Source organism: Capsicum annuum, chromosome 8 (genome assembly GCF_002878395.1).
Source record: "Capsicum annuum cultivar UCD-10X-F1 chromosome 8, UCD10Xv1.1, whole genome shotgun sequence".
Taxonomy (NCBI): Eukaryota; Viridiplantae; Streptophyta; class Magnoliopsida; order Solanales; family Solanaceae; genus Capsicum; species Capsicum annuum.
The window spans coordinates 20,456,261-20,528,349 of record NC_061118.1 but is presented as its reverse complement, the minus strand read 5'-3'; positions in this window follow the sequence as shown (position 1 = coordinate 20,528,349).

Genomic DNA, 72,089 nt, shown 5'->3' with positions numbered 1-72,089 from the left:
CACCAGAACTGAAGGACCAAAATATTATTTTACCTATTTATCTTGCGAATTCTGTGGGTAAATTTATTTTAATTATTCTTATAAAATTTGTTGTCATGTTATGTTGCCTATGATCCCTAAAATGGTTGAAGGTTAACAAATCTTCTTTTAATCTCTCTTCGGCTCTTCTTTGTGTTCTTATTCTTGATCTCATGTTGTCTAATATAATTTATCACCTCATTCCTTTAAATAAAATTCATATATAATAATAAAAAATCTTAATGCTCTTTACCAACATTAACAGTGACATTGGAGTGATACAACTATTTTTATTGTGATTTTAATTTTTATTTTATCACAGATTTCAGTTGACACCGTACTTAATAATTATCGGATAAATTCTAACAAGATACCAAGCAAACTTATACCTTGTTTGTTGGCTAGCAAATTAATACATTTAAGAATTCATATATGATAAGATTAATCTTTAACCATAGTTATCCACCTTATGAGCAACCTTAATACTACCATTAATTATAGTACTAGTTTACGACATTAAACTGGGGCTTAAAATTATATTTCTGTTATCCTACAAAAAGGATGTATATTTTTGTAATCATTACATTAGGAAGTACATACGTAATACAACACATACATACACACACATATACAAAAACACTATATACATATAACAACCTCATTTTGTCCAACTCCCCAGTCTTCTACATAATTAATTACTATTATTTAGACATGTGTGATGCACTTGATTCCATATTTATTAAAATTGTACCATAACTCAAGTACTAAATTTTTTTTTTCTTATTTATATTGTAAATCCCAAGGGTAAAGCCCTATTAAGTATGTTTTGTGTAACGCACCGTCACTTCTAAGATCCATCGGTCCCCAAAATTGGATGAAGATAAACGAATCTTCTCTTAATCTTTAGTCATAACTTCTTTGAGTTATTGTTTTTTATCTACATGTCAATGGTTCAACATAAGTGCTTATTTTCCTAACAATTTGTATTTAGATACTGGCTATAACCTTCATGAATTAGTTACGTCATTATTTTAAAAAATATACTTTTTGAAAATAGTTCTGGATTTAGCAACCAAACGAGAATGTTAAAACATACAATCAATAGACATAGATTTTGTAAAAGATCAATTAATTTCATGTATAATTTCTTACGAACATTTTTCACAATTATCACATGTAACTCATTTAAATTATTTCAGCTCATCCTCCAATTAATTAAAAAGATGAAAACAAAATGATTTCATAACTCATAATACTCTTTTGACAAAATTTATCAACTTGTACTTCTAAAGAAGGTACTTCAAACTGCAATCCTCTTTAACAATATTAAACATCAACAATGACATAGCAATTACATGAATACTTTGTTGTGATTTTAATTTTCGTTGTCTCATTGATTTATGTTGTATAACACCTATTAATCGTCCAATAATTTCTAGCCAGATACCAAATAAACCAATATCTTATTGATTGACTAGAAAAATAATACATTTGACAGTCAATGTCTAATAATGTAAATCATTAAAAATAGTTAGCTACATAATTAATGACCCTTCATGTCATTTTCTTTCATGGCCCAAATCAGGGCCAAGTCGTGACGGGTATCTCAAGTCACCATAAACTGAAGACCACCCCTTAGCCGAACATCTAGAACATAATAAAAAATACATCGGAAGATAACCAAACATAATAATAAGAAGAATAGGTAAACCAGATGAGAACTATGAGTCATAATGATCAACCAACCTACACATATCCACAAAAGCCTCTAAAATTAGAATCCCAAATTAGGTCGGGACATGCCCCTAATCATGACAAAAGAAAATTCACAATTCCTAAAATCTGAAAAGAAACTTAAAGAAATGATAGTTCTTTCCGAAAGATAGAGGCTCACCACTTCACAACAAAACACACTGCCTAACGCTGCATAGGGGTAATGGAAAAGCCATCCGACCCTACGTCATGAAAGATGCAACATACAGGGACGGTCAGTGGGATAAGCACCGGCATGTAACTTAGGAAAAGTGATAAAATAATCTCATTGTCAAGAAATAGTCTAAACCACTTACACAATGATTATTTACATATATAAAATGACGGTATAGGGACAAGGGTAATGAATATGAGGTTTTGAACTATTAACCTGAACTATGTAGCTCGCTCTGTCCTAAAGGCACCTATAGGCTAAATGGGTACAACTCCCCCTGATGGAAGGGCCTTAGTATGTGTAAGCCACATGAACCGAGGAAAAAGTCAAGAAATGGTAAAGACAACAAGGTTATAACCATCTTAATATATATATATACATAATGTATGCACCAAGCACACGGTCACATGGACCCCTAACGCTGGCAAACATGGTTTTCAGTGTTGGTCCCTCCAGGACCTACACCTTCATGGTGAACTACATAATTCCCTTTAATAACTAATTAAAATAGTTGAACATAAGCAAACCATTAACTCAGGAATCATTTAGTAGGGCATTTACTATCATTGTGTTGTCATACCAATGTGCTTGCAAGCTAATTCAATTTTTCCAAAATAATCTGTAAAATCATTTAACTCCTAAGTTCTATTTAAAATCTAAACCATTGCCACACGGGCATCCTCAAAATACTTTCCATTATCCTTTTATTCATTAATGAAATGGAAAGCTCCAAAGGTAAGTTAAATTATGCAAATTCCATATTCAAAACCAAAGTTATTAAGGTGGATTAAGGTTAATACCAATACCAAACTAAAGACTCATTAATTTTGTGAAACCTGTGTCCCCCATACATATCATCATAACCATGCTCATATTCACCCCCAAAAACCCATAAATTAAAGTGCAAATAACAAATTTAAATCATGAGAAATACAATTCAAGTAAAAATCATTTAAACCCCCAATCCAATTTAAAACTTAATAATTAAATAACATTAACGATGATTAAACATATTCCATAGTATCAAATTCAAGTTAGGGATAAGAGACATGCCTGAAATACCAAAGAATTTAAAAGGGATTCAAAGTTCAGGGTTTGATTGATTAATTTCCTTGTTAAAATCCTAGTGTTCTTGCCTTGAGAGATGAAGAGGAGAAAATAGTGTTTTGATTTTTGATAACTAATGTTAAATGGGGCTTTAGAGTGTTTTTATGTTATGGAGTAAAGTGTAAAGAGGGGAAACACCAAAATAATCCTAACTAAAACTAGTAGGAAAAATAAGGGTGAATCGTCATGATTTAGGTAACGGCTCGTAAGGTATGATCATGAATTGTTACCTTGACTCATTATGTGGGGATAAATATCCTGGTATCCTATTTTTATGAAAATGAGCCTCACGCAATGACTCATTGTCTATTGTCATGACTCGTGATGTTGACTCGTGATCAGATTAGAAATCTTAGGTGACCACAGTGTTGAGACAATGAGTCTTCCTAACGACTCATTACATGACCTCACAACCCGTTACATGGACCGTTACAACTATCATTGTTGACATTACTTTATAAACAAGTCTACTTTGATAACTCAACTCTTGGAGGTCTAAAGCTTAAAACATAGGGTGTTATATTACCCCTCTCTCCCTCTCTTAGGATTATTGGTCCCTGAGTAAGGAGTTAGGACACCCTTAGCACGATAACAAAAACATACAAATAGAATCCAAAGACATAATTCAAATGAGATAAAATCGGAAATAAAGTTTATAACTTAAGCACTTTCATCCAACTTGAAGAACAAGAAAGGGTGCTTGGCTTTCATATCTTCTTCCTCTTCCAATGTGGATTTTTCCACCTTTGATTCCTTCAAACAACCTTCACTGAAACTAAGTGAAAAATAAGACTATTAATTTAGCCAACATTCATCTCTGAACATCAAATAATCAAAAGCAAATAAGCCAAGTGAAAAGTAAGATAATTACCTATAGCCTCTGTAATACCCCGTTTGTTTCTAAGCTAGGAGATGTACCATTTTTCCTACGTATGAAACCTCTATCCTGTGAGTAGCATTTTATTGCATGACTTACAATGAATATCCGAGTGATATGATAGCTTATGATGCATTAAGCATGTTCATATGAGTCACTTAAGGTAATACAAGCTAAGAGTTTTGGAATCCATCAAGTTTTAGTGTTCGATTTTGCAATGGTCATCTTTGAACAAGTACAACTCGATGTTAATGTGGTATTTTGGCTGATTTAGACACACCAAATTGTAGAGATTCGAATTATCTTTCCAACGATACCAATTTCCCCTTAATCCAATACCCGAGCAAAAAGTTATGCCTATTTTCATGAGAGACAATAAGCATAGGTGAGTGGTTAGGCGCCGCCCAACCCAAGCATAGGCGATTAGGTAATCACTTGGATGCCACCTAAGTCAGTTCCAGGTGCCAAAAACACTCCGTTTTGAGTTATTTTAAGGGTAATTAAGTCTTTTAACACTCTTTACACGTCCCTAAACTTAACCCTATGAAATATATAGCTTCTAAACACATTACAACCCTATTAACATCACAAAGCTCATCATCCAAGAGCACTAAAAGAGAAAAACAACTATGGTTGCACAATTAATCTTGAAGATCAAATTTCAAGGAAATTCCTTCGTCAATCATCAAGAACCTCCCTTCTAAGATATGCGTAGTGTTCATCCACGGATTCCTTTCATTTGTGGATTTCAAGAATCAATCTTTAAAATACAAAAGCTTGGTTGATTGTTGTGATATTATCATACCCATGTTGACGCTTGTTTGTTTTGCTATATAATAGTATCGTGACTGTATATCTCATGAAATTTATGTTGTTAGTTGAAAAACATGATCTTTAGATGGATTGATAGAATGCAAGTATGAAATCCACCTATGCCTTAAAGAATGCATGCAAGGTGTTTGATAAAATGCCTAGTATGTTAGAACTTCATATTTACTTGATTTCATGATATCTAAATAACAAGTTCACGTTATTCATACACTCCAATATGAATTTCCATGCAAATTATGTGTTGTTATTATTGTGGTATAAATCATGTATGATAATGGAGATATAAATTATGTACACAAAATATATCCATGCTTTCCCTACCATGTTTGAGATGTTGAATAAATACATGAAGTATAATATCCCCAAATCATTACAATATAAACTAAACATTACATGTTGCCGTTCCCTTACGCTTGAATGGTTTCCATGCGACTGCTGTGAATAGTATATGTTGTCGGAATGCCCATGATATTAGAATATGAGATTTATGACTTGATTATAAGCATTCCTATTCATGATAGATGTTATGATGACCATGTACTTCATGAAATCCCCCACTCATGTATTATGGATTTTTATTGATGGTCGTGTACTCAAGAAATTCAAGTTGTGTCAGTTTTCTTCGATCGAGTTTTGGGGGTGCTTGTACCCAAAAAATATAGTTGTGTTCCTAGAGCCATGTCATCTTTTCATGATACTCTTAGTCAAGCCATGATCTGTAGAATTCAGTCAGTCATGTGACACAGGAAAACTCAGAAATCTCAGTAATCTCAGTAGTCCAGTAATCTCAGTAATCTCAGTGCTCAGTAACCTCAGCAACCTCAGTATTCACAGTCAATCTCAGTAACATCAGTACTCTCAGCTAGTCCTCAGAACTTAGTACATTCCGTTAGTCATTGGAATCGAGTAAATTTACTTTAGCACTGCTAAATAATACCACTAGTATCAGCCCCGTTAATCAGTATTAGTTCAGCTAATCAGTTCAGTTCAGCTTAGTTATTCAGTTTAGTGTCCTTCAGATGGGAGTAGAAGTTATAATTGAGTTAACCTAAGGATGGGAACTCACCTGCCAGTTCAGGGTGTGATTCTTAGTAGTCATCCTTGTGTTCCAGTACTACGTAGCCAACGTAGGTTGAGACATCTTAACCCATCAGATTAGGGTTGATGAGGTGGCTTAATATATCATTTTAGGGTTCCCACCATTCTCAATGAGTACCTGCCAGTATAGGGTTCTTACAACTGTCCTTACCAGTGGTGCGGTATTGACACCCCTCTAGTCGGGGCAGAGATTAGACCCCGGCTTAGCTATTATAGCGTATTTGGGGCATGTCGGTTAGATAACTACTTCCCACAGTTTCAGTTATAGATTTCAGGACTTTTAGCTATAGGTACCCAGTCTCAGTATAGAACTCAGATAGCTCTTCAGATTTCAGTATATCAGGGCTGTCAGATACAGTCAACTCGGAAATAGAATGGAACTCAAATAGTTTCCTACAAATTTATGGACTATCAGATACAGTCACTTATGCTACCAATCACAACATTTATTAGAACTCATGCTTTCAGTACTTAGCTTCAGGACTGTTAGATATAGTCAATCAGACTAGTTTTTCATAATTCGAACTGTCAGAAACAATCATTCATTTATCAATAATGCAATATTAGTCTCTTAGTATTCAGTAGTACAGTGTCAGATCCATCACTTATTAGAGATTTACATATCAATATCAGCAAACTCAGTCTTTCTGAATCTCATTATCAGTACACTCATGTTGTAAGTATTCAGACTCAGTAGTTCGTATCTCTATGAGTTCAGTTATAGTTACGTATGCATATATGTACTCTCACGTTCATATCAGTCAGTATTGTCCAAGAATATAACCCTTTGCATTTAGCCTACCTCACTCGAATACCTATTACATTCAGACGTACTGACGCATTTACACTATGGTGCTTTCTCTTATGTTACACTATAGGTTCAGAGGCATGAGCTCCAAATCAGCAGTAGATTCCAGGATCAGCAGTCAGAGGTAGACGTGAGTCCTCATCCTTCGAGGACATGATGATTTAATTTCTATTTCAGTTTTCAGTTTATTTTAGTAGTTGGACTTAGTTGGGGACATGTCCCATCAACTCCATATTTAGTTCAGTTAGAGGCTTTCAGACTAGATGTCAGATTAGATGTTCAAACTTTAGTATTTATGTTTCTTTTTGGTATTGTTATACCATATTTTTTAGATATCTATCATTATTGAACCTTATGGCCTTATAGTTCATGCTTTTGCATATTTTATGAGATATTATGCAGTTTACAGGTACAGATATTAGTCATGGGTTAGCTTGTGGTCCCTCAGGGTCATGAGCACCGTGTAGTATTCTGGTTCAGCAAATTGGGGTGTTACAAACTTGTATCAGATCCTAATATTCAACAGTGTCCTAGGAAGTCTTAAAGCTGTATCAAGTAGAGTCTAGTACATGGGCGTGTTGTGCATCACACTTAAGTGCAGGAGGCTATGAGATGTTTTCGGAACACTTTCCCTTCTTTCATTTCTCAAGATCGTGCTATAGCAAGTTTTTTTAAGGAAACCATATAGATTCAGATCATGCACCCCTCATGTTCACTTTACCTTACTTTCAAGGTAAAGAAACATAAAGTTCAAAGTCCTAAAGACAGGGTTTTCTCAGACAGTCCCTACGGTCAGTTATGGGATTAGCCACAGACTCAAACAATATCCCATTAGTTCATTATTGTTCCAAGATTGTACAGATTTTATTCGTGATCATAAGAACTCATTCTTTAACCCAGAAGTTTAGCAGTAGTAGTGTTGGGATAGTATTATTCTATTTGATCATATTATGTATTCATGGGGATTAGATCAGTAGGCTTGAATAGTATAAGCTAAAAAATTAAGTTTATTGACTCAAAATTAAGCATGAAGGTGTGAATGTGATATTAGCAGTATATGAAGAAATAGAATTAGATGATATGTTTAGTAAGACAGACAGGTGTTGAACAGAATGTAGGTATGTGATGGTAGATCCAGGCCCTTAGATTTCAGTAGTAGAGCCAGTATGTATAGAAAGCAGTAAGGGAAGACAATTCCAGACCCATTCTCATCTCAGTGTAGAGTTTTTCACTTCAGCTATCTCAAAACCAACTCAGGTCTTACATATCAACTCTATGGTCACGAACTATACTCATGTATCTCTTTTCCATGATCATGTATAAATTTAATTTCCACTATAAGTAGTCCCTTTTACTCTTTAGTACGAGTCATGTTCCATGTACTTTCACTCACTTTCCACGAGATCATATGCGCCTTCAGTTCCCAATATAAGGGGTTCAGTTCCAGCTCTCTCAATATTGAATCATGTCCCACGAGTACATAAAACTCTAGACTTAGGTCATGAAGCTCATGACTCATGTACGCATACCATGCTTTCTAGTATACTTAGCTTCCATGACTCATGTTATGCCCCTACAGATCAGATACATTTAGACTATGTCATGTATATCCTCAGTTCATACCTTATTGGTAAATCCAAACTATTGATATTTTATTTCATAAGTTTCAGTCATGTGTCAAGTTTAGTTTATATCTATTCATGTTTCAGGTCCTCCTGATTTACTCCTCCATTTAGCTCTTCTTTTGGAACAGTGTAGTGAAGAGCAGTTGTTTAGATAAGAGAAGATTGTTGCATGCTTACTTTGAATAAGGGTGTAGTTGTGAAGATAGGCTTTAATGCCATGATAAATGTGCAAGTAAGCGTCTAGCAAGGGGTTGTATTTACAAGTTGGGAAAGTACAAAGTGTAAGTGTACATTTAGATCCTTAACTTATGTCAGTCCCCAGTATGTAGCCATCAAAAACTCAGTTGCCAACTCAATTATTATTTCAGTATCTAGCACTCAGTGATCAGTGTTCAGTCCTTGAATTCAGTACTTCTGTACTAGCTATAGGCTTAGTTATAATGTCTTTTTTGGTTCAGTAACTAGATTTGAAACTCAGTTCAGTTCCAGACATGCTTTACCATAGCATTCAGGTTGTCAGTACTTAGTTATCAGTGTTTCAGTACCCCAGTTTATAGAATACCTCAGAGCCATGTCGTATATTTGGTCTCGTATTTGAAAATAATACAGACTTCATGAATCCATGTTCAGATACCTCATGCTAAGCAATTAGTCCTTATCTCTTATGCATAAAACTCAAAAATCTCAGCCCATCTATTCAAACTAAGTATATTTAGCTTTGCAGATCCAATATTCAGCTATCAGTTATTCAGTTAATCAGATAAGTTAGTGTATTTATGCACTCGTGTTCAGCTCATTTCATGTATCATGTCTCAGTTGCAGATGCTAGTTATTCAGTCAAGACTCAGTTCCTAGGTGTTTTGAACATCCCCTCAATTTCCCTCAGTAGCTCATCCAAGTCAATATTCTTTGAGGGACATAATGTCCCAAGGGGGAGATACATCATACCCCAAAACTTTCATGACATAAACATGCTGCTCTTTTTTCTTTTGATGAATCCAGTTTGGAGAAGGGGTACTCATAAGATAACCCTCAAGCTTCAACTTCAGTCGTATGCCATGATTTTAAGATTTAGTTCAGATCACGATATTCAGTATATCTACCACATCCCAGACTCAGTTATGTTCTGATGTTTCCGATCATGCATATGGAGTAATTAATCTCAAACTTATCGGTATTTTCAGAACAAGGTAACAATTTTCCTTAAACTTACCCGTTCTCATGTTCATATTTCAGTACCAAACTTGGTATTCATTTTCATGCTCCATTTTTAGTTCAAACTTAATACCTTTACCATTGCATGTTCATGAGTAATTTTAGTTATAAATTCATGCATCAGATATGCGTGATCAGCTCATCAGTACTTTCAGTCATGCATTCACGTATCATGTCAGTCATATGATCATTCATCAGATATGCATAGATTTAGCCTTTTAGTTGGGTATCAGATATGCATTCTCATTTTGAGAAAACTCACTTTATTAGAATCCTCAGTCTTATATTCATGAATCAGCTTCCTATGTATTAGATATGCATATTCAGTATGTTGCGCTCAACTTTCAGTCATGCCAGACATGAACCCATGTTTTAGTAGTGTATGTCTTGCACTTACTTCATCTTATCATCTCTCCCACCTCAATTTAATTCCATTCGAAGACGAATGTTCCCAAGGGGGAGATATTGTAATACCCCGTATGTTTCTAAGCTAGGAGACAAACCATTTTTCCTACGTATGAAACCTCCTATCCTGTGAGTAGTATTTTAGTGCATGACTTACAATGAATATACTAGTGATAGGATAGCTTGTGATGCATTAATCATGTTCATATGAGTCACTTAAGGTAATACAAGCTAAGAGTTTTTGAATCCATCAAGTTTTATTGTTTGATTTTACAAGGGCCATCTTTGAACGAGTATAACTCAATATTATTGTAGTTATTTGTCAGATTTAGACCCACCAAATTTTAGAGAATCGAATTAGCTTTCCAACGATATCAATTTCTCCTTAATCCAATACCCGACCAAAAAGTTATGCACATTTTCGTGAGAGACAGTAAGCATAGGCCATTGGTTAGGCGCCGCCCAACCGAAGCATAGGCGATTGGTTAGGCGCCGCATAACCTAGCTTAGGCAATCACTTAGGCACCACCTAAGTTAGTTCCAGGTGCCAAAAACACTCCGTTTTGAGTTATTTTAAGGGTAATTAAGTCTCTTAACACTTCTTACATGTCCCTAAACTTAACCCTACAAAATATATAGTTTCTAAACACATTACCACCCTATTAACATCTTAAAGCTCATCATCCAAGAGCAGTAAAAGAGAAAAACAAATAGGGTTGCAAAATCAAGCTTGAAGATCAAATTTCAAGGAAATTCCTCCGTCAATCATCAAGAACCTCCCTTCTAAGGTATGCATAGTGTTCATCCACGGATTCTTTTCATCTGTGGATTTCAAGAATCAATCTTTAAAATACAAAAGCTTGGTTAATTGTTGTGATATTATCATAACCATTTTGACACTTGTTTGTTTTGCTATATAATAGTATCATGACTGTATATCTCATGAAATTTATGTTGTTAGTTGAAAAACATAATCTTTAGATGGATTGATAGAATGAAAGTATGAAATCCACATATGCCTTAAAGAATGCATGCAAGGTGTTTGATAAAATTCCTAGTATGTTACAACTTCATATTTACCTGATTTTATGATATCTAAATAAGAAGTTCATGTTAGTCATACACTGCAATATGAATTTCTATGAAAATTATGTGTTATTATTGTTGTGGTATAAATCATGTATGATAATGGAGATATAAATTATGTACACAAAATATATCCATGCTTCCCCTACCATGTTTGAGATGTTGAATAAATACATGAAGTATAATATCCCCAAATCATTACAATATAAACTAAACGTTACATGTTGTCATTCCCTTACGCTTGAATGGTTTCCATGTGATTTCTATGAATAGTATATGTTGTCGGAATGCCCATGATATTAGAATATGAGATTTATGACTTGATTATAAGCATTCCTATTCATGATAGATATTATGATGACCATCTACTTCAAGAAATCCCCCACTCATGTATTATGGATTTTTATAGATGGTCATGTACTCAAGAAATTCATGTTGTGTCAGCTTTATTCCATCGAGTCCTGGGGGTACTTTTACCCGAAAAATAAAGCAGTGTGCCTAGAGCCATGTCATGTTTTCACGATACTCTCAGTCAAGCCATGATCTATAGAATTCATTCAGTCATGTGACTTAGGAAAACTCAAAAATCTCAGTAATCTCAGTAGTCCAGTAATCTCAGTAATCTCAATGCTCAGTAAACTCAACAACCTCAATACTCATAGTCAATCTTAGTAACTTCAGTACTCTCAACCAAACCTTAGAACTCAGTACATTCCATCAGTCATTGAAATCCAATAAACTTAGTTTAGCTCTGCTAAACAGTACCACTAGTATCAGTGCCGTTAATCAGTATCAGTTCAGTTAATCAATTAAGTTTAGTTATTCAGTTCAGCTTAGTTATTCAGTTCAATGTCCTTCAGATGGGAGTAGAAGTTAGCACCAAGTGAACCCAAGGATGGGAAATCACCCGCCTGTTCAGGGTGTGATTCTTAGTAGTCATCCTTGTGTTCCAGAACTACGTAGGCAACGTAGATTGAGACATCTTAACCCGTCAGATTAGGGTTGATGAGGTGGCTTAACCCATTATTTTAGGGTTCCCACCATTCTCATTGAATACCTGCTGGTATAAGGTTCTTAAAGTTGTCCTTACCAGTGGTGCGGTATTGACACCCCACCAGTTAGGGCAGAGATTGGACCCCAGCTTTGCTATTATAGTGTATTTAGAGCATGTCGGTTAGATAACTACTTCCCAAAATTTTAGTTACAGATTTTAGGACTGTCAGATATAGGTTCCCAGTCTCAGTAAAGAACTCAGATAGCTCTTCAGATTTCAGTATATCAGGGCTATTAGATACAGTCAACTCAGAAATAAAATGGAACTCAAATAGTTTTCTTTAGATTTATGGACTGTCAGATACAATCACTTATTCTATCAATTACAATATTTATCAGAACTCATGCTATCAGTACTCAGTTTTCGGACTGTCAGATACAGTCAATCAGACCAGTTCTTCATAATTCAAACTGTCAAAAACAATCATTCATTTATCAGTAATGCAATATCAGTCTCTTAGTATATAGTAGTACAGTATCAGATCCATCACTTATTAGTGATTTACATATCAAGATCAGTAAACTCAGTCTTTCAGAATCTTATTATTAGTACACTAATGTTGTAAGTATTCAGACTTAGTAGTCCATATGTCCACGAGTTTAGTTACAGTTACATATGCATGTTACTCTCATATTCATATCAGTCACTATTGTCCATACATATAACCCTTTGCATTTAGCCTACCTCACTCGTATGCTCAGCACATTCAGACGTATTGATGCATTTGAGCTATGGTGCTTTCTCTTATGTTACACTATAGGTTCAACGACATGAGCTCCAAATAAGCAGTAGATTCCAGGATCAGTAGTCAAAGTTATACGTGAGTCCTCATCCTTCGAGGACATGACAATTTCATTTATATTTTAGTTATTAGTTTATTTTAGTAGTTGGAGTTAGTTGGGGACATGTCCCATCAACTCCTTATTCAATTCAGTTAGAGGTTTTCAGACTAGATGTCAGATTTGATGTTCAGACTTCAGTATTTATATTTCTTTTTGGTATTGTTATACCATATTTTTCAAATATGTATCAGTATTGAACCTTATGGCCTTACCGTTCATGCTTCCGCATATTTTATGAGATATTATGCAGTTTACAGGTACAGATATTAGTCATGGGTTAGCTTGTGGTCCCTCAGGGTCATGAGCACCGTGTAGTATTCTGGTTCAGCGAATTGAGGTGTTACAAACTTGTATCAGATCCTAATATTCAACAGTGTCCTAGGAAGTCTTAAAGCTGTATCAAGTAGAGTCTAGTACATGGGCGTGTTGTGCATCACACTTAAGTGCAGGAGGCTATGAGATGTTTTCGGAACACTTTCCCTTCTTTCATTTCTCAAGATCGTGCTATAGCAAGTTTCTTTAAGGAAACCATGTAGATTCATATCATGCACCCCTCATATTCACTTTACCTTACTTTTATGGTAATAGAAACAGTGAAATTCAGAGTCTTAAAGACAGGGCTTTCTCAGACTGTCCCTACGGTTAGTTATGGGATTAGCCACAGACTCAAACAATATCTCATCAGTTCATTATTGTTCTAAGATCATATAGATTTTATTCGTGATCATGAGAACTCATTTTTGAACCCAGAATTTTAGTAGTAGTAGGGTTGGTATAGTATTATTATATTTGATTAGATAATGTATTCATGGGTATTAGATTAGTAGGCTTGAACAGTACGAGCTAAAAACTTAAGTTTATTGACTTAAAATTAAGCATGAAGGTGTGAATGTGATATTAGCAGTATATGAGGAAACAAAATCAGTTGATATGAATAGTAAGACGGGTAGGTGTTGAACAGAATGTAGGTATATAATGGTAGATCAAGTACCTAAGCCAGTCCCTCAGATTTCAGTAGTAGAGCTAGTATGTATAGAAAATAGTACGAAAAGACAATTCCAGAACCATTCTCATCTCAGTGGATATTTTTTCACTTCAGCTATTACGAAATCAACTCAGGTCTTAGATATCAGCTCTATGGTCACGAACCATGCTTATGTATCTTTTTTTCCATGATCATGTATGAATTTAATTTCCACCATAAGTAGTCCCTTTGAATCCTCATTACGAGTCATATGCCATGAGAACAATCTAATTTCACTAACTTTCTATGGAATCATGTGCGCCTTCAGTTATCAGTATAAGGGGTTCAGTTCCAGCTCCCTCAGTATTCGAATCATGTCCCACGAGTACAGAAAACTCTAGACTCAGGTCATGAAGCTCATGAATCATGTACGCATACCATGATTTCTAGTATACTTAGCTTCCATAACTCATGCTATGCCCATACAGATCAGATACATTTAGACTATGTCATGTATATCCTTAGTTCATACCTTATTGGTAAATCCAAACTATTGATATTTTATTTGTCATGTTTCAGTCATGTGTCAAGTTTAGGTTATATCTATTCATGTTTCAGGTCCTCCTGATTTACTCCTCCATTTAGCTCTCCTTATGGAACAGTGTAGTGAAGAGCAGTTGTTTAGATAAGAGAAGATTGTTGCATGCTTACTTTGAATGAGGGTGTAGTTGTGAAGATAGGCTTGAATGTCATGATAAATGTGCAAGTAAGCATCTAGAAAGGGGTTGTATTTAGAAGTTGGGAAAGTACAAAGTGTAAGTTTACATTTAGATCCTTGACTTATGTCAGTCCCTAGTATGTAGCCATTAAACACTCAGTTGCCAACTTAATTATTTTTTCAATATCCAGCACTCAGTGATCAGTGTTCAGTCCTGGAATGCAGTACTTCTATACTAGCTATAGGCTTAGTTATAATGTCATTTTCATTTCAGTAACTAGATTTGAAACTCAGTTCAGTTCCATACATGCTTTACCATAGCTTCAGGCTGTCAGTACTCAGTTATTAGTGTTTCAGTACCCCTATTTATAGAATACCTCAGAGCCATGTCATACGCTTGGTCTCGCATTCGAAAATAATACAGACTTCGTGAATCCATGCTTAGATACCTCATTCTACTCAATTAGTCCTTATCTTCTATGCATAAAACTCAAAAATCTCAGCCCAGCTATTTAGACTAAGTATAGTTTAGCTTTCCAAATCTAGTATTCAGCTATCTGTTATTCAGTTAATCATATAAGTTAGTGCATTTATGCACTCGTGCTCAGCTCAGTTCATGTATCATGTCCTAGTTTTATATCCTAGTTATTCAGTCATGAATCAGTTCCTGGGTGTTTTAAACATTGCCTCAATTTCCCTCAGTAGCTCATCCAAGTCAGTATTCTTTGAGGGACATAGTGTCCCAAGGGGGAGATACATCATACCCTCAAACTTTCATGACATAAACATGCTTCTCTCTTTTCTTTTGATGAATCCAGTTTGGAGAAGGGGTACTCATAAGATAACCCTTAAGCTCCAACTTCAGTCGTATGCCATGTTTTCAAGATTTAGTTCAAATCACGATATTCAGTATATTTACCACGTCTAGGACTTAGTTATGTTCTCATGTTTCCAATCATGCATATGGAGTAATTAATCTCAAACTTATCGGTATTTTCAGTTCAAGGTAACAGTTTTCCTTAAACTTACCCGTTCTCATGTTCATATTTCAATACCAAACTTGGTATTCAGTTCCATGCTCAGTTTTTAGTTCAAACTTGATACCTTTACCATTGCATTTTCATGAGTAAGTTTAGTAATAAATTCACGCATCAGATATGTGTGATCAGCTCATCAGTACTTTGAGTCATGCATTCACGTATCATATCAGTCATATAATAATGCAATAGATATGCATAGATTTAGCCTTTCATTTGTGCATCAGATATGCATTCTCATTTTGAGAAAACTCACTTTATTAGAATCCTCAGTCTTATATTCATGAATCAGCTTCCCATGAATCAGATATGTATGTTCAGTATGTTGTGCTCATCTTTCAATCATGCCAGTCATGAACCCATGTTTCAGTAGTGTATGTCTTGTACTTACTTCATCTTATCATCTCTCCCTCCTCAGTTAAATTCCATTCGAGGACAAATGTTCCCAAGGGGGAGATATTGTAATACCCCGTATGTTTCTAAACTAGGAGACAAACAATCTTTCCTACGTATGAAACCTCCTATCCTGTGAGTAGTATTTTAGTGCGTGACTTACAATGAATATCCTAGTAATAAGATAGCTTATGATGCATTAATCATGTTCATATGAGTCACTTAAGGTAATACAAGCTAAGATTTTTTGAATCCATCAAGTTTTAGTGTTTGATTTTGCAATGGTCATCTTTGAATGAGTATAACTCGATGTTAATGTGGTATTTTGTCTGATTTAGACCCACAAAATTGTAGTGAGTCCAATTATCTTTGCAACGATACCAATTTCTCCTTAATCTAATTCCCAAGCGAAGAGTTATGCCCATTTTCGTGAGAGACAGTAAGCATAGGCGATTGGTTAGGTGCCGCCCAACCCAAGCATAGGCGATTGGTTAGGCGCCGCCTCACCTAGATTAGGTAATCACTTGGGCACAGCCTAAGTCAGTTCCAGGTGCCAAAAACACTCCGTTTTGAGTTATTTTATGGGTAGTTAAGTCTTTTAACACTTCTTACATGTCCCTAAACTTAACCCTATGAAATATATAGCTTCTAAACACATTACAACCCTATTAACATCTCAAAGCTCATAATCCAAGAGCACAAAAAGAGTAAAACAACTAGGGTTGCACAATCAAGCTTGAAGATCAAATTTAAAGAAAATTCCTCCATCAATCATCAAGAACCTCCCTTCTAAGTTATGTGTAGTGTTCATCCACGGTTTCCTTTCGTTTGTGGAGTTCAAGAATCAATCTTTAAAATACAAAAGATTGGTTGATTGTGGTGATATTATCATACCCATGTTGATACTTGTTTGTTTTTCTATATAATAGTATCGTGATTGTATATCTCATGAAAGTTATGTTGTTAGTTGAAAAACATGATCTTTAGATGGATTGATAGAATGCAAGTATGAAATCCACCTATGCCTTAAAGAATGCATGCAAGGTGTTTGAGAAAATGCCTAGTAGATTATAACTTCATATTTACATGATTTCATGATATCTAAATAACAAGTTCATGTTAGTCATACACTCCAATATGAATTTCCATGCAAATTATGTGTTGTTATTGTTGTTGTATAAAATGTGTATGATAATAGAGATATAAATTATGTACACAAAATATATTCATGCTTTCCCTACCATGTTTGAGATGTTGAATAAATACATGAAGTATAATATCCCCAAATCATTACAATATAAACTAAACGTTACATGTTGCCGTTCCCTTACGCTTGAATGGTTTCCATGCGATTGCTATGAATATTATATGTTGTCAGAATGCCCGCGATATTAGAATATGAGATTTATGACTTGATTATAAGCATTCCTATTCATGATAGATATTATGATGACCATGTACTTCATGAAATCCCCCACTCATGTATTATGGATTCTTATTGATGGTCGTGTACTCAAAAAATTTAAGTTGTGTCAGTTTCCTTCCATTGAGTCCTGGGGGTACTTGTACCCGAAAATATATTTGTGTGCCTAGAGTCATGTCATGTTTTCACGATACTCACAGTCAAGCCATGATCTATAAAATTCAGTCAGTCATGTGACTCAGGAAAACTCAAAAGTCTCAGTAATCTCAGTAGTCCAATAATCTCAGTAATCTCAATGCTCAGTAACCTCAGCAACCTCAGTATTCATAGTAAATATTAGTATCTTTAGTACTCTTAACCAGTCCTCAGAACTCATACATTTCGTTAGTCATTGGAATCCAGTAAACTTAGTTTAGCTCTGCTAAACAGTACAACTAGTATCAGTCCCGTTAATCAGTATCAGTTCAGCTAATCAGTTTTGTTCTGTTATCCAGTTTATATTTGTTATTCAGTTCAGTGTCCTTCAGATAGGAGTAGAAGTTAGCACCGAGTGAACCCAAGGATGGGAATTCACCCGCCAGTTAAGGGTGTGATTCTTAGTAGTCATCCTTGTGTTCCCTAACTACGTAGCCAACGTAGGTTGAGACATCTTAACTCGTGAAATTAGGGTTGATGAGGAGGCTTATCCCGTTAGTTTAGAGTTCCCACCATTCTCATTGAATACCTGCCAGTATAGGGTTCTCACAGCTGTCCTTACCAGTGGCGCAGTATTGACACTCCTCCAGTCGGGGCAGAGACTGGACCCCAGCTTAGCTATTATAGCATATTTGGGGCATATCGGTTAGATAACTACTTCCCATAGTTTCAGTTACATATTTTAGGACTGTCTACTATAGGTACCCAGTCTCAATAAAGAACTCAGATAGCTCTTCAGATTTCAGTATATCAGGGCTGTCAGATATAGTCAACTCAAAAATAGAATGGAACTCAGATAGTTTCCTTTAGATTTATGGGATGTCAGATACAGTGACTTATGCTATCAATCACAACAATTATTAGAACTCATGCTATCAGTACTCAACTTCAAGACTGTCAGATACAGTCAATCAGACCAGTTCTTTATAATTCAAATTGTCAGAAACAATCATTCATTTATCAGTAATGGAATATCAGTCTCTTAGTATTCAGTAATACAATATCAGATCAATCACTTATTAGTGATTTACATATCAGTATCAATAAACTCAGTCTTTTCGAATCTCATTATCAGTACACTCATGTTGTTAGTATTCAGACTCAGTAGTCTGTATCTCCACGAGTTTAGTTACTGTTACGTATGCATGTATGTACTCTCACGTTCATATCAATCAGTATTGTGTATGCATATAACCCTTTGCATTTAGCATACCTCACTCGTATACTCATTACATTCAGACGTACTAATGCATTTGTGCTATGGTGCTTTCTCTTATATTATACCATAGGTTCAGAGACATGAGCTCCAAATCAACAGTAGATTCCAAGATCAACAATCAGAGTTCAACGTGATTCCTTATCCTTTGAGGACATGATTTCATTTCTATTTCAGTTTTTAGTTTATTTCAGTAGTCATTAACTCCTTATTCAGTTCTGTTATAGGCTTTCAGACTAGATGTTCAGACTTCAGTATTTATATTTCTTTTTGGTATTGTTATACCATATTTTTCAGATATGTATCAGTATTGAACCTTATGGCCTTACAGTTCATGTTTCCACATATTTTATGAGATATTATGCAGTTTATAGGTACAGATATCAATCATGGGTTAGTTTATGGTCCCTCGGGGTCATGATCACCGTGTATCATTCCGGTTCAGTGAATCGGGGCATTACAGCCTCAAACAATCACGGGTACTTGTCCTGCATATCCTTCTCAATTTTACAAATAGACTTCTCCTCCGATACATGTACTTCTAAATAATAGCCTGCTCCACAGAATGGTACTTCTATTTAATCTTCATGGAACGACTTTCCTTTGTACTCAATTTTCAAATATCTCAATCAATAATAATTATTGGCTACTGATTATATGAAAGATTCTTTTTAAGAAAAACCAAATCCTACTTTATAATGTAATCAACCCAATGATATCTTTTAAGAATAAAGACATAGAACACTTTACTGACCCCTGAGCTTCCTTCACCTAGTCAATCCCTAAAGGCTTCATATTACCAACTTCTAACTATCTTATAGTGATCTATGCCTCTTCCCATAGAATACCATAAATTAAGCCATATTAATTCTATAATGGTAACTATCATTATATGAAAACTCACACAATAAGGAAAAATTATCCCAATTAACACCAAAATAAATAACATAAGCCCTCATATCCTCAAGTACCTGAATAGTCCTCTCTGACATTCTGTTAATCCAAGGATTAAAAGAAGTGTTTAAATAAACCTTAGTGTGCAACTCCTCTTATAACCTATACTAAAACTTAGAGGTGAATTGCATACTCTCTCAGAAATAATGGAAACTGACACTACACGTAGCCTTAGTGTCTCCTTATTATAAATTTTGGCTAATTTCTTTAAGTCTTAATCCACTCGAACTAGTATAAAATGAAATAACTTAGTTGGCCTTTCTACTATCACCCAAATTGAGTCATGCTGCCCCAAGGTCTTAGACTGACCTATTAAGAAGTATATAGCCATACTTTATTAGTTCTATTTGGGAATGGGCATCCTTTAATGTGTAAATCTATAGGCCTTTGATATTCATATTTGATTTTCTATTATTGTGACACTTAGAAACATACTCAACTATATCCGATTCATCTCAAGCCACTAATAGAGTTGTTTTATGTAAAGATACATCCTGGTTACACCTTAATGAATAACATATTGAGCAGGATTAGATTCTGAAACCATACCTATAATAAAAAAAAACAATCCAAGGCATGCAAATGTATCCCCTCACTATCAATACCCCACACGCATCACATGTGGCATTAAAAGATTTACAACTTACTACCTTGTTCCAAAGTTTATTCAACTTACATCTTTAAACTGCATAGCCTTTATCTGACAAGGAATATTGACCTTACTTTCACACTAGACAACACTCCAAACCTTTATAAAATATCAAGTTTCATATTGGGTTGTTGATTCTAAATCACTCAAGCCAAGGTTGCCATGACACCCTCAAGAAAGTTTGACTACCTATACTTAAAACTTTGTGGCTCAATAGATATACCAATATATTGGCCTAGCACAGATGGTACTGGATGGTCACATTATAATCCTTTAATAATTCCATCCACCCTCTCTTTCTAAAGTTCAAATACCTTTGGGTGTAAAAATATTGCAAAGTAAAATGGTCTGAGAAAACCTCACAGTTGACTCCATCGAGATAATGTCTCTAAATCATAAGTACAAACATCAGGAAAGCCTACTCTAATTCATGGTTTGGATAATTATGTTCATGAGACTTTAATTTCCATGAGGCATAGGAAAGAACATTCCTAGGTTTCGTTAACGCAACGCCATAACCAAATCATGAAGCATCACAATACACAATAACATCCTTGTTTTCAACTAGCTCTGATCATAATAATGAAACCTCCCTCAGGGTCAAACTTAACAAGTTAGTAGCAATAAATGCAAACTTCTCAACAAATCTGTGATAATAAATAGCATGATCCTTAAAATTACAAACCTAATTCACAAAACTAGGTTGAACCTAACCATTAACACCATCAATATTCTAAGGATCCACCAGTAACCCATTTCTAATACTACATGCCCCTAAAAGGAGCATAAGATAACAAAAAGTTCTATGTAGAAAATTTATAAAACAACTCTTCTCCTTCAAGATCACTAAATAATCCTAAGATGACCTGCAAGCTCCTTCTTACATTTTTAATAAACCAGAACAACATCTATCAATCCAATCATGAAAAACTCTAAGAAAGAGAGAAATATCAATTTTTCATGCTCGTGAAGGTTGTCGGGATATTAGTCTACCCAAAATACATCACCAAGAACTCGTAATGTCCATATTGAGCTCTGAAATCTCTCTTGGGTATACCTTTGTGCAAAATTTTTAACTGTTAATAACACGACCTCAAGTCTATCTTGGAGAAAGTAGTAAAACCTTGTAATTGATTAACGAGATCATATATTTGGGGAAAGGCGAATTCATTCCCGATGTAACATTATTCAACTTCTTGTAGTCAATACATATTCTTATAATGCCATGTTTTTATTAATGAACAGTACTAAAAGACACCAATATAAAGCACTAGGATGAATAAATCCCCTATCAAAAAACTCTTGCAACTGAATCTTTAATTCCCTAAATTCAATAGAAACCATGCAATAGGGAAGATAAGAAATGGGGAGATCTACTCTAAATCAATATAAAATTTAGTGTCCTGATCCGGAGGCATACTGGGAAAATATATGGGAAAGACCTCCTGAAATTCCAACACCACAAGAACATACTCAAAAAATTAGGGACTCAACACTAAAATCCGGGAGTTATGATAGAAAGGCTAAATACACTCACTCAACTAACTTCTTATCCCGAATAAAAAAAAACAATTTTCATAGTCTTAGGCTTACACATAACTTCCCACTCTAGGTTATCCAGTTCGAGCATCTCTAAAGTTATTATCTTTGTAAAAATTTAATATAGCATGATACAAACATAGCCAAGTCATATACAAGATAATGTGAGGGTAAAAAATATCTAAGATTATCAAATTTACCCAAGTTTAGAAATCATGAACGAAACAGAATAAGCACAATACATATCAGTTACTACAATAGTGTATCCAATAAGACAAGACGTATAAATAGAAGAGTAAAATCTATCACCAATAAAGTCTAATACCAACGAAAATTAAAATAATATATAAGAATAAATAGAACACAAATAATACAAATAGTACCTGTAATGATGAAATTAGATGCCTCAGCCACAATATTGCTTGGAAAGGTATAACAGTGATCTTAATCATCAATTTGAGAAACCTCCCTAGAAGGCTGCCCTTCATGCTTCCCTATATTACTATTACATTGATGTCTACAATAACCATATTGATTATTAAGCTACCCACCTTATGGATGACCCTTACCATTACCATTACCTCCACTATTTGTAATAGTAGGAATCATAACCTTAGCCTGTTATTAGCTCTATTTCCGGCCTGTCTGTATGGGGACTCTGACTTGAAAAGCCCCATAATAGAAAAAATTTAAAAACCACTCTTTAGAAAAGGCCTTCTATCTAAGGAATAAGAATCCTTTTGGCCTCTAGCAACTATGGGATATTGAGTAGCCCCTAAATAACCCTTTGTAGAAGCTACCAAAGTTTATTTAATAAGGCGAGCCAAATTGAACTTATGGATATGACACTTAGAATAAGAACAACTAATTTACCCACATTACAGGTCTTCTTTTCTAACCCGTTTGCCTGAGAAATTTATTTTCCCCTTATACCTTTTTATATTATCAACAACCTCGTAATAAGTCTTCTCGACAAAAGTCATATAAACGGACAAAAGATATAATTTAGTGTTCAAGACTTCCATAAATAATTGAATTATCTCATCCTCTATACCAAGTAACTAAGTAGAATAATGGGACAACGAATGAATCTTAGCCTCATAGGATGCAACAAATGTATTGCCCTATTCAAGGACTAAAATCACCTCCTTCTTTCGATCATAAAGAGTATGGGGTATACACTTCCCCAAATATATGGTATGAAACTAAACCAATGATGATGGATTCAAAGATATTGACATTTAACATATGATCTTTACCACTTCACAGCATTACCTTGCAGCTGGAAGGTAATAGATTCAACACCGTGCTACTAAACCATACACATCATATGCAACCAGTTACAATAATCAATAGTGAACTCAAATCCATCCTTTATGTCAAGTCCATAAAAGTACGAGGTTTTATTTTTAAGAACTTAGTCAGCATGTCAGGTTAAGTCAAAGTCATGATAGAATCTAATACTAGGGAAGAAAACTCTAAGTTTCAAAGGCCTCATCCATTCTAGGAGAATCTATACCAATCGACTAAATACCTAGAAACTTATAAGCTAGCATAGAAGGAGTGTCCCTTGTATTGGCCAATCCACTTATAAAAGAATGCACCTACTGAATCATCTTATAAGATATCAATGGAAGAGATGTACTCTCATCTGGAAACCCTCTTAATTTTCTACAACATATTTATTTTTAACATCAACCTCCTAATTAGTTATCTTAAGGTAGACAATGGTTTACTAAACTATTATGGGTTTGGTCAAGTGCTCTCTAAGCTCTACTTCCAGTGGGTGTTGCTCTCCCACTTTCCCTATCTCTACCCCTTACTTTTCCTTACCCCGAAACAAAATGTTTTGCAGTTGGAGCTACTAGTGTTGTGTTGTAGCTCTAGCTCTATTCACTCTAGTATTTACCATTTGTGGAAAAAAATTTAAAAGGGTCGAATACGAATTTTGATTACTAGATACTAACTAGAATCAAGTTATAGAACAAAAAAAAGAAGGAAATAATAGTTTCCTCAAGTCCAATAGGCTCTCAAAGAAAAGTACAAAACTTTTATGTACCATTTCATCTAACATTTCTAGACCAATTCTGGTATAATAAGATTAATGAAACTAGGGATCTGATACAATTTTTTTTATAACTCAAATCCATCATAAGCAGTAGCCATATTTACTCCCAGTGGAGAGTGGTCTAGTCCCTAACTAGCAAACCTAACACTTAGACAAAATAAGGTAAAAAAAAGCCTTTAAAATTAAATAAGATAATATCTTAAATAATATAATTGGTAACAATATTGAAGTAATGAACACCTAAACAATACCCTAGAATATGAAAGTCATTGTATCAATACATTACAATATCAATAAAGGTCTTCAACCTAAAATAATTAAAAAATGTGTAAGACCAATATAATAGACAAAAAGCTAAGTGAAGAACTGATGGCAACCCAGATTCTGTAGATCACCTTTAATATTGATATTAACCACTCAATAGTTGTCGTCACGACATATTCTTCAAAAAATGCTCTACAATTACCAAAAAGAAAAGCATGTGTAGTATCAATATACAAGAAATAATGGTGTACTTGCTGGTTCATCATCCAACCTAAAAATATTCTTATAAATTAGCAAATGATGTCATCCAAATTAAATCTCTAAATAAAGTATAAAATGGTTGTTGATCAAATTTAAAACCCATGTAGGTTAGGTTCGATCCAATGGGGAATAGGTTGAAATCTTTATCTAATACTTGTCTAAGTACTAAAAAAATATGTAAAAATGGGTGATTTTGTTAATTAGTATGTCATTATTTGATTTATTTGGAATGGTTATCATAATATAAGAAGCATTGGGACTGTGTTCCCCATCAATTTATAATTACATATGTTGTATATGTTATCAATTTTTTCTGATGTGTTGTATGAAATATCTATCAATATAGGTTCATCTAAATATCTCTCATTGTTGATTAAATGAATATCACTCTTCTTCTTTTGGTTTTTGGGTGTTTCACTTCAGACTCTTATACTTGATCGTAGATTAACTCTTCTTGGTAATGCTTTAGTGATTAGATGAAACTAATAGCTCCAAATTTCTATTGTTATTTTTATTTCATAATCTCTACTTATGTTTTGTAAGTCTAGAATTTAGGCGAGTTCTAACACTCCTCACCCATTAGATGGAAATTATAGTAAAGAAAATACTAATACATACATGCACACTTGTCGAGACTTACCACACACTTAGCCTGTATTGTTAATTCATCTTCATTTAAAGACCCAAGTTATGGTATTTACCTATTTAAAATTGTAAGAACACAAGAATAATCTATATTGCACAGGGAAATCCTGAACTTATAATCGAAAGATGAAAAATCAAAAAACTAACTTTGAATTAAAACCCTAAAAATCTATATATGTAATTCAAAGACAAAAAATGTGCCTTAGAACCTTACAATAATCTAATAGAACATAAATTGATACAAAAGACTATATAAGATTATTTATACAAAAATCAAAACTATCTTAAATATAACAAGATTTGTTGGGTTGGTCACATTGGAGGAGTGAAGGTATGATCATGGTTTGAGTCCAAGATCATCGTCGTTGCTCGTAGGATAGAAATGGACTTTGTCATCTATAGTTCTTCAATGGTATGATTCACATCAGAACCTCTTACCTTCTAGGTACGATTGTGCTATGTAATCATCTAATCATCTTACACTCTAACTCTTGTAGACTTTAAATCTAAACCTTTATTTGATGAAACATTAGTACGATCATAAATTTAAGGTACTATAATGGAAGACACACGTGTGATCTCCTTCACTTAATATCTATTGTTTTTTTCTAGGTTACTTTCCCATAATTATATTGTACGAGCATAAGATCAATGTATGATCATGAAAAGTTTAGTTTATTTGACACCTAAGAGTTCTTCCTCTGGTTCATCCTACGATGACATAGTATAACTATGATCAGATTCTATAGACGTGGAATGTGTCATTTGATGCCCTTAAGTCCTAAAGTTTAGCACTTCACTTCTCCAAACTAATTTGACCTACAAATATCAAAAAACACATCATATTCGTACTTGCAAATATTCACAATTTTAAATGTCGAAAGTGCTAGTTCACGGTAGATCATTAACCATATCTTTGTAAAGCAAGAACAACTATGAACTCCCACCGTGTAGCCTTACCTTAAGTTTATGACACTTAACCTTATCCTATAATTCCATAGGATTAAGACAATATAAGTCAAAATGGACAACAAATCAAGTGAAGAATATGACTATAAGTCTACAAACCATGACCCAATCTAATATATCAACCATGTGTTAATTACACAAGTAAATAGACAATATAGAGTTATTTAAAAACTTAAAATTAAACATGGACCACTTAATAATTTATTCCGACTAGAATAATGGAAATTATCATGAATGTTGACTTACATCAAGAAACAAAATATGACAAGTCAACACTTAAGTTTGATCACTTAAGAAACCTATATAACAAGACAACACTTAAGCTCGATTCACCCAAGGAACCAATATAAAAAATAATTACATAACCTTGGTTCATTTAAGAATAATCACCCTCATTTCTACCTTGTACATACATCCAAAGAGTCTTGTACATAATTTTATCTATGCACCAAATTCTAGACATTAAGTGTTTTCCAACCTTATACCAACCAATCTTGTGAAGATTTTCAAATACTGATACATCATATAATAATCAATAGATATCAAAAAATAAAATTCACAATAATAACAACAACAACAATTGTAAAATCAACAAGTTTTTTGTACAAATTCATTGCATGTGATTAAATTTTATGATACAAAATTCTAAGTTACCTTCCTTGAACATTCATTGTGACAAGCAAGAAAAATGGACAATTATAATGCACAAATAGGAATATAAAACAATAAATTGTTAGCTACCTCAATTCAAGTATAAAATGCTTTAACAAATATAAGTTTTTCCATTTCTTGGGACCTCATCTTGATTATGGTCTAAAAACATAAATATTAACACATAATCAACAAAATGACTTATCAATAATATGTATTATTGACCAATCCATAAACCCAAGGTTAAATTCTTGACCATTCTCTCTATTCTAGGTTTCTACCAAAATTCCACCATAATCCTATAATTTGTATAGTTACAATAATAAAACGTCAACATGCAAGAGTAAATTCAAAATCAATTACCAAAACCTAAGGGTTTTCTAACCAATTCACTTAATTGCATTAAAAATATGCTAGGTCAAGTTAAATCCTCCCTACAAACCCCAAAACTATTAGTAGCCAATAATTTAACTAGGAGTTAATGGATGAATAACATACCTTTACAAAGATTTTGGATAAGAAATTAGTGAAATTTTCCCCAAATAATCTAAGCCCTACCCAAATTGTGTTTTTAGATAGTAAAATTTTTTGGGTATTTTTCTGCATTAATATGCACATATCTCGCTATAGTGTCCTCACTATAGTGGGATTTGTCCATTATGTCAAGGTTGACCAATGTCGACTCCCATGATAGCGGGAAAGTTCCACTTGTAGCAGTGATATAATAGCAGTCTGCCACACGCTATAGTAGGTGTACTGAAGCACCATCTTCAGATTACTCCCACTTTTGAATTTTTTGCAATAAAACATCCCCTAAACCTTGACATTTTGAACAAATCCCTTCACATAAGATCTATATCATGAGTTATACATACCCAAGTTAATATCTCGAAGATCCTTTTGATTCCTTATCATTGTAGCTACTACAAAATATTATTAAAATATTGTCAAATTTACACAAACCATTTCCTAATTTTCCTAGATCATACCTTGCTTATATTTTGCCAAAGTCTAGCCTAGCATGAAATTTGAAAGTTCTAATTTAGGGAACACCTTAACCCAAGTTTTAGAATGCTATAAATAACTTCTAATGGAAAGGGTTGTTATATGGAATGACATGGGCCTCTACTATAATTCCCTCTTCTCGATCCCCTTAACCTTAGGAATTACCAAAGTAACATACAACTCACAATCGCACCTATACTTCCTATACCCCCTACTATCAAGCCTCTACCAGCAAATCAAAGATGTACCTCTCCTACCCAAAACACTAACTAAGATAAGAACCAAGCTGATTACAATCTAAAAAATCACCCTTAAACTCTACCAAATACTTATGGTTCATAAAATAACCTCATATTTACAACCTAAACATCAAACATCCACTGTGCTATGTCCCCAATACAATAATCCCAATCCAGCTATCCAAAATTCTTCTTATATCCACCTATACCAATAATTTTATTGCATACCACCACTATAATAGAACCATTCAATACCTTCCAGACTCTAAAAATTAATCGCAGCAAGGAGAAGCTAAAAGACAAGAATACCATTGAGAAGAACAAGCTAGCAATAATGGAATAGATTATAAATATTAATGAATCTCAGGGATTAGCGAACAATGTAAGAATTAGATATGATTATTTATGAATCCACTCTAATTTAGATTTTCCTAAGGGTTACAATTTCTTAAATATTACAATGTTCTACGGAATTGGGAATCCTATTGTTCATATGAGAGGTTATTGCAACTAAATAGTTGGGGTAGGAAAGAATGAAGCCCTATTAATGAGGCTATTCAGCTGATTCTTAAGTGCCGAAGACTTAGAATAGTTCAAATCACAAAAACCTATTAAGTGGCACAGTTAGAGATCTCTGGCCAAGGACTTCAGTGAAATATTTCCTCATAATATTAAAGTAGTTTTCGGCTAATACTTTTCAAATCCAAATTAGTTTAGAATAATGATAAAAACTTTTGAGAGTTTGCATATTAGTAGAGGAAGGAGGAAGACAAAGTTCAACCTTTAAAGAAATTTTGTTGGTATTTTAACATGCTTAGGAATGAAAATTCTACCATAAGATGATATCGAAAGTCAACATTTTCATATTTTGTTAACATTGGAGAATTTGTTGAAGAAGGCATTGAAATCGGCAAAATTAGTTGAAAAAGGAATTCAAATGGGAAAAATTAACAAGACCCTAAGACTGGATAGATCTTCAGGACTCAGTAAAAAGAAGATACAAGATAAAATAAAGTATCCTTCAATCCTAATGCCAACTCTAAAATTAGAAGGACTCCATATCTATCCATTTACTCTTTACCTCCACAGAACCCCAAACCTATCTTCTACACCAAACCTAATACCAATCACCACAAATATAACAACCTATTTTTGGTTATTTTTTTTGAAATATTAATTTCTATGTTATTGACTATTTTACCTCTACAAGTTGTTACTTTTTGGTATTATTAGGGTTTGTGGATATGTGGCAGTATTCTCGATGAATTTTCATGTGAAAAATGTGAAATTATGGTTTTTGATGGCTTAAAAAGCCTTATATTTGACTTTAGTTATTATTTATTGATCTGTGCATTGGATGGATAAACATATTGTGTCAGCGAGTCTAGAATGTTGATATTAGGTTAGTAACATGGTTGGTTTGGTTTTATGGCTTTTATATCTTATTTTGACCCTTGGTTTGGAAAGTTGTGGAATTGGGTTTCTGGGGTCAACTTTGTGTAAATGATGTCTTTTTAAAAATCTGATATCACAATTAAGTCTGGAGCATCGAATTTGATTAGGTATGATAGTCCGCTTGTATTCTTCAATTTTGATGTATCCCGAGGGGTCTGCGGATACTTGGAATTCTCCAAGTCTCCAGCAGGTGCACAGTTGCTGGTGTGACTGCTAGAGCAGCCTAATGGACACTTTAGTGAAAGGTGATTTAGCGGCCCTTTGGCACTCAAGAAGCCCTGAACTGCTAGCACGTACTACTAAAATAGTAACTTAGGCACTTAAGCTCTCACTGCTAAAGCAGCCTAAGGTCGACTTTAGCAAACTGTCACCCTAGGATTTGCACCGGTTTGACGGCATCTGGGACCTTTAGAGCCAACTGCTAAAGTAGACCATAGACCGCTTTAGCAGTACTTGGTATATTTAAATACCCTTTTTTGTCATTTTCACCATTTTTGTGACTTGGAGCTTGGGGTTTCAAGCTTTGGAGAAATTTCTTCAAATTGTAAGCATGGTAAGCTCCAAAACACCAATTTCAAATGTTTCACTTCAACTTTATCATTTAAATTTTATTTAAACACGGATTTAAAAGTGGAAATTGGAGATTTGGCCCAAAAGGTATTTCTCTTATTTAATCCCAAATTTCAACCCGTTTACAGTTGATTTTCTTCTACGAATTCCTTTAATTATGGGAAATATATTTTTGGACCAAAATTTTGATCCTAGTCTTTTTTTTTTAAAACCCATTTTTGGGGTTCTTTTTGACCCCGACTCAAAGTTAGGAAATATGAGGATTATTGGCTTTCTTTTGATTCATAAATTATATATTTGTATATTTTAGTTGGTTCCGTTCATGGGGGGGGGGGGAATCCATGGTGAATTCTTTTGTGACCAGTTTTTGCTTTTCAAGGTAGGGTTATGACTAAACTTTCTTCAGACTAGATTGGGTATCAAATAACAATGTAAAAGCATGTTATGGGAATGGGGTTGTATCATAGAAAATGTTTTTAGGTAATTTATGGGCCTGTGGGGGGGCCTATGTAGATAATATTTGGTTATTTTCTGACATATTTTTATTATGTGTGATCGTGTAGGGTCTTATATGAAGTTATTGTCCTAGTACTGATATGTGATTGTTTAATTACACTCTTTTTGGTGGGAAATGCCTAGATTTTGGGATTTATATGGTATTAATGCCATTTTTTGTGTGTTTCACTTGATGGTTTTTTGAATTAATTTGGATCATGCATGACTTCTTAATTTGAGTGGATTTTTGGCTTACATGGCTATTATTTTAGTTGGATATAGGATATTATCATTTTTTTTGTTGTGAGCATTACATCCTTATATCATATTCTTTCATGAAAAATTGGTACCACCGTGGAAATCTTAGAAATTCTGATAACACTGGCTTTTTTTGATAGAAAATGCGACATCTTAAAAACCCTCCACCGATATATGTATAAGAGAGAATAATATTTGGTATTGTCCATTGGTTACATAGGGTTGACAAACCCCCTACGGGTTCTATGTTTGGAAGATTTAGCTCCGTAGGTGTACACAGAGGTTGTATGATGACTTCATGCATCACATCATTATCACCATCTTATTCTTCATTTCATTTCATATATGGTGCTTATTTTGTGTTTGTATTTCTATCTTTTAATTGATATCTATACATATGTCTTAGCTCCTATACCTGTATTTGATGCACATGTATATTTATACATCTTTTCTCAACATATATTTGTTATATGTGTGTATATTAGAACTACTAGCTCAGATGGTATGGCCTATCGTTTGGGACATTTTCTTATTGCAGTTGACGTGCTAATACTTCTTGCTTATATCTTTATTTTCTACTTTAGTCAGTCAACCTATGATACCTACTAAGTACAAGTAAACCGTACTCATCTCTACTGTACCTTTTCTTATGTAGATCCCATGTACGAGTTTGTTGTATCGATAGTTGATTCAAGGAATACTTGGAGCCTATTTGAGGAAGAATTGCTCTATGCATCCGGAGTTGACTTCTACCTTTTCATATCTAGGCAATGTCTTTCTTGTGTTCAGAGATAGAGTTTTGCTCCTATTGGATATCTTATGTATTTTTGACCTCGAGTTATACTAGTTAGTTCTTACACTGCGACACCAGGTTTTGTGATTTTGTTCGTATCCTGATTATATTTCTGCTTTACTATAAACATATATGGCTCGGCTCCATTCTATGGGTGTTGCCTTTGTTTTGGTATTGATTTCTCATTATATATCAGTTTGGATGATAGGCTTACTTGTCAAGGCTTATGCGACAAGTGCCATCATGATCTTTGGTTTTTGGGTTGTGAAAACAACCAAAAGACCTACCCTAATACCCATCTCCAAATTCAAATATCCTACTCCAATACCATCTCCATAGCTAAATTATTAACCCAATATCTAAGCACTCCTCCAAACCACCAACCTAATGTCTAGTAAAGTTCCTAGTGGTAGCTCAAATATTACTACTATTAAAATCATCAATAATTCTACTACATTAACATCATAAAACAAGCAACACAATAGATATATAAATGTAATACAAATTTCTGTGAAATACAATCACATAAGATGCAAGTGATGCAATGCAATTGGGTAATAATGAGGTAATATCTAATGTCACCTCATATGCATCTTCAAAAAAATTTCAATTATAGAAACCATCGGGGGGGGGGGGGGGGGGGAGGGGGTTCATAACCATATACTATCACAATCTCATATCTCAATACACTTTTCCATCATATGTTTAGACAAGGAATTTTAGAAAATGCTATATTTTCTTTCAAAACCAGTGTTTCTTAGTGGTGCTAATTCCATAAATATTGATGAATGAAATAGGGATACAAAATCATAACCAAATCAAAATCATGTAATAAATAAAATCAATAATGGAAGAAATGAGCTCAATTCTCCTTAATAATAGTAGATCCTTATGTAAGTCATCACATGACACCAGCATGATAAAGAGCTATGAAAGAACTCAATAATATAAATCCATGCCTAAAACTCAGGCATCAAGATAATGGTAAAGGTAAATAATGCTCAAACAATATTTATACGAAAATATTTTCAAACAAGACCAATACCAGGCCCCACATCAGCATCATAATATAATAATCATTCAAGTCAATAGTAGTGTTCACATAAGCCCCGCATAACAAAATGATAAAATAATGATTTCAAAAGATGAATCTCATAATCCCCAACCTATATAACACTTTATATGAATGGTTAAATACTAGGCCTGCTCTAATAAAAGTTAAGCCATAACCTACCTTAAAAAACTGAAACACAAGCTTAGACACTTCAGCAAGAAAATTTTCCTTTTTGTGATGTCTCATAAGGAACCCTATCAATAAAAAAAATGTAATCCACATGAAAAAAGAAGTCTAATGATCCATATTAGCTACTTTATTTATGGTCAAAAAATACCAAAAATCCACCCCAAAGGAAAGAGGCTAAAATTAGAATTTTTACTAATAATTAAGTTTCCCATATTCTAAGACTCTTAATATGAAAAACAATCAAAAATAAGTTATTGAAATAAAACATTTTTCTTAGTTTACCAAATAAAACTGCAAATATACAAGTTTACAACCCAATTTGGAAGTTGTTTTCCATATTAATTTGACGTCTAATTACGAAAATCCTGGTTATAATCTTACCAAAACACTCTTGATGAAAATCCCACTTTAAAACTCTTAAAGTCGTAATCCTAAGATCAAAAATGGTGAAATAGATATAAATTATGAAATAGGTTTTAACTACTATTTAGGGATTAAATGACCTACAACAGCGGTGCTCGCCTTAGACTGGGATGCGTCTTTTAGGGTCGGGTGGGATTTTGGTATGAAGTCATCAATAAGGAATGGTACATAAATTAATCTCCTCTTTTATGGTAAATGCCCCATGTGGCCCTATAATTCCCCGAGTCTATACCCCGAATGTTACACGGTACTAGCAACCCCAAAGAACCAGCACCTAACCCATGATTGGTACCTACTGTGAGCACTGTATAATAATAATATTGTAATAGAAATATGTCTAAAATAAATGTGGAAGTGAGGTCATAAATTCCATAAGGTTCATAACTAAAAACCTATACTGAATACTGATAATTGAATACTGAAACACATGTCTGAAATACTTAAGTCTGAAAGCCTTTAATTGTCTGAATTATGGATTTGTTGGGATAAGCCCCCGACTAACTTTGACTACTAAAAAATGCACTGAAATACTGAAATAATACTTTGTCCTTAAACTATAAGGACTCACCACTAAGTTTGATGCTGATAGGCTGGGCTATTAAGTACGGTCAAGAGCCCATATGTCTGACCCTATGATATAAGACAGCATAGCATAAAAGAAAGTTATGCGTCAGTACTTTAAATCTACTGGTATGCTAAATGAGGTAGGCTTATATGCATAGGTTCATGTGCATGAACAATAACTAACTGAGTAACATAAACATAACTGAATGAAAGAACATGCATGAATACATAAACTATAACTAAGATCATGATAACACTGGTTACTGAGTTCTGAATACTGATTAACTGATATATGAATTTACTAACACTGTAATACTGATAACTGAGTGACTATTTTTTATATTCCTGATTGATAACTGGATGACTATTTCTGACATTCTTGATTCTGTAGAACTAAACTGAGTTCTATATTGAGTTGGGTGATTGTATCTGTAATGCCCCAAATCTGGTACCCGAAACACTACAAGGTACCCATGACCTTGAAGGACCATAAGCTAACCCATGACTGATATCTATAAACTGAGAACTAAACAATAGTAATAATATAATAAATACAGAAACGTGAAATGATAGGCCATAAGGTTCAATACTATTACATACCTAAAAAATATTGTATAACAATACCAAAACAAGTGAGATAATTATTTGAACATATTGTAGTCTGAAAGCCTCTAAAATATCTGAATAAGGAGTTGATGGAACATTTCCCCAAATAACTCAAACTACTAAATTAAATGAAAAACTAAAATAGTAATGTGCTCATCATATCCTCGAAGGATGAGGACTCACTGCTAACTCTAATCGCTGAACTGGGATGCTATTAGGTCTCTGGAGCTCATGCTTCTAAACCTATGGTATAAGACACCATATAGAAAATGCGTCAGTACTTTGAATGAACTTGTATGCAAGTGAGGTAGGATGAATGGAATAGGTTTATATGCATGAACAATACTAATTGACTGACTAACATGATCGTGAGAATACATGTATGCATACGTAAGTGTAACTGAGATCATGATAGGATTGAATACTGATTTCGGACTACTGAGTCTACTGATATTGACATATGAATCACTGATGAGTGAGAAACTGATAATATATTACTGAATACTGAGGGACTGATACTATGTTACTGATACATGGATAACTGTGTCTGACAGTTCTAATTAGGAAAAACTGGTCTGGTTGACTGTATTTGATAGTCCTGAAGCTAAATGCTAATAACATAAGTTTTGATAAATGATATAAATAATAACATAAGTGACTGTATCTAATATTCTTGAACCTGATGGAACTAGCTGAGTTCTTTACTATATCTGTGTAACTGAATCTGAGATCAGTCCTATCTAGCGGGTGATCTCTACATCTAATGATACTAATACTGATTAACCATAGTTGGGATTAGTCCTGTCTGGTGGGTAATCCTGGGGTCTATTTATAATAATAAGGATTGACTGTATCCGACAGTCCTATATCTATACTACTAAGTTGAATTGACTGTATCTGATAGTCCTGATTCTATAATTGAAACTGTGAGACATATTCATCTAATTGACATACCCCATACTAAGATAACTGGGGTCCAACCTGTAATCCCAGCTGGAAGAGTGTCTGTACCGTGCCACTAGTAAAGAAAACTGCTATGAAGTTAGTCCTAATTTAGTGGGTGACCCTTGGGATCAGTTATATATATTTAAATATTCTAATGGGTCATCCCTGAGTATGTTAGTCTATCTAATGGGTGAGATCTTTTACCTATGCTAGCTACGTAGTTCTGGAACTTAGGTATTGCTTCTAGGGATCTCAGTCTTATCTAGCGGGTGAGTCATTATCCTTAGGCTCGCTGGGTGCTGAATCCTACTCCCATCTGAAAGACACTGAACTAATTAACTGAACTGAACTTATATAGTGGTATTTTATAGTAGAGCTAAACTAAATTTACTGAGTTCTGTTGACTGACAGAATGTACTAAGTTCTGAGGAGTGGCTGAGAATACTGAAGTTACTGAGATTACTAATCTATTGAAATTACTAAGATTTTTGAGATTTCTCGAGTCACATGACTAACTGAGTTCTATGGATCATATCTTAACTGAGAAGATCGTGAAAACATGAGATAGCTCTAGGCATAAAGCTAAATGTTCAGGTACAAGTACCCTCAGGACTCGATGAGAAGAAAATAACATAGCATGGCTTACTTGAACACATGGCCAACAACACAATTCATAATTCATATATTGAAGTTGTTTATCAAACATGTGATATGAATAAACTTGTACATATATGTAGATTTCATGATATCATACTAGTTGGGCTTTGTTCCTTCATCTAGGCATTTAATCATACACATGGTAGGCATAACACATGTAGACAACATTATACAATAATTAATCATCATGATTCATCTCTAATTTTATCATCCTAGGGTTTATTTATAGGTTCACATGAATATACATCTATACAAATCAATTCTATATAAAATTGATCAACTAACATGGATTTGAATTCAATTGATCATTCTCAGCAGAAACAAAATAAAGACAACATGAAATTCATAAAGAAGTCCATAAACTTAAACTTAGAAAAGAGATTCTCGGGCTTCATGGATGAAAGGAGTCCATGAATAAACCCTACGCATACCTTAGTTCATGATTTCATGAAGATTGACGGTGAAACCTTCTTGAATTTGAATTCCCAAAAGAAACCCTAGCTTGTTCTTGAGAGAAACATGAGAGAAACTAATATATTTTGGATGAAGAATGACAAAATCATGTGTTATTAGGTTTATCTAGGTGTAGGAAATTGACCCTTTTAACCCTTGGACATAACTTAAATTTTTGAAAAAATTTCCCAATTTTCATCCTTGGCGCGATGCGCCACTATTGCACCAAGTCACTTAAAAGTGACAAATAGGAAATAGCACGGTGGCGTGACGCAGAGCTATAGCGTTTCCACCTTGACTGTGACCCAAAAGTTTGGAATGATGCACCACTCTCATGGATCAACACTGAAAATTGACAATTACCATTTGAGTTATCTTCGCAACGAGCTGAAGGCTCAGGTGATAAACTATCTCACTAAAAAGGCTCTAACTCTTCACCCGGGTGTCATATTTGGTCAAATTTGGTATCCACATGTACAAAAGTGGATTCATCTCTCAAATAAAGCTTCTAACATTCTTGGGAAACTTTTCAAGCTAGAAAAAGTATGGGGTATTACAGTATCTGGCAGTCCTGCTTATGTAGAACTGAAATGAGTTCTATAATGAGACTGAAAATGAAACTTAAACTATGAGAGGTAATCATCTAATTGACATGCCCCTCTCTGAATAGATTGGGGTCCTACCCTTAACCCCAGTTGGAAGGGTTTCAGTACCGTTCTACAGATAAATACAAGTTGTGAGTTAACCCTCTCTAACAAAAAGATCTTTCATCAACCCTCACTGGTAGGAAAACTTGTGTGAGATGTATAAACCCTAGTCTAGAAGGATGATATCTCAACCTACGCTGGCTATGTAGTTCTATAATTTCAGGATTATGACTAAGGATTAAACCTTATGCTGGCAGGAATGCCCCTATCCCTAGGTTTGGTTGATGATGAATCCTACTTCCAACTGAATAGACACTGAACTAATTTCTACTCTATACTAGGCTTGATTAAACTATTACTGATCTTACTGTCTAACTGAACTGAACTAAGTTCATTGGGTTCTGCTAACTGATAGAGTACTACTGAATCTGGTTAACTGATAGAGTTCACTGAGTTCTAAACTGAGGCTGTGACTGATTACTGAATACTACTATTCATAACACTACTGAAATAGTTTTGTAACTACTGTAGCTCTAGGTAAATAGCTAAATTTTTGGGTATTGAATACCCCCAGGACTCGATAGTATGAAGTGTAAAGCATAGAGTAAAGTTGAAAAGCATAACATTGTGCACTTGTTCATAACTCATCCATACAGACATTTTATCACACACTTGTAAGGCATAAGTTTAAATATATACTTGCATGTCATGATTTTTCCCCATTTAGATCACATGAGCACTTTAACAAACACTTGGGGAGCACTAATATGCATATGATACTAAATAACATGTAGGCATCATAACATCAATTCCCAAATTCCCAAATTCAATGGCTTCAACATAAATTCACATGATACTACACACAAGATAATCAATTCCACATGAAACTTGTAATAAACCATAGATTAGAAACCTAATTAAAATTATAATCATGAATACACTTAAATTCAATAATGGAAATTATGAAATCAATATACTTGAAGTTTAAAAAAAGTTTCTTGGACTCTAAGAGTGAAAGGAACCCTAGGATGAACACTTCACATACCTGAGTACTTGAATTAATGAAGGGTCATGGTGAGTTCTTGAATCTTGACCCTTGAATTTGAAGCCCTAGGATTTTGTTCTTGAGTAATTTTGAGAATAGTGAATGGATTTTGCCTCTAAAGTGGCTAAATATCATGTTTTGGGGGCTGATAGATATGGAAAAATGACCCAAATACCCCAGAGGATGCGGCTTTTAAATGACTAAAAACTGGCCTTGCGATGCGCAGACCGACACAACGTATCGATGGATCGACATGATGGACGATGTACCCCATAGAGTCTATATCGGTTCACTACAAATTGTACTGGGAGTTGGGGAAAAATATTCATTGATGTGACAGGCGACGCTGTGTGTCGAGATCATATCTATGCACTTTTTGGACTCCCAAACGTGCTTTAAACGATGTTCAAAAAAATATGAAACTCATCCGAGAACACCTACTGACATTCCTGATCATGAAGCAACTTAAATATCAATATTTAATAGTTGTAAGGGTCACAAAATAAGATTGGCAACTTTGAAGGTTAAAATAACTCTTAAGTATGATGGGGCATGTGCAAATTCAATAAAGAAATCATTATTGCATTTGAAATGGTAGATCAGCTAAGGAAGTGCTTAAATATTTTCCAAATGGACTCTTGAGATTTTTTTGGGACCACATAAATATAAAATAATAATGCTACTAGGTTGATCTCAATGTTTTGGAATTAATTGAATCATCAGATTTATCAAAAGAGGTTGTTATAAACAAATTAACCTTTGACCCCCTTTTAGGTTGATTTAACGAGTTTCTCATCTAAGTGTTCAAATATCTAATTAAAGACTTAAAACTTGATCCAACCCTTCTAATAACCCAAATTGACATTCTAAATCTAATGGAACTGACTTAAAACCATTTGATACTTGGATAGGAAAATGTTGACCAAAGTCAATCTAATTACTTTCAAGGCTACTCAAAATCTCAAACTCAAATAAATTATTGTCAAACACTTTACAACTCATCCCAAACATTTCCATAACTCAAAAATTATATATAATAACTACAAGGTAGAGAAAATAGTAAAAATTTTAAAATCACAAAGGTTGTTACACATTACAACAAATATTCACCCCCAATAGACATCCACTTTTGTTGCCGATATTTGATACCCAAGTACTACAACCATCATTCTTTTTAATTGCCCAAATAGAGAAATTCTATGAAGTCACACTAGACTGAATAAATGATGAAATGAGAAGCTACTAATGCTACTCAATTTTACTTCCCTCAATGCAATTAAGTTATGAACGACATAACAAAAAGAACTGAGTACCCAACTCAACAATAATAACCAAGATCAAGACCACGCTCTAGTGATAAACCACATAAAACAAAAGAATTAAACTCAACTTTCTAGCATTTGAAATAGCATAAAAAAGATGGTCAAAATCTAGAATGATAATATTTCTATGAAAGATTAAACCTTTTTTCTCAACTACCCCACAATAGCTAACTTCTAACCTAAAAATAGAAGAATGTCAACAAATCAAGGTTGTTGTCTAAGTCAAGTAGAAAAGAATGCACGAGAAGAGATACAACCAAATAATACCAATCCTACCATTTATCAAATAAGGGTCAACAAGAACTAAAGTAATAATAATAATGTCATATAATAGAATTGGTATGAAAAGAAACAAATCGTTCCAAATCTAGCATTACATTGTAAGATACAAATTAAAAGATCAAGAGGTTTACTCAGCCACTACACCCCAAGGTAATCACAAAATAGATCCACTCAATACACTACTTAAAGAAATCATCTCTAGGGCTAGTTGTACATGCATAAACTAGATAAGAAGGTCCATCATATCAATACATTAATAGAAGCTTAGGTAAACACAAATAGGTATGAAAATACTAAATTAAATATCATAGAATACTAAAGATTAACAAACCAGAATTGCATCTCTAATGACCATCTCTGATGTCTTGGACCCTGGCCTACATGAATAAGCAAATAGTTGACTGTGTCTTACCCTAAAATGAGCATCTATATGATGATTTTAATATCCACAGCATAACTTCCAACCAAAGATGCGACATACCTATCAAATTAAGCTAGTTGTGCTGAATACTGAATAATCCCATGCCAGGGACACTCCTAACCTAAATGATCACTCTTCCCAGAATCATAAAAAGCCTTAGAAACCCATGTATGGTGAGATATATATGTTGACCCCAACTAGATGATCAACTCACACATAGGGCACTCCCTTGACCAAAGTCCGACCTCACCATATTCATAACATGGTTTGAGCAGGGTTAGCTTAGAGAATATTAAGACGGGTTTCCATAAATAGATAATAGCTTAGCACTTAAAAAATACATGGGATAACAAATACTGAAGGGCATGATTGATCAAGGTGCGTTTTGGATAATCAAGAAGTCACTTTGTTGGTTGTTTCTAAAATAGTAACTTTTAGGCTATTTTTTAAAGGAAGTAACTATAAAGAGTTGGATTAGTTAGTTTTATCCTTAGATTATGATGAATTTAATATTTAAGAGATTTTAATCTTGTAGTTTCTCTAGGTGAAGCCATAACATTAGTGTAATTTTTAGTTGATAATTATAGATTGAGTGTTTAGGGCATAATCTAAATTGCTCATGTTAACTTCTTCTAGCTTAATATGATAAAGATCCCAATCTCATGTCCAAAATCGATATCAGAGACATAGAGTTTAGTAATACCAAATAATAAATATATAAAAAATTAAGATGAGAATTATAAGAAAATAGAGATGAAAAATAGAATAAAGAATGACCCAATGGAACAATAGTTGAACAAAGGGATATGTGTAATATTTTCAATAAAAAATTAAAACTCAATTTGAATCCACTAAGAAGCAACACATTATGAAATTGATAGAGGAATAGTTTTGAATAAATACTGGAATTCCACCACACAAATTAATCCAACATAAAATACAGATAATACTAAACTAGACTAATGGATTCCACCCTAAAACACACTCTAAGAGTACTATAGATTCATCCAAGTCAATTTCCTAAATAGTCACCTTTATTTTTTTCGTAATAGGCTATTTTTGTCGAGGAAATAACTACAAGTAGTTGCCTTAGCCATTTTAATAAGAAGATTTTCATTACTGAATTTACTTGATATCTTGTTACTCTAGGTTAGGGAAGTGATTGAGTTCATTTTTTATAGTTAGCTTAGATTGATTTATTAGGGTGGATTCTCAAATTATTTATGTTATCTTCTTACATTAATTTATCATTGATTTATCATGTTATGGATTTAATTTGGTTTTTCATTTATTTGATTAAGTTTTGTTCTTTCTTGGTCTATTTATGAATTCATTTTTTCCTTTCTTTCTTCTATTATTTTCCCCTTTTCTAATCTATTTGTCTATCTTCAATCTCTGCTGTTTAATTTTGTGTTTTTGATATTAAATTTAGTCACCCCAATTTGGATTGTTATTATTTTGGTATCAGAGTGTAGGATTTAAGATTTAATCCATCAATTCTTAGGTCCTAGTTTCTTACTTTTAAAATCCCATAAACTGAAAATTAAAAAAAAATTATTCTTGTTTTGTTTGCAGTTCTAATACAATATTAGTATTTTATATTATTTTAGAAGTTTGGATTTGAAATTTAGTTCTTCTTGAAGTTGTTTGGAAATGGGTTCATTGATTGAGTAAAAATTAGAGGTTTACTTGTATTGGGGTCTCCTAGTCAATTGGATCTCGAATATAAAATTTGAAGGCTAATGGAGTTCAATTTCACAAGGTTCATTTTTGGTGTTCATGATCTTCTTCATGGTTTGAAGAAATTTGAAATAGATTTAAATTGCACGAGCCATTTGTGTGGAATTTGAACTTAAAAATAATTGGTGTTTGTTTGTGGTATTGAATGAAGCACATGTTTATAATTTTGTGTAAATTGAACCTGATTTGATTGAGGTTAAATTTTTGAAATTTTTTATGCTCTTGGTATTCTTGGATTGTTCATCATGTGTTCTTGAGGGAGGAGCAAAAAGAGTTATTTGATCTAAAAACTAAGAATAAAATATCAAAAGGTGTTTGTGGGCCCAAAGGAGTACAAATTATATCTAAAAATTGAAAAATAGTTATTTAGAAATTTTCATGCACAGCCAAGTGATACTAGCTATAGGAATAGGAATTATATAATACCATATCAACACTTAGTAAGCTTAGCTCTACCTAGCTAGCATGTAAGCTAGAATCAACTTAACTTCCATGTGTGAGTTATCCAGGATAAATGGATTCCACATGAGCTGCAATACCCCAAGTTTTAATGTTCTAAACCTCTCAAAATATAGACCACTAATTTATCTTTCCAACTTTTCAACTCTTGATCAATCTGGGGTCATGGAAAAAAGTTGTGGAAGGTTTCCCCTAAGGACCTGGTATACTGCCAAGGCTACGACTCTAGAAATAATTCGTAACCACTTGTGATGAGTCATCATAAGTGAGTAATATTCATTCTAGTGAAGGCACCAAGTTTCATTCCAGTGATCATGACTCCACTCTATGATTCATCATCAGACATTATGAGTCATTGGGTGGGACTCGTAGTCAAAACAATGTTCAGCAAATAATCCTTCCTAGTGGTTATGAGTCTAGCACATTACTTATAAAAAGATGTAACGAGTCATTAGGAAGCATGCATAGTCAAATTAGAATGTACCCAGAATCCTACGATCCTAGGTTACGACTCAGACCATGAATCGTAACAAGTAGTTATGACTCGCCTTATGACTCATAATGACTCGGAGCATGTTTTCCTACACGTTTTCTAGGGATATTTATGTTCTTTCCCACTCTCATAATATTCAAACCAATGTTGTTTTGGATTCCCTAGGGGTGGTATAAAAGCACCAAAATCCCTAATTAATATCATAATCCTTAATTCCACCAAAGAGAATCAGGAGAGACTGGTTTCCCTTCTTCTTCAAGCAATTAGGGCTTTCTCACGAACAAGATCAATTTGAAAGATTTCCCCAAATCTTTTACTTCAGGTATGTAGGATGTTCATAAATGGGTTCCTTTTCCCCATTGAGTCCTAGGAATTCCCTATTTTTACATGTATAAATCCTTTTTTCTGAAATTAGTGAAGATTCATGTAGAATATGAATATTATAAATTTTCCTTCAATTGTTTTGATTTTAAACCATGAAAATGCATTCCCTCAATATAGTGTTGTTTTCTATATATTTGAAAATGCAAATGTCTACTCTATTTTTGTTATTGAAATATTGGATACTAAATAAAATCTTCTGCTTTCATGGAATGATCAATTTTGCATTAGATAGTGGTGGCGGGTTATAAACACCCGTTGCCTAAGAAAATCATACATGCCTTATAATTTTAAGGTAGAAGTCATTCAAAACATGCTTATATGATTACATTTAGATTATAAATGTAATGTTATATTCAACATACCATATTTGAGCAAATAAGTTATCAATACATGTACAAGTTTATACTTTCATATTTGTTAAGTTCGGAGAAGAAATTTTAGCACCAAACGAATTAAGGATGAAAGGTTTTCTTCCAGTCGATGGTGAGACATTTAGTAGAAGTCCCTATGTTCTGTAACTACATAGCAAATATAGGTATGGGTGGCCTTTCTACCTATAGAGGGTTGACATTTTCTTAGGGAAACCTACCAGTGGAGGGTATTTCCCTAATCCTTTAGAAGATCTTCTTAGCGGATCAACATAGCTAGTGATGGTACCCATGGTAAGGTACTAACACCCTTCAAATTAGGGTTACAAGTTGGACCCCGATTAGCAAAGAGAAGGGCATGTTGGTTAACTACTAGATCACATAGTTTCAATTAGTATTCAAACCACATTAGCTCAGGTTTGCATGACCAAGTATTCAATTTATGATTTATTCAGTTATTCAGATTACAGATAATTTCAGCACATGCTTTACTTAGTATTGTATTTATTTTAAATGTTCATGCATTCATGCTCAGTGCTTATAAATATTTACGTTAGTCCTATCTCATATAGCAGTACATTTAAACTACTAATTGCATATTCACTTTCATGCTATATTAATTTTATAATAGAGGTTCAGACGCTCTATTTCCTGGTCACATGTAGTCTATTTCTGTAACGACCCAATTTGCTAAAACGGAACACTACACGGTGCTCATGACCTTAAAGGACCACAAGCTAACCCATGACTTATATCTGTACCTGTATACTATATAAGATAACATAATAAAGTGAAAACATGCACTGAAAGGCTATAAGGTTCGATCATGAACATAACTGAATAACGTAAAATTTGTGTGGGGTAGTAGAATACCCAAAACAAAACTGAATTCTAAAACATGATAGTTTGTATCTAGTATAAATCTATTCTGGAAGCCACTACTGTCTGAAGAATCTGAATTAGGAGTTGATGGGATATGTCCCCAACTAACTCCAACTAATAAGCTAATCAATGAGATACTAGAAAATCATTATGTCCTCAAAGGATAAGGTCTCACTTTTACTCTGACTGCTAAATCTAGAATCTACTATTGATCTGGAACTCATGTCTCGAAACTATGGTGTAACATAAAAAGAAAGCACCATATAACCAATGCACCAGTACATATGTACTGAGTATACATGTGAGGTAGGCTATATTAAATGGTTCACATGCATGAATAATTCTAATTGACTATCTAACATGAACGTGATAATACATGCATAAATACGTAACTGTAACTGACAACGTGATTTTGTGATTTTTGAGTTCGTATGCTGATAACGTGACATGCTATTAACTGATATAAATGATAACATGAAGGACTATATCTGAATAATACTGATAACATGGGTTACTGTATCTAAGTATAACTGATAACATGGGTGACTATAGCAGACAGTTCTGAATTTGATTGAACTATCTGAGTTCTGTACTGTATCTGAGTTGACTGTATCTGACAGTCCCGATATCTGAAGAACTATCTAAGTTCTATTACTGAGACTAATTGAATATATCTGATAGTCCTGATTCTATAACATCAAACTATGGGAAGTAGTATCTAACCGACATGCCCCAAATGTGCCATAATAGCTAAGCTGGGGTCCAATCTATGCCCTGATTGGAAGGGTGTCAATACCGTACCACTGGTAAGGACAACATGTGAGTAACCCTCATACAACAGGTAACTCTAGTGAGACCAGTGGAAACCCTTACATAAAATGTTAAGCCACCTCATCTACCATCATATAGCAGGCTACAATGTCTCAACCTTTGTTGTCTACATAGTTCTGGAATGCAAGGAATGCTTCTATAAATCACACCTCGTATAATAGGTGAGTCCCCATCCTTGGGTTCACTCGGTGATAATTCCTACTCCCATCTGAATGGACACTAAATATGATTTACTGAACTGAACTGAGCATGGACGGAGTTACTTAATTTTTATGGCTGACAGAATACTAGTGATATCTGACAACTGACTAAGTTATGAGATCATGAAGATTTTTCCTGAGTCATAAGACTATCTAAAGTCTAAGATTTCATAGCTTGACTGAGGGTATCGTGAAAACATGACATGGATCTTGGCATAAAGCTAATATTTCGGGTACAAGTACCCCCAGGACTCGATAGATGGAGACTGACATAACATGATTTACTTGAAGACTTGACTATCATCATAATATATACTACCTTCATAGGATCATTTCATCAAATATGTAATAGGCATGAACTTGTGCATACATGGGGATTTCATGATATCATGCTAGTTAGACAATTTTCCTTCATCTAGGCATTTAATCAAACATATTGTAGGGATAGTACATGTAAAGCATATCATACAACAATTATACATCATGCTTCATTCAAATTCTACCATGCAAGGTTTTAGTCATGAGATTTCGTAAATATTTATCTATACTAATCAACATACATGGAATTTATCATCAAATCATGGAATAGAAATCAATTCCTCATTTATCAACATGAAAGAGAGCATACAAAGCATGAAAACATGAAGAAAATCCATAACTTGTATTTAGAAAGGATTCTTAGACTTCATGGATGAAAGGATTCCATGAATGAAAACCATGCATACCTTAGATCGTGATTTTATAAAGATTGATGGTGAAACCTTCTTGAATTTGGATCCCCAATAGAAACCCTAGTTTGATATTAAGATAAACTTTAGAGAAACTAATATATTTTGGGTGAAAAGTGGTTGAATCACATGTTAAAGGGATTATATAGGGGTAGGAAGTTGACCCTTTTAACCATGGACACGTCATTAAATTTTTAGTAAAATTTCCTGAGTTGTGCCCTTGGTGCGACAAGGCGTTATCGCACCGTGTTACTCAAAATTGACAATTAGGAAATTGCATGGTAGCGCGACGTGGAGCTATCGCATTGCCATCTTGTCTATGACCTGTAAGTTTGGTACGACATGCCAGTATTGCCTAGAAACACTAGAATTTGACAATTTCTATTTAAGTTATCTCTGCGACGCGCTGAAGGCTCAGGTCAAACACTGTCTCACTAAAACGGCTCTAACTCTTCGCTCGGGTGTCGGATTTGGGCGAATTATATATCGATGGAAATCTTATTCAATTTCTCACGTGATAGAAAGTGAAAATTTTGAAAATATCATACATATAATAATGAATTCATATTTCAAAGAAAGTTCTAACATCCTTGAAATGATTTTCAAGCTAAGAAAACGGATGGGTATTATAATTTTGATACCACTCAGCTGCAACATTGATGAATCCTCATAGGTAAAGGGCTAGAAATATCATTATTTTTGCTTTCCTGTGCCTTAATTTATGTTATTTTAGTAGTCAGAGTTAGTTGGGGGCCTTTCCCAACAACATATCATGTTTAGAGGCTTTCTGACAGTTAAATAGTTAGTATATTTTCATTGGTGATTTTCAACAAATTTGATGTTTATTTGATGTATAGATGTTATCATGAATGGCTTCTGCATAACATTTTTTCTATTTTCTTTCAGTCATTACAGTGTGTGATAGATCATGGGTTAGCTAGGGGTCACATTTGGACTTAAGAACTATGTTACGACTAGGGGGTAGTCTCAGGTCATGAGGAACTTGGTATCAGAGCCCAAGTTTTAAAGTTTCCTTGGGTGTCTAAAAGTCGCATTAAGTAGAGTCTGATGCATGGGTGTGAAGTGGGCCACACTTATGTGCGAAAAGATACGAGACATTTTATTTAAGTTCCTGTAATGTCCTGATTTTTCATGTTGTAAACCTCTCATCTTTTTCCTCAGAAAATCAGAGTTGACTCCATCATTTTGATCTCAACCATATAGCTATTTTCATGAAAGTTCATGCACTCACAAATCAGTTCAGTAGCCCACTATGTTAGGATTCAGTCATACAGTTTATTATAGTTTTGCATGATAGCTTATAGCCTCAGATTCCTTAATAATTTCAGTCAAATTAGCCACATTCGAGGATGAACGTTCCCAAGGGGTAGATATTGTAATACCCCATACTTTTTTCTAGCTTAAATTCGTCCTTAGAATGTCAAGAATTTTCTTCAAAGATGAATACCATTTATTTCATGGGAAATTGAATAAGCTTTCCATCAATACTAAATTATCCCAATTCTGAAACTTGGTGAAGAAGTTAGAGCATTTTTAGTAAAACAGTGTGCCACCTGGACTCTCAGCGTGTTGCAGAGAAGGCAAACTCTACAATGGTCAAATTCTAGTGGCCCTCTGCAATAGCCCCGCATAATAAAGAAGCCAATTTTCCCAATTGCCCCATTCCAGTGAGACTTCGCAATTCTAGCGTGTCGCGCCAAGGGCTAAAATGGCAATCCAAGGGGCACCACAACTGTGGCACATCACGGTGAGCGCCCAATTCCCATTCATCCTTTTCTAGTGAGCCAATGCTATTATGGCGTGTTATGGTGGCCAACCAAATCGAGAAAAATATTGTAGTTTTTAGTTCTGACTTGAAATTTAAAAGTGGCTCTTTGGTCTTTTCCAAGCCCCAGGTTGTGAATAACCGAGATTTAACCCATTCAAAGCTCATTATATTAACTTTTCATCTATTTACTCTCAAAATAAAACCCTAAATCTCAAACTTTCTCTCTAAAAAATCCAAATTCCTCCATTAATTTTCCAAGAAAACTCATGATTAAGGATTCCCAATACAAGAACTTCAAGAATTATCATTCAAGAGCACAAATAGGATCTCAAAAGAAAGTTTGTTCATCTAGTTCATCATCCATGGTATGTGGGGTTTGAACAAGGATAATTCTTTCATCCTTGTGCCCAAAACTTTATTTTAATTACAAATTTACTATAATTTATGAGATTTCCTATGAAATTATAGTTAGAGTTTATGCCCATTACTATTATTTGCAAGATTATGAGATTTTTCATGATTTAAAAGTTGAATTACATGACTATATTTATATTTCTATGCATTATGCAAAAATTTCAAGATTTTATGATGAATTATGAGTGTTTATATTATAAAGCATGAATTTTAAGATATTTTAACATAAGCTTGAGGCATGGGTTGTTAAGCCCCAATTTAACATTGTTATTTTGAGATTATTTATGCCATGAGCACCCTCAGATAAGATTATTCATAAATTTTGATAAAGATTTGACTTTTTAGTCCTAAGCTAAGAGATGAATCCATTTTGTTCAGATTACTTGAGATTTAAAGAAAGAAAGGCATAGTTGTTTTCTTGTAAACCTTTCTGCTAGTTTTGAAGTTGATTCCTTAAGATTTTGAGAATAAGAATAGGAGTAGTATTTAGCACCGAGTTGGATATTATTCCAAGGTTTCATACCCCTGAATTACGTGCCACTATATGATTTAGATTATTCCCACTTCTATGTGGATGGCTCTAATTGTGATCACTTAAGATAGAAGTTCTATTTCAATGACATGAGTAGAACAAACCTACCTAATGGGGGCCATATGTGGAACTCCATGGATGTTCTCATAGTGTATGTCGGTTAGAAGAACCTCCCAAATGATGTCCCCTACTCTTAAAACAGTCTATTGGCTTAAAGTATTAAGATAAAATCATGTGTTTTGAAAGCTATGGTTTTAAGATTCTTAAAGTCTTGAGATGAAGTATTTCCTTTTTCAGAACAATTTCTAAAAAGTTTCCTTTCAAACTACAAAATATTTTAGAAAACTAAGTGTAAAGGCTCATAAGTTTTACTCAGATTATGTTTTAAAAAAGATAGTAACTTCATATTTCAGCTTTTAGAATTCAGATTTTAGAGTGAGTCCTTTCTACACTTATACAATATAACTTAAATAGAGAATACAAGCTCATACTTTAGAACTAAATGTTATGGCTCATAGGATTTATAAAGTATGTTTTACTTTATATTGATGTATATCTTAATATTACAGATATTCTAGCTTATGTGAGTTATTTACATTTAGCATGCATCATTTTACAAATTATGATAATTGATATTATGTTTTACTTATGCATTCATCCCCATATACTTAGTGCATCTTCAAAGTACTGATCCACATATATGTCTATGTGTTACATTGTCTCATAATGTAGGTATAAGTTGTAGCACGCATACCATATTCATACAACTAGCAAATTCTAGCTAGCAGATGACGAGTCCTCCTACTTCGGGGACTTTAGTTAGATGTTATTTATGTACTTTACTTCCTTACTCTCATGTATTAATTAGTGATAGTTGGTGTTGCATCGTAGCTATCTATCGTCAGTATAGTAGAGGCTTCACAGAAGTCAGTTAGAGTCAGTTATGTATTTCTAGTCCCTCTTTTAGACCTTATTATAATTTAAAAGTTGTATCAGTATTGTATTTTCACAGATTCTACCATTATTATGTTTTTGCATTGTAAATTCAGTCATTTTATACATATTATTCATTTACCTAAGAGTTATGCCAGTAGAAGGGTTAGCTTAGGATCACTTTTGGTCCTAAGCACCGTGTGACGTATCGAGATAGATTTTCAGGGTGTTATAGTTTCCCTTCTTATAGTATTCATGTCGTGTAATGGGGCATGAGTTCTGCTAAAACTTTTCTTTCTAACTCGTTCTTTATTATGTACAAAAAATGCCTCCCAAAAGGGATAACAAAAGGTGAAATGGTGACCAACCTTCCCCACCTGTTCTTAAAGACCCTCTTAATGAGCAAGTCTCTTATCCTAAATTTACGGTTCATTTTATTGTAATATCTCAATGCATGGATGCTCAGAATAATCAGTAGGTTGTTGCTCCAGCCAACCCCGTAGATAATATGGCAGCAGCGAGGATCTGAGACTTTACTTGGATAAATCCTCCAATGTTCTCTGGATCCAATTTTGAGAAGGATCCAAATCTGAGTAGAAGGTGACAAATATCATGGGTGTCACTTTCAGTAAAATTATTGACTTAGCTGCTTACCAATCACAAAGGGTAGCTAATACTTGGGTTAAGCAATGAAAGAAGGACAGAGTTGTCGATGCAAGGTCCATAAAGTGGGATAAATGTTCCACTATTTTTCTTGATTGGTTCTTTCCACTTTAGTTGAGGGAGGACAAGGTGCAAAATACATAAATCTAAAGTAGGGTAAAATGAGAGTGAAGGTGCACTCACTCAAGTTCACCAAGTTATCTAGGTATGCTTTAACTATGGTGGCTAAATATAGGTCCTGAATGAGTAACTTGTGTCAGGAATTTTTAAAGAGGTAATTAAATAGTACAGAACAACTATATTAATCAAGCTAATGGATCTCTCTAGGCTGATGGTTCATGCTCAACAAATTGAGGAAGAGAAGCTCAAAGAAAAAAAAGGGAGAATAAGAGGGCAAGAATTGGTAGTTTCAACTCCTATTAGCCAAAGTTAGATGGTGAGAATCTCTCACAATTTTTCTAAAAGTTTTTATCTCTAGACCCATCTTCAACTAGTCTAATGCCTAAGTTCAAGTAGGACAATCGGGACAGAGCCCCAAGCTCTAAGTCCTTGGGTAACGTGAATAGTAGTTTTAAAAATCTAGTTTGCAGGAGGTATGGTAAGAACATAAGAGAGAGTGCAGGATAGGCAGTGATGCATGTTTTGGATATTAAAATCCAAGCCACAGGATCAGGGATTGCCCAGTAGCTGGAAAGAAAGGTAAAGACTTTTTCAGTAGGGTCAGTCTATCTCCTCAGTAGCTCTAGTAGGTCACCCTAGATAGCAGGGCCCCACCTCTAGTGCCATAAGTAAGCAGCATTAGAACTGACTCTATGGCTTCCAAACTCGACAAGATTGGTAAAGTTCTCCTAATATGGTTATTGGTATATTTTAAGACTTTCACCTTCATATTTATTTATTATTAGACCTCAGAGCTTCACTTTTCTTTATGACTCCTTATATAGCCATAGATTTTAGTGTTAGTCCCAACATATTAGTAGAACCTTTCTCAGTGTGAACTCCAGTGTTTAGTTCTATTATGGTAAGACGGGTATATAGAAACTATCTTGTTAAAGTGTCTCAAAAGCATTCTTAGTAGATCTTGTAGATTTAGAGATGACTGATTTTGATGTAATTCTCAACATGGATTAGATTATTCCTATTATTCATTGGTTGATTATAGAAATAGAATCATCCAATTCTTTTTTCCTGGAGAGCCAGTACTTGAAATGAGGGGTACTACCTCACGCTTATAGGTCAATTTGTATCCTACCTTAAGGCGGGGAAAATGATTTTTTAGGGTTGTATTTAACATCTTGTCTGAGTTAAGGACTCATGTTCAGAAACTCCAAGTCTTGATCTGTCCTACTAGTAAATAAGTTTCTAGATGTGTTTCCTTAATATCTTCCTGTATTTCCTCCGGAGAGGTAAATCAGTTTCAAAATAGATTTATTTTCAAATACCCAGCTTATTTTAATTCCGTCTTAAAGAATGTCTCTAGCCGAGCTTAAGGAATTGAAAAAACTTTTGAAATACCTCTTAGATAATGGTTTCGTCAGGCCTAGTGTCTGTCAATAGGTTCTTTAGTTCTCTTCGTGCAAAAGAAAGATGGTTCTCTCAGAATATGCATTGACTACCGTCAGTTGAACAAAGTCACAATCAATAATATGTATCATGTTCCTAAGATTGATGACTAGATCGACCAACTTTAGGTTGTAAATTATTTCTCTAAGGTAGAACTCAGATTCTGCAATCACCAGCTCATTGTTAAAGAATGTGACATTCCAACAGCAGCCTTTAGAACATGGTATAGTTACTTTGAATTTGTAGCTATGTCTATCAGAATAACAAATGACTCTACATATTTCATTGACATAATGAACAAAGTGTTAAAGAAGTACTTTGATATGTTCATCATAGTCTTCACAGATGACATCCTGTCTACTCCCATACTAAGGGTGATCATGAGGAATATTTGTGGATTATTTTGTAGACCCTTAAAGACCACCAGTTATTCGCACAGTACAATAAATGAGAATTCAGGTCAAGGACTGTAGCTTTTCTTGGCCACATCATTTCTGGTAATGGCATTCGAGTTGATCCCCTAAAGATCGATGCGATGAGAAATTAGCTCAGACCCATTTCTCCATCAGATATCAAGAGTTTATTAGGTTTAGATAGTTACTACAGATTATTTGTTGAGGGATTTTATTCTGTTTCTTCCCTCTGTTCGTTCTGACATAGAAAAAGTCTTGTTTTAATAGTTTGATTCTTGCGAGTAGAGTTTTCAGGAGTTGAAGAATCGACTCACTTCCGCTCTAGTATTGACTCTACTAGAGAGTTCAAATGGGTTCGTTGTTTATTATAATGCTTCTAAAATTTGTCTTGGTTGTGTATTGATCTAGAAAGGTAAGGTTATAGCCTATGCCTCTAGACATCTCAAAACCCATGGGAGGAATTACCTAACTCATGAACTTGAGTTGGTGGCAGTTGTCTTTGCCATAAATATTTGGAGGCATTACCTTCATGTGGTCTATTCATGTGGTCTACGTCAATATATTCATATATCATAAGAGTTTACAATATTTATTCATATAGAAATATCTAAATCTTAACCATAGAAGGTGGCTTGAATTGTTGAAAAACTATGATATATGTGTGTTGTATCACCGGGGTAAAGAAAATGTTGTGGTTGATTCCCTTAGTAGACTGTATATGGAAAGTATTGCCCATGTTGAGGATGATGAAAAGGAGTTAGCACATGAGGTTTATCAGGTCGCTAGATTAGGTGATCGGTTGGTCAATTCAGGCTAAGGTAGTATTTGGGTTTAGAATGGTTCGAAATCTTTATTTGTTTACAAGGTAAAGAAAAAGCAAGACAAAGATCCTATTCTAGTTAAGTTGAAAGAAATACATTAAGATCATAATTTTAAGGTTTTCTGCCAAGCGAGAGATGGTGTGATTGAGTTTTAAGGAAGGTTATGTATTCTAATTATGGATGTTTTGACATAAGGAATGTAAGAAAAAGTATACAGTTCACGTTCTTCTATTCACCCAGGATCCACTAAGACGTACTGTAATTTATGGGAAGTCTATTGGTTGAATGGTTTGAAGAAGGATATTGTGGAATTTGTGGCTAAGTTTTCAAATTATCAATAGGTAAAGGTTGAGCACTAGAGACCTACTGGTATACTTTAGGAGTTTAGCATTGCCACTTGGAAGTAGGAGGTTGTGAACATGGATTTGTTAAAGGGTTACCTCATATGCATCATCAACATGACTCTATTTAGGTCATTATTGATTGAATGCTAAAGTCAAACCATTTTATGCCAGTTCATACTTCATATTCAGCCTTTTAGAAGGGTCTTGGTACCCAAGATCATCTCAGTACCTTTTTTTATCCTTCGGTAGATGGTCTGGTAAAAAGGATCATTCATACCTTAGAGGATATATTGAGAGCTTATGGAATCAATTTCAAGGGTAGTTGGGATGACCACTTACCTTTGATTGAGTTTGCCTACAAAATAGTTATCACTCTAGTATCAAGATCTCTCTATTTAAGGATCTCTATGGTAGGAGGTTTAGATCTTATATTAGTTGGTTTTAGGTAGGGAAGGCTTCTTTGGTAGGGATAGATTCAATATATGAGGTGATAAAGAAAATTCAACTGATTCCAAAAAGGCTGAAGATAGCGAGAGCTATCAGAAATCTTATGTAAATATGAGGAAGAAAGAACTTGATTTTTTTTGTTATAGATCTTGTTTATCTAAAAATTATTCCCATGAAAGAAATGAAGAAATTTGGTAAGAGAGCGAAGCTAAGTCCCCGCTATGTTTTCACATATAGGATTTTGAGATGTTTATGGAAGGTAGCTTATAAGCGAGAGTTGCCTACATATTTTGTAACAGAGCATCCTGTGTTTCATGTATCCTTACTCAAGAAATAATTTGGTGACCCAGGTTCAGTCATGCCCATACAAAACATTAATGTAGAAGATAACCTCTTCTATGAGCAAGTCAGAGTTGATATCCTTGACCGCTAGATTTGTAGGTAGAGGAATAAAGAAGTTGCCTTAGTTAATGTTTTATGGAGGAATCAGGTCATTGAGGGATCTAGCTAGGAAGAAAAAGCCAATACGCGAGCCAAGTATCCCTATCTCTTCTCTATGAATTTAGATTTAGCTTGAGCTAATGGTTCTTTAAAGTAATTCTCTCATATTCTATCTCACCTATCAACCATCCTTATGTCATAATATGCATTCACGAATTAAATTCAGTCCATGCATCTTGTTTTCAGATTCAGGTATTTAATCATAACTCAACCCATAAGTATTTAGTACATGAACCCAGTCTTCTTAGTACTCCAGCTTAGATTGTTTTATTTGAGAATGAATGATCCCAAGAGGGGATATTGTATAACCCAAGTTTTCATTTTCTAAACCTCTCAAAGATAGACCACTAAGTTAGTTTCCCAATGCTTCAATTCTTGTATCAATTAGATGTCATGGCAAGAATTTGGGGAAGGTTTCCCCTATTGACCTGGTACACTGTCATGGATATGACTCACAAAATGAGTTATAACCACTCTTGGTGAGTCATTATGAGCGATTCATAGTCATCCCAGTGAAACCCCAAGTTTTAGCCTAGTGACCAAACATCCACTCGATCATTTGTAATCAGGCATTATGAGTCGTTAGGTAGGACTCGTAATCACAATAGTGTTTAGCCAAGAATCCCTACCAGTGGTTATGAGTCGAGAATACAACTCGTAGATAGATTTAACAAGTCGTTAGGAAGTGGTCATAGTAAGACCAAAATGTACCTAGAACCCCAGGATCCCAAGGTACGACTCAAACACGAGTCATAACTAGTCGTTACGAGTTGTAAGGCGAGTCATAACAAATGGGAGCATATTTTCCAGTACATTTTTCTAGGTAATGTTATGCATTTTCCCACACTTTTAAAATCCAAATCCATGTCATTTTAGTTTAACAATGGGTGGTATAAAAGGGCCAAAAGCCCCAATTCATAACATAATCCATAATTCCACCATAGAGAATCAAGAGAGATGATTTTCCATTCTTCCTTAAGTAATTAGGGCTTTCTCTATAACAAGATCAATTTTAAGGATTTCACTAAAGCTTCCACATCAGGTATGTGGGATATTCATCAATGGGTCTTTTTCGCCCATTGAGCCCCAAGAATTTCCTATTTTTGCAAGAATAAACCCTTCTCCCCAAGTTGGGGAAATTTGATGTAGACTATGAATCTTATAAATTTTCCCTTAATTGTTTTTATTTTAAACCATGAAAATACATTGCCTCACGGTAGTGGTATTTTCAATATGTCTGCTAATGCAAATGTCTACTCAATACTTTATTATTGAAATATTGGATGTTCAATAAAAAAATTTTCTACCTTAGATTTTTCACTTCTACATTAGATAGTGCTGATGGGTTATGAACGCTTGGTAGCTTGGAAAATCATGCATGTTTCAAACTTTCAAGTTACAAGTTATTCCGATCATGTTTATATAATTATAATTAGATTATAAATGCACTGTTATTTTTAGCATACCACATTTGAGAAAATCAGTTATCAGTGCATATACTAGTTTATACTTTTGTGTCAGATAAGTTGGGAGTAGAACATAAGACAAATTAAATTTAGGGATATAGGCTTTCTTGTCAGTTGAGGGTGGGAACTTTAGTAGCATTCCTTGAGTTCAAGAACTATGTAGCAAACATAGGTATGAGAGGTCTTCCTACTAGTAGAGGGTTAAAATTCTCTTACAGGATCCGACCAATCGAAGGTGACACCCAAATTCTTTGGGACATTACCTTAGTAGATCTACCCAGCCCGTTTTGGTACTCGTGGCAAGGTACAAATAACTTTCAATCTGGGGTTACAGGTTGGACCCTAATTTTCATAGATTAGGCATTTATTTTAATGTTAACTCCCACAGTTTCAGTCTATATTCATACCACATTAGCTCAGGTTTGTATGACCATTTACTCAGATTATCAATTATTCAATTATTTAGTTTACAAATCATTTCAGCACATATTTTAATTGGTCTTGCATTAATTTTACATGTTTATGCATTCATGCTCAGTGCTTATACTTATTTCAGTTAGTATCATCTCACATACTAGTAAAATCAAAGTACTAATATCATACTCTCTTTTATGCTATATTGAGTTCATAATATAGGTTTGGACTCCCAGTTTATAGATCACACGTAGTGCATTCAAACACCACTCAACTTCAGCATTGGTGAGTCCTCATTAATCGAGGGCTAGAAATATCATTATTTTTGCTTTCTATAACTTTATTTCATGATATTTTAGTAGTCAAAGTTAGTTGGCAGCTTGTACCAATAAATTATCATGTTTAGAGGCTTTCAGATTGTCAGACAGTTATTATGTTTTTAGTTGTGATTTTCAGCACATTTGATGTTGATTTGATGTTTAGATATTATCATGAACGACTTCAACAAAGTTTTTTTCTATTTTCTTTCATTTATTACAATATGTGCCAGATTATGTGTTAGCTTGGGTCAGTTGTAGCCTTAAGCATCGTGTTACGACCAGGGGGTAGTCTCGAGTTATGACACGAGTAGTACAGTTGATCTTGCTTTTGCCCCAATATAGTGACTAAGACTATCCATAATCAGCTCAATAGGCCCCTGATATGACACATCAACCCTAGCAATAACTGCACGTAATTTTGCAGTATTTCAATGTTTTCTTTATGTTTTAGAGAATTTTCTCAAAGGATTTCAATAAAATTTCTTCAAAATAGCCTTTTTAGTCCAAATCTTGGTAAATTAGCTTCTTTTCATTGAATCTTCATTCTTTTAGGCTCATAAAATGATTTTAATTAGTAGATTTCCTACTAAATATTATCATGTTCATTGAGTTAGATTTTTTTATTGTTCTTTCCTTTTTGTGCAGGTTAGGTTTTATTTCATTGTTCCTTTTCTTGATTCCTAACCATTATTTCTATTTGAATCATTATTCTTTCAAGAGTCACAAGGATCCATTGCACCAAAGTGATAAATAACCTTGAATTAGTTGAACAAATCTAGTAACACTATTGATTAGGTAACAAAGCCATAGAAGGTGAGATTTCATACATGAATAAGTTGAGTCTCTTATTTCTAACTTTTTTTCTAGTTTTTAGGTACAAAAAGTGATATAAGGGAGAATGTCATGAATATATTTGGATTATTATAGAGAAGATACTAGTGGCAATCCTTGTAGCAATAAGAGATATGATTATATTGATGGTGAGCAAAAGGAGGGTTCTTTGAGTTCTTGTGATAAAATTATTTCAAGTTATAAGTATGATGGCCAACTATATAAAAGATATGATGTTGTAAGAGATAATACCAACATGGTGATAAGGATTACAACATAAAAGATTAATATGAGATACATAAAGCTTATTGATTTAGTAATGATCTTTAAGGTGTAGAGGAACCTTATTGCAACTTATTCAAAGAATATGCAGGTTTTAAAATTTCACACCATGCATATGAATGTGATGTGAGATATATGTTTTTCCCACATGTTTTATGAACACCTTGAAAAAAGTTGTGCTAAGAGGGAAGGTAGTGAGGTTAGATATCCTTCCTTATTTTGTGCTACTTCCTATCCTAATCAAGGAGGTATATATATATATATATATATATATATATATATATATATGTTGTCTTTAACTATTTGGAGATGTCATTTGGACAATTAAATAGGTATATTCTCTACATTTTTTGAAAACAAAAACATACAACTCATATCCTAATGCTAATGTGTGTTCTTTATAAGATAATAGTTTTAAAGAAAGGGTGAGAGGATCAAAGGTCCATAAAATTAGAAGGAATTAATTATTTTAAAATCTATATGATCAAGGTGGATTCCTAAAATAAAAATGACAAGTGAACTGCTTATGTCGGGGAGTTTGCATTTTTTGTGTATATAAGAGTATGATGCCTATATGTAAAAAAACTCTTGACAAGATCTTCCAAATGGTATTAAAGCTTAATGCCAAGTATCAAAAATATAATGACCCTCTAGGTTATTTTCTGCATTTTCAAACTATTGCTCTATTTAGAGCTTTCCCATATCTTAACACAATCATTCATGACTTGCTAGAGCCAACAATTCAATTACTAGGTCGTTTATTTGATTTATAGAGAAAATTTACTATTCATAAGTTTTTGATGTTAAGAATTACCGTTGTTCCTCAACTATATATAAATAGTCCTATTCTAACTGTAATAGTTTACTTAGATTCAAGACGTTGATTTTAGGATAGACGGGCATTTGTTCTGGGTCCTAAGACATTCAAATTACTTTTGGGCTATTAGATTGATTTTGGTTAAAATGGCCCTTTAGTGTGGGATGGATATTTCATCAAAATAACCTCAAATGCAAATTTTGATAGCACCATTGAATCTTAATTATTTAATTTGATAAGGTAGCATAGTCTATTTTTATTAATAGCATTCCAAAAAAATCCCAAGGACCCAATTGCAAACTTTGGAAAATATTATGTTTGTTGGTACAAGCCTTAGCTGTTCAATAATTTAATAGGCCATTTTGTATCTAAAGCGGAGGCTGCTAAAGCAGTAAATAGAGTACTTAAGTGGAAGCCCAGCCCTCCTATTGCTAAATCAACCCTATTATAACTTAAGTGGTAGTTTCTTAAGAGACAATTAAAATCTTTAGTAGTTGAGTCTTGGTGCGGATGGACTGCTTTAATGGTACCATGCCACTTTTCTATCGTGTCGCTTTTAAATAACCACATATGCGACCATCACTTTTTGTTTTTATTTTAAGTTCAAATTTTGATAAACCCTAGAAAGCATAGAATCTCATAGATCTCGATTATTGGGTTTGGTAAACGGGATGGAAACATCATTATGGCCATCTTCTCAACTCTATTTCCATAATTTCCCATTAAATTCTTGATTTATCTCTCCATTTAACTCAAAATACCTATTTTACTTTGCGGTATGGTTTATGATTCATATATGCTCAAATTTCTCCTATTTTAAGGGTAAATAATACTTGATCTTAGAGGGGCGTATTGACTATCCTAAAGTTGTGATACCACAAGCATGCTTCTTGTTAGATTTTTTGGTCAATATAGGACTTAGAGCATTTATATGCAATATAGGTATTGTCATTCTCATGTTAACAGATAGATTATTCTATTTATAGCATCACATCATGCAGAGGCTTCCCAAAATGGAAAAACTTCAATTAGTGGCCTATATTATGGTTTCAATGATGTCCATTTAGGCTAGGATTACATGTCACTTAGATTGAGCTTTGTTATGGTGTGGGTGTGGTATTATGCTCATGATGTGTAGGATTTTATGACTTGGTTGCTATTTTAGTATTACATGGTTATTTTACGACTTGGTTGCTATTTTAGTGTTACATGGTTTAAACTTAACTATTTTTGGGGCCTTTTAGTGGTACCTCATACATTACGGTAAAATTATAATGCCTTACAGTACGTTTTATTTGGTGATTATAGTAATATTGGTGTCTAGGACTAGTAGTGGGACTCGCCAACCATCATTATAGGTCAAATATTTCAATTATCTTTATGTAGACTTAGGGAATCTTTTTTTAATTTTTTAAAAATTCTTGAAACTTATGGGGATTTTAGCCTCCAATCGGTTTTGAGTTAGTTAAATTAAACAAACTAGAATACAGTTGACCTTTATATTATTTATTTGACTTATTGATTAGACCATTTAGATCTTGTAAATTATTCTTAAAGATGGAGATTTGACGTTAAATTGGGCTTTAAGGAGGTTATGGCTTTAGAATATTATTTAGGATTTACTTACTCATTCTAGTACAAGTCCAACAAATGTAATCCTTTTAGAAAAATATAAAGATCACATCATTATTCAGTTTTAGTTCAAGTTCGACCATATAGTTTGAAGGGAATCTCAGGTACGATCTCACTATTGGTCACTCCATATTTTGAATATTGGTACTCTCTATCTTTATTGCATCCACTAGGCTTATAGGGGTACAAATGGGTTGCATACTCACTTATTTTTAGCTTCCAGGCTTATTGGGATCCAGTTAGGTTATAGTTTGACAGCATTCACTTTGACATACTTATTTTGCACGATTATTGCTTTATCATAACTTGGAGTAGTATTCTAGATATCATCATTATCCATGAATTTACAATACTTTTTCATATTTTATTATACATTTATCATGACTTAGTTCAGTCAATCGACGATGACTACTGAGTACCCATTATTTTTGGTACTAATACTACACTTTTACATCATTTTCTAATAAATATCAAAGTACAAGTCACTGCCAGTGATTTTCTTCTTAAATTTCTTTTAGGATTCAATGATAGTGTGAGCTTTCACAGCCATAACTCCTCCCCTCTTAACTTGCTTCCGTTGGATAGTCTTTACTTTTTGACACTATCGGTGTTTTGGATACTATTTGGTACTCTTATTATTTTGTATTTAGTGTCCCTTTTACCAACCTTACTAGGTTATGGGATATTCTTTTTCTCACTTTATCTCTTATTTTATATTTGCACTTTAGTACTTATATTTACCTTCTTATAATTCTGTTGTATGATTATTTTTTGTATTTCTTTTACCTTGCACCAATTAGCCTATTACTTAATGATTTAGTAAATGTTTTAGTTACCTACTTGTGGGTTAAGACAATTACCATCATGATTGGATAAATTAGGTTGTGATAGAAAAGCAAAAGAAGCTACTCCTTTAGGAAATGTGATTGATAAGGAGCAAATAAAAAAATAAAGATTGGTCCTAGTAACTCAAAGTGGAAGATCAAGTTGAAGAGATCTCCAAACCCTTCATAAGGATCCTCAAATCTTGTTTGATACCAATAAAATGGAGAGACAAAATATTAAGAAAATAGTGTGATATGTAAAACTCTATAGTTGAAAAAGAAGTGATTGTGAGGATGATGTGAGAGAGTAGTCACAACATAAACTAGCTTTTGTAACCTCTCTAGATTTTGTAGTTTTTTTAATTCTTATGGGTGTATCCTTGGAAACAATCCTTGTGAGGCACATTGAGAAATAATAAATCACGAGAAGCTAAAAAGCCTACCAAAGGAGAAAATGTACTCAGATATTGAAAATCAAGGTAAATGCAATCCTTTATATGAGATACAAGGTAACAAAACCAAATCTTCTACTTTGTCAAAAAGTAGATGATTCTTATGTTTCTACTAGCCACTAGTGTATAAGTGATATCTTATATGAGTATGATCTTAAAGAGCTTTTACCTTTTTATTTTTATGATGACACCATATTTCATGATTATAATCCCATTTTGTCAGTGCCCAAACACTAATTGATCATATTGATGGCCAGGTTGATTCTTCTAGTAAGATAAATTTGAGTCCACCTAGTGTGAACACTTATGAATTTAGTAAAGTTGTTCCCATGTTATAGGAGTAGTCAAACACTAGTGTTATTATTCTAGTGATGACAAAAGTAAATAAGGAATTATGTTACGTGTGGAATGACAAGTAATTTTGTTATCAGGTTGGTATAGTTGGTCATGTGAATTGTTTGGATGAATCATTACACCTAAATGATGGGTACTTTAAAAGTGATTCACTTTCTTATCATGATCTTAAGAATATTGAGGGGGGACATTAATTCAAGGATAATATCTTATTTTATGATGGCATGATTGTTGTTGATGAGAATAGTGGATTCCCTTGTGATAATAAGGATGTGGTATATCTTGAAGGATACACATTGATTTATAATCCACTATGGTGTGATGACACACTTTACAATAATGAAAATCTCTTTTTGAAAGATGATAGTACATTTAATGGAAAGGTTAGCATAAAAAAGAAAAGTAGAGTATGTTCACTAATGACCACCTCATCCTTGTGTGACCACACTCTCTATCAAGTCTCTAATGTTTGAATTTACAAAACATTCACGCATATTCTTGTACTATTAGCCTGGATTAGTTATGTCACTCGGTGATGCCTAATAAGCACCCATTATGTTTGGTACTCATATTGTACTTTTACATATTTTTCTAATGTAGTTATGAGAATAAGTCACCACTACTAATTCTCTTCTCAGCTTGTTTTTGGTATTCAAAGTTAGGGTGAGATTTTAGAGCCTACATTGATCCTCTCTCCTTTTACTACTTGTGAGTAGTCTTTACTTTGCATGACTAAATAGTTACTAGATACTATTCAGTACACTTATTCTTTTTATTAAATGGCTTTTGTACTGACCATACAACTTCATGGGATATTCTTTTGTTCACTCTTTCTCAATTTATTTTTATATTATTGTTCTCATATTTATCTACTTCAAATTCTGTTGTATGTTTAATTTTTCTATTAATTATTCCTTCCATCAATTAGCCCATTACTTAATATTGGTTAAAAAATGAGTCATCATCACTTGAGAAATTCGATTGTGACAAATTGGTAGTCAAGCCTAGGTTCACTGTAAATGTTGTTACAAGAGTAAATGTTTGGTAGAGTCTCGCAGGTCAGCACAAGGATGTACGCATGTTATTTTTGAGAGGCTATATGGAATTCTTAATAAAACCCATATCTTTTTCATTTTAAGTGTCGAGTCTATGGTTGTATCTAAAGTTCTTATTATTTTAGGATTTTGTAGATGTTTAGGACCCGAGCTATGACCACTGGATATGGTTAGATTGAGTTTGCAACCATGGAACCTTCTAGAGGCCGTGGCTCACCTAGAGTCTGAAGCTAGGAAGAGTTGAAGAACATGTTAGGGTTCCGGAAAGGAAACCTTCACCAAATCCTACCATGGCTCCCACAACGGAGGTAGCTCCAGTGGTTGCACCACCGACATAGGCTTGGCCTCACTGGGGTTTATTTCTACTTTAAAGATCAAAGATAGTTGCTTTGGATGTTGGGATTAGTAGGTGGTGCACCACCTGATGGTACCTAGTGACTAGATAAGAATGGTAAAAATATAGAAACGCAACTAATAGTTGGGACTCCCATTTTTGTGATTCCTTAAGCACTAATAGTTCCATAGGTGAAAGTTGTGCAGCTAGCTATGACAGGCAAGAAGCCTAAGTTGTCAGACATTTCTTAAGATTTACTCTACCTAGATACACAAAGGCCCCAGTCAAGGATCCATTTGAGGTTTTGATTAAATGTTAGGAGAGGATCTACAATTCGGGTGTGGTTGAGGTGTGTGGGGTTGAATACACTATTTTTAATGTAGACTTGATAGATAGATATTTGAGGAGTGGCTATATTGATTCTAGGTTAGCTAGATCTCCTACTATGACATGGACTTAGTTCTTTGAGGGTTTCTTGGAGAAGTATATGGATCACTTTTTTGAGAGAATCTGAGAGATTAATTACTAATTTGGAGCACAGTTCTAGGTCAATTTTTGAGTATGGGGCATAAATCCACGTGTTGGCCTTGCATGCTGCTACGTTCTTACCTATTGAGTATGAGTGAGTTTAGTGTTTTTTTAGAGGATTGAGACTTCTATTTTGCCTGTATATTTAGAGTTTGATTGTTGCTACCAAGTGCTTTATTAATAATTAGGATTATGCCTAGTCTATGAAGGAGAGGCAATTTGTGGAACAAGGGTTACTGATAAGAGGCCATGTCAATAAGCTAGTTTAGTGGGAGCTAAAGTAACTCACAGTTTAGGGTTAAAGGTTCTTAAGGTAGGTACCCTATGCATTAGTCTTAAAATCTCTATGGCGAGTCTAGTAGACCTGTTCTGGCATCACTTCATATTACTAGCGTTATCCCATCTATAGTGATTTCCTTAGACCGATCTATACCCAATCTTTGAGTGGTGTATATTTTAGCTTTTTTAGATGAGGTGGCTCTTCCAGGTCATCTAAATCTTAGATAAAGTATAATGCTTGGTCATGCTATGACCATGCATCATCAGCCATTTCTATAAAAGTGTCCTCAATTTGGAATGGTTGTGCATGTAGCATAGAGTGTTCATCTAATTCGCAAGGTGATTCCCCTGTAGGTGGTGGTATTTACGGTCACCAAGGTGGTCCATAAGGTTTTAAAAGAGGTTCTATGGTAGATAAGATATGTTGTGGACGGGTAGCTAGTTTGGAGGTAGACTTGGTCAATTATATGTTGTACCAAGTATGATTTTACTATGTCATATTCCTGTTATTGCCTTATTTGATTTGGATCCCATTACTCATATATTTTTTCTTATTATGCATTGTTTTTAAAGTTGACTTGGGAGCCTTTATCTATGCCATTACATGCATCTACTCGTATTATTATTCTGTAGTAGTGGATCAGGTTTATAGATCATATGTGGTAATCATTTGAGAATGTGATACTTGAGCTGACCATACTATTCTATATATGGTGGACTTTGATTTGATTTCTGGCATGGACTGGTTATCTCCCTATCATTTGATCTTAGTTTGCTTTACCAAGACAATCATACAAAACTTACCATTAGTTTTATAGTGGGATTTTTTTAGATGGACATGATTGGGGATTATTTCTCATGTTTGATCTAGGAGATTGGTGTCATGGGGTTCCAAGTCTTATCTTACTTATGTTCATGATATTAGTGTGGATAGTAGTTTGTTTGATTTTATTCCTATTATTAGAGAGCTTTCTAATTATTTTCCTATCAACCTAGTTGGCTTTCCTCTAGAGCATGATATTAAGTTTGCTATTGATATTGATCAGAGCACCCGACCAATCTCTATGGAACCTTGTCGCTCCTAGTGGGTATTAGGAGATAAATTCCTAGCTTTAGGATCATTTGGCTAAGGGTTTCATCAAGCCGTATGTATTGCCTTACGGTTCTCCTATCTTGTTTGTGAGGGAAAAAATGGTTCCTTGCATATGTGTATCGGCTATAGGCAAATAAATTAGGTGATAGTTAATAATAAGTATCATATACATCGTATTAAGGATTTATTAGATCAGCTTCAAGGAGCAAAAATGTTTTGTAAGACTGACTTGGGACGGGCTACCATCGGTTGAGGGTTCGATCTAAGGACATCCCTCAAAAACCCTTTAGGACACACTATGTCTAGTATGAGTTCAAGGTGATGTGTTTTTGGGATGACCAATTCCCCAACAATATTTATGGATTTGATGAATTGTGTTTTAGTCCCTATTTGGACTCTCTTTTTATTGTTTTTATTGATGATATCCTTTTATGATCGAGAAATAGGGAGGATCACGAGCAACATTGAAGGATTGCGCTCCAGGCTTTGAAAGATCATAGGCTTTTTGTAAAAATTTTATAGTGTGAGTTCTAGTTAGAGTTTGTGACATTCATAATACACGTGATGTCGAAGTATAGGATTGTGGTGGATCCTTAAAAGATTAAGGCTATTCGTTATTGGGCTAGACCTATATCTCCTATAGAGGTTCTCAGTTTTATTGGTTTGACAGTCTACTATAGCAGATTTGCTATAATTACTGCCTGTATAACTAGGTTGACTATTAAACAGGTCCCATTTTAGTTTTTAATTAAATGTTAATCAATCTTTCAGAGGATTAATGACTTGCTCACTTATGCTCATATTTTAACTCTTCCAATTATAGGTTAGGGGTTTGTAGTTTATTTTGATATTTTTTGTTTTGGACTTATTTCTGTTTTTATGCAGTAGGGTTGAGTTTTTGCTTATGCATTGAGAGAGCTAAAGGTGAATGAATACAACTACCAAACTCATGATTTGGAGTGTGTTGTTGTAGTTTTTGCGCTTAAAATTTAGATGTATTACTCGTATGTTATTATTTATGAGATATTTACTGACCATCATAGTCTGCAGTATATTTTTACTTAGGGGGAGATTATTGTAATATACAATAGATGTAATGAGTTTTTGAAGGACTATAATATCTCTACTATATCCCATTAGAGCAAGGTAAATTTGATAGCAGACACCTTGAGCCCAAAGGCGGTGAGTATTGACAGCATTGACTTTATTTTAGTTTCAGATCGATTGTTAGCTTTGGACATTAATTCCTTATCCAACTCAATGATTTGACTTGATATTTTTGACCCTAGGAGGGTTCTTGCCATTGTTGAGGTTTTATCTACCTTGATGGAGCAGATTTTGGATCACCAATTTTAGGATAGTAGACTTTGTGGCATCCAAGAATAGGTGTTAGAAGGTGAGATAATTCCATAGTAATATCCACAAAGCCTCTAAAATCCAAAAAGAATCTAAGTCTGGACATGCGCCGACCCTAACAATGAAAATGACAATGATAATGATAACATGAACCCTTCAATACTAGTCTATGAAAGGGAATTGATGAAATGACCAAGCCTTTCGGGGAATAGAAGCTCACCATTTTACCACCAACGACCGATGAACCAAGTTGATCTACCTAACAATGTGCAGGAAAAGTATAAGTATCTCCAGTGCCTGCATCTCTTGGGGATATAACAATTAAAAACTGTTAGTGGTTTGAGCACTAGAATGTAACTCAAGGGTAAAGGATTAAATAATGTCATGATCCACATTTGCAAAATCATTCAAGCCAGTGCACATAATCATATATACTTATAAACATGTCATAATAGGAAAGGGAACGATGTTTAGCATTAAATAAACCTTTATCCTTAACTATGTACCTCAACTATCATAAATAGGCACCCCTAGGCTATATAGGTTTAGCTTCCCCTACTGAAAGAGCCCCAGCGCATGTTAGTTGTAAGAACCGAAGGTATCATGGAAGACCAGGGAATGGCCAAACCCACGTCAATCCAAGATACAAATATATAAATAGTCTGAACCAAGCATAAAGGTCATCAAGACGAAACCTTACGTCAGCAAACATGAGTTTCTAGTACAATTCATCTAAGAACCACACCATCACGACTTCACTACATGACAACCATTAATCACAATTTAAAGAAAATTTCACTACACATTTATTAACAAAAGAGCCATTTGTTAAGGCATACCATGGGTATTGTCATACCCTTACACTTGCAGGCTTATAACTATGCCTTAACAATAACATTAACTAGGGGAAATGCCTCGACCCCCTTTGTTCAGTAAATCAAATCATGGCCAAACAAATTTTCAAAATTCATATTTATTGTTTAATCATTAATGAAATGCTATAACATTGGTGAGTAAGTAAAACTAATTGACAATTTCACAATTTAAATCCATTTACACCGGCAAGGTAGAGGGAACGCTATCATTCGAAACCAATTCCAATTTCAAAAAACCAATTTGGGAGAAACCATGGCCCCTTAGTTGATTCAACATTGCCATGCACCCCCAAGTTTACAGCCAATATTAAAGCATAAAGAATACATAATGAATCATGGGAAAATAATTTAATAATCAAATATGTCAAACCCTCAACAACATCAAAATTCACATTCAAAACCCTCCAATTAAGCCATTAAATATATGTTTTGTATAAAGTTAGTATTTGGGGAAGAGCAAACTGCCTGAATTATTGCAATTTATAAAGAGAAATAAACCCTTGAGCCCTTAGACTATCAAATTCTTTGAAACCCTATGTATATTGAACTTTGAGAGTTTTGAGAGAAAAGAGTGATTTTAATTATGTTATGAATGAGAACTAACCCCTTAATATTTTTTATGGTCGTTGGGTTTAAGTAATGGAATAGGGTTACTGACCAGAATGTCCTAAATGAGAAGTCTTTAATGTTACCACTAGTCATTACGGGTGTCCTCACGACCCATAGGGTCACCATACGACTTCTATCATCCATTCATAGGCTGGAAAGTGTCTAAGATCACCAATGTTGGCTTGGCTACGAGTCATACCATACGACTCATACTCAGTCATTATGATTCATATGCCCTAGTCTTTGTCAAAGTAGAAAAAACTTAGGCATGACAGTGGTTAGGCTACGGAAGACACCATATGATTTATTTTGAGTCTCTACGATATGTAACCCTAGTCATAATCATAGCTAAAACTCTAAGCCAACCTATTGGCTAGGCTACAATTTGGGTCCATAAGACCCATCAAGACTCCCTACAGCTTGTAGGGGAGTCATAATCCGGACATTGAGGATAAACAGAAATTTAAAGGACCAAAAATATGGGGTGTTACATTCTCCCCCCCCCCCCCCCCCCACCAGGGATTAATTTTCCTTGAATAATTAGACAAGGTACCTCTTATCATGATTTAACACAGAAACACGCCCACTCTTACCTATAACAATGATAGAAACAAATATATCAAGGAAACCATAATTTTATTTAACAAAGTTAGAAAACTAAGACGTTAAGGAAAATAAATACCTTAAGTACGATTATTCAAAATGGGTAACAAGAATGGATACTTAGACTTCATGTCCTCTTAAACTTCCTAAGTGGCCTCTTCAACCTTATGGTTTCTCCATAGAACCATTATCAAAGTCGCATCCTTAGTTCGTAACCGACAGACTTGCCGATCCAAGAACTCCACAGAACTTCCTTATACGACAAGTAACCCAAAACACTCACACTTTCCAACGAAACCACTAATGAAAGATAACCCACACACTTAATCAACATTGAGACATGAAAGAATGAGTGAATAAAACCCAAACTCGAAGGTAATTACCATTCATAAGCCACATTGCCTAGTCGCCTCAAAATATGATATGGACCAACATAACAGGTTTTAAGCTTCCCCTTCTTCCCCAACCACATCAATCCCTTCATGGAAGAAACCTTAAAGAATAACAAAGTGTCAGCTACAAATTTCAACTCCCTTCGCCTCATGTCCACATAGGAATTTGGGAGACGTTAGGTAGTCTTAAGCCTATCCTAAATAACCTTTACCTTATCCATAACTTTGTGAACCAAGTCGGGACCATACAACCTATTCTCACAAACCTAAAACCACCCATTTGGAGATCTACATCTCCAAACATAAAAATCTTCAAAAGAAGCAATCCGTATACTACTCTGAATTATTATATGCAAACTTAATAATGGCTAAATGATTGATCCAACTACAACCAAAGTCTATCGCACACAATCTAACCATGTCCTCCAGTACCTGAATGGTCCTCTCCTCTTGTCTATCTATCTGAGGGTGGATAGTGGTGCTATGGTTCACCTTCGTCCCCAAAACTCTATGAAATGAATATTAATTGTCTTAGGAGAACTGAGTACTACAATCAGGTATAACAAAAATAGGCGCATCATGCAATTTGAAAATTTCCTTAATGAAAATCATTGCATAATCCTCAGTGGAGTAATTAGTTCTCACCAGTAGGAAATGGGAGGAACTAGTAATCCTATCCAAAATGACCCAAAATGAATCAAACTAATGGCAGGATTATGGAAGTTCAGTAATGAAATCCATATTAATCATTTCCCACTTTCTTTTAGATAAGTCAATCTCTTGATACAATCCACTGGGTTTTAATTGCTCCACTTTAATTTATTAGAAAACCATGCACTTAGCCATAAAATTGGCCACATCCCTCTTTATGTTATTCCACTAATGGATCTCTTTCAAATTATGGTACATATGTGTCGAACTAGGATGAATAGTGTACCTTAACTTGTGATCCTCAAACACTGTTCTCTCTTACAACCCATCAATTTCGAGAACGCACAACCTAACTTGGTACCTCAAGATACCATCACCACCAATATAAAAAACACATAACTTTTTGCTAGCCCATATCACCCTTATCTACTTTAGGGTAGGATATAAAACCTACTTCTCTTTCACCGTGGTGCAAAGAGATGACTTCATCACCTCTTGCACCATTACACCACCATCGTCAAAGTCTAAGAGAAAAACTCCAAGATTAGCCAATCAGTGAATATCCTTAACCAATTCTTGTTTCTTCTCATCAATATGAGACAAACTTCCAATAGATATCCTGTTAAGAGCATTAGAACCCATGTAAACCTGACCTGGAAAATAATGAAGGCTCATATAATAGTCTTTGAGCCTAATCACCTTTTGAGTAAAAACATATTGCAAACTATAAAGGTCTGAGAATATATCAACGTGAACCCCATAGAAATAGTAATGCCAAATCTTCAATGCAGAGACCATAGCCAACAATTCCAAATTATGTGTCGAATAAATCTTCTCATGCACCTTCAACTACCTAGGAGCATAAGTAACCACATTATTATGCTATATCAACACATAACCCAGTCCTACCCGAAATGAATCACAATAAACAACAAAACCATCAGTACCATCGGGCAGGGTCAAAACTGGAGCCGAAGCTAACTTATCTTTTCACTTCTCAAAACTACTTTCACAAGCATCAAACCATATGAAATTTACCTTCTTCTAAGTTAACTTATTCAATTGGGCTGGAATAAAAGAGAAATTTTACTCAAACCTTCTATAATAATTAGTTAAACACAAAAATCTTTGTATATCGATTAGATCCATGGATCTAGGCCGTTTCTTAACCGCCGCCACTTTTTGTGGATCCGCCAAATAATATGACCCAAATAGGTCACAATATTCAAAAAAAATGTACATGAACAAAACTTCACATACAACCGTTGCACTTTTAATATATGAAACACAAGGCAAATATGATTGACATGATCTACCTCACTCTTGGAATACACAAAAATATCATCAATAAACAAAATTATGAACAAATCGATAAACTGATGAAATACCAGATTCATAAAATCCAATAATGTCCTTGGGGAATTAGTCAAACCAAAATACATGACCATAAACTCAAAATGACTATAAACTAAAATATCGAGTTTGAAAAGCAGTATTAGGGATATCCACTTCCTTAATATTCAACTGATGATAGACCGACCAAAGACTGATCTTAGAAAACTACTTAGCTCCCTAAAGCTGATCAAAGAGATCAACAATTCAAGGAAGAGGATATTTATTCTTCATATTCACCCTATTCAAATGATGGTAGTCTATACATAACCAAAGGGACCCATCTTTCTTACGCATAAAAAGAACTAAAACACCTTATGAACAAAAACTGGGGAAAATAAAACTCTTATCTGGAAGATCCTTCAGTTTATTCTTAAGTTCTTTCAAATCAGTTGGAGCCATCCTTTAGGGAAGGATAGAAATAGGAAAAGTGTTCTGTAATACCCCGGGAAATTTTTCATTGAAATTTTGTGCGTAAACGTGTTGATTTCTATCTTCTAGAATGAATTAAAAAATTTTCGTGCGGAATGTGTTAGATTATGACCCACCATTACGTAGAGTATCGAATAAGCTTTTGAAATATATGTGTATCATCCAAAATGGACACCCGAGCGACGATTTATGAATATTCCGATCGAATTATGAATAGTATTGAACAGTAAAACATGCAGAAAAAAGTACTGAGTCCTGGTGAATTTTTTCTCAAACTTTAAACAATCTACTATATATCAACGAAAATCTCTACGAGTCCTCTTACCAATGA